The sequence below is a fragment of the Ornithorhynchus anatinus genome, chromosome 17 (genome assembly GCF_004115215.2).
Source record: "Ornithorhynchus anatinus isolate Pmale09 chromosome 17, mOrnAna1.pri.v4, whole genome shotgun sequence".
Taxonomy (NCBI): domain Eukaryota; kingdom Metazoa; phylum Chordata; class Mammalia; order Monotremata; family Ornithorhynchidae; genus Ornithorhynchus; species Ornithorhynchus anatinus.
Window position 1 is genome coordinate 4,673,806 of NC_041744.1, and position 60,948 is coordinate 4,734,753.

The 60,948-nt window shown below is 46.8% G+C and overlaps 3 long non-coding RNA genes across 3 annotated transcripts; 2 read left to right on the forward strand and 1 right to left on the reverse strand.

Moving 5' to 3' along the window:
* Positions 1-27,203: 27,203 nt before the first annotated feature.
* On the reverse strand, positions 27,204-51,452 carry LOC114817821. The gene is made up of 3 exons (XR_005661010.1): positions 50,922-51,452; positions 47,438-47,532; positions 27,204-27,653 (listed from the first exon to the last, which is right to left on the reverse strand). It is a non-coding gene; the product is annotated as an uncharacterized LOC114817821 (long non-coding RNA).
* LOC103166397 lies at positions 43,008-44,630 on the forward strand. The gene is made up of 2 exons (XR_003765677.2): positions 43,008-43,927; positions 44,377-44,630. It is a non-coding gene; the product is annotated as an uncharacterized LOC103166397 (long non-coding RNA).
* LOC114817822 lies at positions 51,278-54,116 on the forward strand. Its single transcript, XR_003765678.2, has 3 exons — positions 51,278-51,460; positions 52,605-52,817; positions 53,856-54,116. It is a non-coding gene; the product is annotated as an uncharacterized LOC114817822 (long non-coding RNA).
* Positions 54,117-60,948: the final 6,832 nt, after the last annotated feature.

A 60,948-nucleotide genomic window follows, 5' to 3' on the forward strand; every position in this document is an offset into this window, starting at 1 on the left:
ATTGTTGTCGTTGTATTATGACATTAGCCTAGCTTTCTTCATTGTGCATCTTACTGTTTGGGATACTTATATAACCTCTCTGTGCTTCAGTTTCTTCATCTCTAAAATGGGGTTAGCAATAGCCACCTTTCTCTACTTCACAGGGAAGTTGTGAGAACAAAAAAAGAAAAGCAGTAAGTAATGTAAAAGTCCTTTAGGAATAAAAGCACTATGTAAAATCAAGGTATTGTCTTCCCCCTTCCACTGACACGTCTGCACTTCCATGCCACCTATCAATCAATCAATTAATAGTATTTATTGAGCACTTACAGTGTGGAAAGCACTAAATTAAGCACTTAGAAAAGTACAGTAGCATTAGAGGACAGAATCCTGCCAAGCATTTAGATGCTCAAAACCTTCCTTAGCACTTACATAAATATCTTCATACTCTACTATTCAATCACTAATATTTTTCTTCTTCTTCCTATCCGTATTTTTTTTTTATTGTAGTTGCTAAGAGCTTACTATATGCCAGAAACTGTACCTTAAGCACTAGGGTAGATTCAAGCAAATCAGGTTGGACACAGTCCACGTCCCGCATAGGGCTCAGTCTTAACCTCCATATTCACAGATGAGAGAACTAAAACACATAGAAGTTAAGTGACTTGTCCAGGTTCCCACTGCAGGAACAAGGCAGAGCCAGGATTAGAACCCAGGTCCTCTGAGTCCTAGACCGGTGCTCTAGACCACCCTAGACCACCCTGCTTCAATAATTTATTTCAGTGTCTGACTCCCCTCTAAATTATGAGGTCCGCTAGGGCAAGTCTCATATTTACTCATTCTATTGCACTCTCCCGGTTGCTTAGTACAGTGCTCTGCAGAAAAGTGCTTTGCACATAGTAAGCGCTTAACAAATACCATAAATGATTATCATTATTATCCAGTACATTGCCAACTCCTCAAGGACAGGGATCCTATCTACTGATTCTTTGGTGCTCTCCCAAGAGCTTAGGACAGTACTCTTCACATAGCAGGTCCTCAATAAACACTATTTTAAAAAAAATCAACCTACATAGATTCAGGAGTAAACCCTGTAATTCCAGATATTGGGAACAATTTACGGAAATTATCGCCAACCCTCGGATCCCTTCTGCATTTTCCATGGCCTGCTATTGAGCGTTCAGCCTGAGTAATCTCATTAGAATTGGTCTCAATTTCACCCCCAGCAGTTACCATGTACACAAGCTTCTGAAAAGGTTATTCACACAATAATGTATGACCTTGATGAAAGGCTAATTTGATAAGAATTCAATTTAAAATTCCATTTGTACCGACAAACTAGGATTTTATTGATGTCGCAAATTTCCAGCCTTGGAAACGTCGTTTGGAGAGAGGCTGTTCGGTTTGGTGGCCCTCAAGGTGAAAATAGGCAGAGGATTTATTTCGGCTACTTTATCGAGGCCGGGGGTGGGGTGCCTAAACACCCCGCAGCGCTTTGCTTTAAATGTTCCAATAAAGTCTTCTTAAATTTTAATTTTTTGCTACTTGAAGTAAATCGCGAATGAAGTAGAAACTAAGCCCTCGTAAGAAATCTGGGCAGAGAAGAGAGATCTTTCGAGAATATTCCAGAAGAGAGTGAGTCAGCTTTAAGTCAGGTCCAAATAAGCCATTTCCCCTTTATATTCTCAGAGTCTGCTGTATAAAAACAACAATAACAGTCCAATAAAAAGCCCATAAATAAAAATGTGCCGCAATTACTTTTTTATTTCTTCACAATATCCTGCCTGTTACCTTCACTGACTTTGCGTTTTCTCTAGACAGAAAAGTTTTGAACTTTAGGAAAAGCAGAATCCAAATTCCAAATCGATATTCCTCCTAAGACTCCCGAGTCTGATTCCTTTTATCACGATATTGCTTACAATCTAAGCTAAATTTACGGGAGGCGGCCGGCCTCGTGGAGAATACCTAATGAAAATAAGTTTCGTTTCGTCAAGTGCTTGCTATGTGCCAAGCGCTGTACTAAGTTCTGGGGTAGATACGAGATAACCAGGTCCCACGTGGGTCTCACAGTCTAAGCAGTAGGGAGAACAGGTAGTGTATTTCCATTTTAAAGATGTGGTGACCGATGAACATGGAAGTGAAGTGACTTACCCAAGGTCACACGGCAGACAAGTGACAGAGCCGGGATTAGAGACCAGGTCCTTCTGACTTCCAGGTCCATGCTCTTTCCATCAGGCCACACTGTCCTGGGTTGAAATCCTGGCTCTTCCACGTGTCTGTTGGGTGACCTAAGGCAAGTCACTTAACATCTTCAATTCTCTCATCTGTATAATGGGCATTCGATCCCTGTCCTCCCTTCCCCGTAGGCCATGAACCTCTTACGGGACAGGAACTGTGTTTAGTCTGATTGCGTTGTAGCTATCCTCTGTTTAATAATAATAATGTTGGTATTTGTTAAGCGCTTACTATGTGCAGAGCACTGTTCTAAGCGCTGGGGGAGACACAGGGGAATCGGGTTGTCCCACGTGAGGCTCACGGTCTTCATCCCCATTTTACAGATGAGGTCACTGAGGCACAGAGAGGTGAAGTGACTTCCCCACAGTCACGCCGCTGACAAGCGGCGGAGCCGGGATTCGAACCCATGAACTCTGACTCCCAAGCCTGTGCTCTTTCCACTGAGCCACGCTGCTTCTCTAAATGTTTAGCACAGTGCTTGGCACATAATATGCCTTTAAATGATCCGATAACTATTATGATTTGCATTTTTTGTCTGGGCTCCAAACTAAATAAGATGAAGGGAAAAGGAGGAAGTTCTGGGAACGGAGATCAGAGGAAACAGCTCCCCTTTTCCCGTCACCTAAAATGGTTCTCGCTGAATTTCGAAGAGTCATAGGGCTTTCCCGTCTAAGTCGAGACTGTCGCTCTGAACCAGAAGAGGATCCAGGTTGGAAAGCTTCGCCTCTGGATTCATCCCTAAGGAGGGAGATGGAGTCACTCTGGCCCCATCGCCTCAAAGGAGCTCACTCTGGCCTTCCCAGCATCCTCTCTACCTGCCGGCCCTTGCTTACCTACTCTTCCGCCGGGGGTAAATCCAGCCGGACAGGGTGAGGGGGGTGATGGGCGGGCAGAAATAAAGGGATACGTGGGCTCTAATGAGGGCCTGGGGCAGGGAGAAGTCTTGACCCAGATGTCCCTGGGATTCAACCAGCCCTGGATCCCTCAAGCTGTTTACAATAATAATGTTGGTATTTGTTAAACGCTTACTACGTGCAGAGCACTGTTCTAAGCGCTGGGGGAGATACAGGGTCATCGGGTTGTCCCACGTGAGGCTCACGGTCTTCATCCCCATTTTACAGATGAGGTCACTGAGGCACAGAGAAGTGAAGTGACTCGCCCACAGTCACGCAGCTGACAAGCGGCAGAGCCACGAGTCGAACTCATGACCTCTGACTCCGAAGCCCAGGCTCTTTTCCACTGAGCCACGCTGCTTCCCTCAGGTTTATCTGGCTCCGGGAGCCACCGTAACTGCTTTTAGCAAATCCCGTTGCTTTGTACCTCTGCCTGTTTATCCTGTGAGATTACTCATATAGAAAAGCAGTGAATGCCAGTGATTCATCCTTGTCGTCATTCACAATATCGGAAGTCAGGGCACGCCGAAAGCAATTATACTCTTTATTCATTTATTCATTCGTTCATTCAGCCGGTGACGTTGGTTGAGCAGGTATTTCGCGGAGAACGCTCCTCTGGTGCTCGGAGGAGGACGGCAGAATTTTTAAAATAAGGTCCCTGCCCTCAGGAAGCTTATGATCTAATGGGGAAGACAGATGGTGGAAATTTGTCGTGGGGACTTCCTGGAGGAAGAGGAGCTCCAGTAGGGTCATGAAGGTGGGGAGAGCTGAGGTAAGGGTGCACTTTAAAGGGGGAGGGAGTTACAGGTCAGAGAGAAAAAGGAGAGCAAGGGGACGGGTCACAGGACAGTCGAGAATGAGGTACGTGGGAGAAGAGATGAGTGTGACCTGGGAAGACATAGATCGTATTTATTGAGCATTTACTGTGTGCAGAGCACTATATTGAGCACTCGAGAGAGTACAATATAACAGATACATTCCCTGCCCACAGTGAGCTTACGGTCTAGAGGGGGAGACGGACACTAATGTAAATCAATAAATGACAGATACGTAGGTAAGTGCTGTGGGGCCGGGAGGGGGGACGAATAAAGGGAGCAAGTCAGGGTGACGCAGAAGGGAGTGGAAGAGAAGGAAGAGAGGGCTTAGGCAGGAAAGGCCTCTCGGTGGAGATGTACCTTTATTAAGGCTTTGAAGGCGGGGAGAGTCACTGTCCGTCAGATATGAGGAGGGAGGGCATTCCAGGCCAGAGGCACGATGTGGACTAGAGGTCGGCGGCAACACGGAAGAGATGGAGGTACAGCGAGGAGTTTAGCGACAGAGGAGTGAAGTATGAGGGCTGGGCTGTAGTTGGAGTGTAGTGAGGTGAGGCGGGAGGGGACAAGGCGACTGAGTGCTTTAAAGCCGGTGGTGAGGAGCTCCTGTTTTAGAAACTCAAGAGAGCAGATATGTAAGGAAAGAGCTGGTGGTGAGCTTGAAAGCAATAGACAGGAGCTTCCATACGATGCCCCCTAGACAGCAAGCTCACTGAGGGCAAGTATCTGTTATATCGTTATATCACACTCTCTCCCGAGCGTTTAGAACAGTGATCCGCACACGGTAAGCTCTCGATAGATATGTAGCCGTTGGAGGTTTCTGAAGTTGGTTTTTTTTTTTTTTTATGGCTTTCGTTAAGCTCTTACTGAGTGCTAAGCACCGTACTGAGTTCTGGGATAGATACAAGCTAATCAAGTCAGATACAGTCTACATTTTGTTAATGAAATGTACGTCGCCTTGATTCTATTTAGTTGCCATCGTTTTTACGAGACGTTCTTCCCCTCGACTCTATCTATCGCCATCGTTCTCGTCCGTCCGTCTCCCCCGATTAGACCGTGAGCCCGTCAAACGGCGGGGACCGTCTCTATCTGTTGCCGACTCGTTCATCCCAAGCGCTTAGTACAGTGCTCTGCACATAGTAAGCGCTCAATAAATACTATTGAATGAATGAATACATCCCACAGGGGACTCACAGTCTTAATCCCCATTTCACAGATGAGGGAACTGAGGCAAAAAGAAATTAAGTGATTTGACTAAGGTCACACAGCAGGCAAATGACAGAGCCGGAATTAAAACCTTAGGCCTCTGATTCCCAGGTCCAAGCTCTTTCCACTAAAGCAACACAGCTTCTGATTCACTGAAACACACTGGGTGCTTTAGGGAGAGTTTGCACGCAAACCTAGTATTTTTGTCTTCTAATCTGGGGGGGCTCAAAATAAAGTTGGGAGTGCAACTGATGAGAGTAAAAATGACGCTTGCTAATGCTCGAGTGAACCGGACTGTAACACTACGCTCAAAGAAAACAGTTATAAAGCGGTTCTGGTTCCTCGGATTCCAGCTTCTCTGATGAATATTCCCCCGGGGAACTTTTTAAGATACGCTCTATTATGTTCTTCTGGAGTTGTTCAGATCTACTGGGAAAGTAAATAGTGAAAGGGTCTGTAAAGTACATTCTATTTTCCAGATAGACACGAATGACTTTGGGTCCCCCAAAATGGTTTCCTTTTAATTCCAGCTTCAGCGCCGTATGGCCACGGGCTTCTATAAGAAATCCAACGAGCTACTTTAGACTGAGTGTGTGTAAACATGTTATAAGCACATGGGGAGAGGTGACAATTCCATAGCTCACTGAACAAGTTCTCCCGAAATCCACAGGGAAACAGGATCTGTGGACTCTTCTGTCATATACACTGCGAGGATCACTCTTCTCTCTCCCCATGTGCTCACGTAGTATTATTATTGCAGCTATGGCATTTGCTAAGCGTTTACTGGGTCACGCACTGTTCTAAGCACTGGGGAGGATGCAAGGTAGTCGGGACAGACCCCCGTCCCAGTCCGACACGGGGTGCGCGGTCTAAGTAGGAGGGGGAACGGGTAATGAATCCCCATTTTACTAATGAGACAACTGAGGCAGAGAGAAGGTAAGTGACTTGCCCAAGGTCACACAGCAGGCAGGTGGGCAGAGCAAGGATTAGAACACAGGTCCTCTGACTCCCGGGCCTGTGCTGTTTCCACTAGACTGCGCTGCCTCTTAAATCGATCGGTCACTGGTATTCGTTGGGTGCTAGCCGCGTACAGATCGCTGGGAAAGTACAATACAGTAGAGGCACAATGCCTGCCTACAAGGAGTTTCCAATCTACAGGGAGAGATGGGTATCAAAATAAATTACAGATAGGAGGACGTCCTCTTTCTCACCAACTCTCACTTGGGCAGTGAGTCAATCGATAATACTTACTGAACACCTGCTACGTATGAGACATTGTCCTAACTGCTTGGCGGCATTCAAGAAAGAATATTTATAATCATCACCGTGGTATGTAATAATGTTGGTCTTTCTTTGTTAAGCGCTTACTACGTGCAGAGCACTGTTCTAAGCGCTGGCGTAGATACAGGGGAATGAGGTTGTCCCACGTGAGGTTCACAGTCTTCATCCCCATTTTACGGATGAGGTAACTGAGGCACAGAGAGGTGAAGTGACTTGCCCACAGTCACACAGCTGACAAATGGCAGATCCGGGATTGGGACCCGTGATGTCTGACTCCCAAGCCCGGGCTCTTTCCACTGAGCCACGCTGCTTAACGGATGTATCGGATACTTCAGTATATTTATATATTTTTATATTCATATATATTTATATAAAATATATATTTAAATATATATGTATATATTCTTTTTCTATTTATATGAAGAATTCTTTATTTAGTATACTTATGTATCGAATACTGTATTTAGCACCTCTAACCAGAAGGTCAGATTCAGACACGATCCCTACGCTTGAGGACTTTACAGTCTAGCAGAGGAGTTAGACCCAGGACATGTAGTTCAGAAGGAATGCTAAGAAATGTGTCCCTCACACACCTTTTTATCTGGTCACCTGAGCAAGAAATAAAGCCCACGGTCCTTTTGGGGAACTGGGAAATGAGTCATTTCTGTTTCTGAAGTGCCAGGGGTTTGCATTCTCCTTCCTCTCTGGCAGAGCTGAGGCTATAAATTACCCGGAACACCCTCGAAAAACCATAAACGTGTCTCGAAAGCATTTTAACCAAACCCACTCAAATCCCCAAATGGACAGCCCATTTGCGCTGACTTCATTTCCTTTTTCTTCATTAGGGTTCTGCAATAAATGATCACGTCAGTAGGGCAGAATAAGCACTACCCCATGGTATTTGAACCATTTCTCCCCCGATCCTCTATTGCCATTTTCCCTGTTTTATTTTACGGAAGCCACAATTTAATTATAACATTTATGCAAATTACGTTTGTATAATCGCATTTGAAAGAGTGCATGGATCAAATTTTCCAGACAGTTTATCTAAATGTGGGCCTTAAAATGTCTCTTCATCACTGCCACAAACACTCCTTTGTTTAATTTGTCATTTCACCCTCTTCCTGTTAAACCTCACGGGGATTCATTCGTTTCTCTGGGAAGGGAGAAAATCTCCAGTCAGACAGAAAGATGTCAAGCCGCATGTTTGTGGACGATTGCAGTCTGATATGATAATTCGGCTGTGTTTTTTGCCTAGTTGGGGTTGGGGGGAAATGGGTGCTTGCTGAAAGAGTTATATACGTGTGTTAGGAGTTATCTATGTGAAAAGCAGCATGGCCTAGTAGAAAAGGCACAGGCTTGGAGTCACAGGACCTGGGTTCTAATCCCAGCTCTACCACTTGCCTGCTATGTGACTTTGGGCAAATCATTTAACTTCTATGTACTTTCATAAGGCTTTGAAGTGCCCGGGGAGTAACAGTCAGTCGGATATGAGGAGGGAGGGTGCTCCAGCCCAGAGGCAGGATGTGGGTGACAGATCGGTGGCAAAATAGATGAGATCGAGGTACAGTGAGAAGGTTGGCATTAGAGGAGCGACGTGTGTGAGCTGGGCTGTAGTAGGAGTGTGGCGAGATGAGGTAGGAGGGGGCAAGGTGATCGAGAGCTTTAAGGCAAATGGTGAGGAGTTTCTGTTTGATGAGGAGGTTGATTGGCAATCACTGGAATTTCTTGAGATGCGAGAAAACAGGTCCTCAGTGTTTTTGTAGGGAAATGATCCAGGCATCAGAGTGAAGTATGGACTGGAGTCGGGAGAGACAGGAGGCAGGGAGGTCAGCAAGGGGGCTGATACAGTAATGTCTCCCGAGCGGCTGGAAGTGGATGCTGGGATGCACAGTGACATTTGGAAATGTCTTACTCCGTGCTTTTAGTGTGGAGAAGGACTATCTTGTAATTCCTGAAGAACAATCTGGGGACATCACTGGAAGCCTTTTTGCCCTTTTGAGAGAACATCATGGAACTCGCCCCACAAGTAATAATAATAATAACACTAATCGTTGTATTCGTTAAGCACTTACTACATGTCAGGCACTGTACTAAGCCCTGGGGTGGAGACAAGATAATCGAGTTGGACATAGTCCTTGTCCCACCTGGGGCTCTCAATTTACTCCTCATTTTATAGATGAGGGAACTGAGGCCCAGAAGAGCTATATGACTTGCCCAAGGTCACACAGCAGACGAGTGGCAGAGTGAGGATTAGAACCTAGGTCCTTCTGACCCCCAGGGCCGCTCTAACCCCTAGACCACGCTGGTTCTCAACACGGGGACACCGAAAGCCGGCGCAGGATTCATCTGATATTTTTCCATCCAGGCCACTGAAATGTGGGGCAATTAATGTCAGTTAATGTGGAATGGAATTTTTCCAGGGTCCTGTATAGATAAAATAATGATAGTACTCGTTAAGCGCTTCCTATGTGCGAAGCACCGTTCTAAGCTCTATGACTCAATGAGTCTCGAGCACCTGTAATGATAAATGATGAGTTTGGGGTTTTTTTTTTCCCCCCTCCCTTTACTCAGAATTTGCTCGGGACATTAACAAGGAAAGCCTCTGGATAATATATTAGAAGGTGGTAATATTCATTAGCAAATGATTCCAGGAGTGGCTAAATATGGGAAGAATTCAAGCAGATTTTGTGAATCCCCAAACACGCATCGACGACATGGGTGAAGTTACCCTGGGTTTGAAGAGAATCCTAAACACCGTGAGGATCGCTAGGTCATTTAGGTTTGGGTCTTCAAAGTCTACCGTTCTCTACCAAACAATGGCATTTACTGAACGCTGTGTGCAGAGCACTGTACTAAATGTCTGGGAGAGTATAAAACAACAGTCGGTAGGCTTATTGTGTGCAGAGCACTGTACTAAACACATGGAAGAGTACAATTTTCAAGAACCATTTTCATCACCCTTTCCCTCCCGACTGCCCCGCCGCCCAAGGTCTCTGTCCCGGATCCCCTGACACGCCTACCAAAACCCTCAGCGGCCAGTAGACCGAGCTTATGCTAGGAATTCTGTTAATACGGAGAATAAGACACGGCACAGAAAGCAAGGCATTCTCATTACACAGCGGGTGTATTAAACAGAACAATTAGAGAAAGAAACTGGTGCCGGGATGCTGTGGTATAATTTGTTATATGAATGACAGCAGAACGGTTAAATCAACTCACACCTAGCGGATGGAGTGTAAATTAAGAATTACTTGTAGTCTCTCTCCAGAAGGTACCAGCACTCTTCTGTAAAAAGTGCTTGGAGTATTTACTTTTACTCAATTATCTCTCAAAACATAAAAGAAAGAAATGCTTCATGTCGTCATCGCGTCTCAGTGATGATGGGGTGTTTCACCTAATATCAGAAGGAGTCATATTTCCCTTTTTGAAGGGAGAGGTTAACACAGCCCATAGAAAGCACGTAATAAATATGATCTTCGTTATCATTATTAGAGCTGTTCTCATTACTACTATTATTATAAAAGAGATGGGCCATTTGGCCTCCCCGCCCCCCCAATTCCGACCAATCACCTCACTGTTAGCCCTGCCACTGTTTTAGAAAGTGGAGGTCAGTAGAGAAATGTTTAAACAAGCTATTTAAAAAGCCGGAAAACACGAATCAGAGGATTGTCCCTTTCCCCTTCTTTTTGGGCTCTTCCCGGGCTTTACGTCCAAGTCACCTTCCTGAACTCTTACATTTTTTATGATATTTGTTAAGCGCTTACTATGTGCCAGGAACTATATTAAACGCTGGGGTAGACGCAAGCCAATCAAGTTGGACACAGCCCAGGTCTCACATGGGACTCGCAGTCTTAATCCCCCATTTTTCAGATGAGGTAACTGAGGCGTAAAGAAGTTAAGTGACTTGTCCAAGGTCTCACAGAAGGCAAGTGGCGGGGCCAGGACAAGAACCCAGGTCCCTCTGACTCCCAGGCCCAAGATCCATCCACTAAGCCACGTTGTTTTCCCTTCGGTCTCCTGGTCTCTCTTCATATGGCCCTGTTCAGCCAGCAAGAGTCCAGAAACATCACTACAGGATATTGAGTGCGATTCAGACTCCCAATTTTGAAAATTGCTCCCACCCTTTCAGGATATGCCCAAGAAAATGTATCTCTTTTCGTTGCAAACCACATTTGCTGGTTAGGAAAATGATTCAAAGCACGGGGGTTTTCTCCGTTTCTGTATTGATTCCCAAGCTTTGTGTTTTATTGGACAATAACAGGTCCCGGGATGGAGAATATATTACCACACAAGCCAGATAGAATCTACTCCCAGGGAATTTTCCTCCTACAGAACTCCTAAGCCTTACTCAAGTCTCCCATCTGAAACAAAGACATACAGTCGCCAGGCTTGTATTTTCAATATCGGTCCAGGCACGGTACTGGTTTGCCAGCCCGAAATTTGCCAGCCCCGCCGCAACAGCCCAGGCCGGTTGACAGTGAGTTCTTCAGACCCTTTCCCTTCTCCCCCACAGCCCTGTCCCCTTACACAGCTGCTGTCCTGGGGGGGGGGGGGCTCTCTGGGGTCCTAGATCCCACTCCGGCTAGCTACTGGTAGTAGAGAAGAGCTGTCCATCAAAGCAAGTCCCTAGCCAATCTGAAGGCACACATTCCCAAGGAGAAAATGCCCCAGAATCCACCCCCTCATCTTAATGCCTTCCCTGGTGATGACTCAACCTCCTTAGATTGTGAGCCCCTTGAGCACCAGGGTCCCTGTTTAATTCTCAGTGCTTAGTACAGTGCTTTGCCCACAGCAAGACCTACTGCTTGTACCCAGTCCTCCTAAATCGAGACAATGAACATGTAATCCTTTATTGGCGCCGTTAAGACGCTCAAGAATTCCGGGAAATTTTTTCAACCTACGGTTAAGCTGGCCCTGAGCAGAATTTACCACAGAATGGTCTATTTGCTGAATTTTTTGAGATTACTCGGAAAGTAATATTTCATCGTAATAAATGATCGACACGCCCTCGATGTCCTTTCAAGACAACCGCTCCCAACGCGAAGCTTGAAGGAGTGAAATAAATGCCAAACTGAGGACACGTCTTGCTTCTGTTTTTCCCCGCAGATAAACGACTGAGTAATGGATCTATAAATGAACATCTTATTAGCCTAATCCTGAATGGAAGAATACACAAATCAGCCGTTTGTTCAGTGGATATCATTTAAACTCCCCATCCGTCTTAGTCAAAAGAGATACGTGGCTTAATTTATCATGGCCCGGGGAAGAACTCCCGGGAAGGAATGGGGAACCCTCTTTCAGCAGAGCTTGGGACCAGGAAACGGAGATGAAAGAAGCATTAGCACTGGATTCCTGAGTTTCATACTCAGATCTATTGTCTACCTTGTGTAATGATAATAATAATAATAATAATAAACTGTTAAGCACTTAACCGTGTGCGAAGCATTTTACTAAGCACCAGGGTACATCCAAGATAATCAGGCCACTCCCAATCCCTGTCTCACCTGGGGCAAACAGTAGAAGGGTATTTAATTCCCATTTTACGGATGAGGAAACAGAGGCACACAGAAGTTAAGAGACTTGCCCAAGGTCATCCAGCAGGCCCAAGAAGCCACCTGGCCTGGTGGACTGGTCTTGTACCCGCATTCTAATCCTGGCTCTGCCACTTGTCTCCTGTGTGACCTTGGGCAAGTCGCTCAACTTTTCTGTGCCTCTATTCCTCATCTGTAAAAGAGGAATTCAAGACTTGTCCTCCCTCCCTCTTAGACTACAAGCCCCATGAGGGACAGGGACTAAGTCCCACTGATTATGTTAGAGCTATCCCAATGCTTAGCACATAGTAAGTGCTCAACAAATTCCACAATTATTATTATCAAATGAAAGAGTCAGAATTAGTCAGGCAGTCCTATTTTTTGAGTGCCTACTGTGAGTAGAGCACCGGATTTAGAGCTAGGGAGAGTACAATCGAACAATAGACACATTCCCTGCCAACAATGAGCTCACAGTCTAAATACTAGAACCCAGGTCCCCGACTCCCAGGTTTGCAATCTTTTCATTGGGTCACACCGCTTCTCAATGTGTACAGGCTCATTCATGTCTCGAAGTGGTGATAAGGTCAGTTTTGAGTTCTGTCTAGGCAAATGCTACTTAAACCGAGCGATACGAATGCAGATACGATTTAGAGATTCAAAAAGAGATGAGAAGAATTCTCTCTATTGTAGCTCATACTTGTTTTTTTCCCCGCTTTACGAAACCTTCCCTGAACTCCTTACAATAGTGAACATCCAGTCTCCAAGGACAAGACTCACCTGGTCGAAAGGTAGCCCCGGACCTAAGGTGCTTTCTTCCAAGTCGGCTCATTTTCAAGTAAATAGTAAAAGAAACTGTAGTATTTGTTCAGTGCTTACTACATACCAGATTTGGTACTGAGCGCTGGAGTAGATGCAAGATAAACAGGTCAGTCATCACCCCTTTTTCCTACCTGGAGCTTCCCATATGAGTAGGAGGGAAAACCGGAATTGACTCTCCATTTTACAGAAGAGGAAACTGAGCTCAGAGGAAGTGAAATGACTTGCCCAAGGTCACACAGCAGGCAAGGGGGGAGCCAGGATTAGAAGGCAGGTTCCCCAACTCCCAGGCCCACGCTCCTTCCGCTAGGCCACGTTGCTTCCTCAGGTGTCTGGATATATCGCACGTCATCGATCCGCACACGATTATTTCCCACAATCAATCTCCCTTGAACCTTAATTCAATTAGAATGAAAAATTCATCAGCCCACAGTCCGGCCTTACAGTGCAATATAGCCATTAAGATGGATGGCAGAAGCGATTATCAAACGAAGGAGATATGAGGAGAATTCAAGAGTTCAAATGCTAATCCAGATAGAAATACTGAAAAAAAAACTTTGATTCATCTCAGAGGGGCATTCTGCTCACTGCCTCCACCTCGCCTTCCGATTTTGTTCTTTGGAACGGGATCTGACCATCTAATTCCATTTCATCAGTCTATCGCTTTATCATCTCAACACGCGTCTCTTAACGGGATGGTTTTGTGCTAAGTCTACCAGCCGGCCATCTCAATCGGTGAGGTGTTTTTTGGTTGGGGCGTGGAGGGGGGAGGAAACATGCCCTTGAAGGAACTCGACGGGCATTTCAGCATAAAAATCCCAATGAAGGGAAATTCGGTGCCGGGGTCCCTCGGGTCCCTTTTCGGCTGACTTTTACTGAGCTGGGTCTAAGATCCTCAGATACGGAAGTAGTTATAAATCTCCAAATCCGTTGGATTCTGCAGCATGGGGCCCGACCGGCGAACGTAGTAAAGGTCTGAAAATACCGGTTAAATTTCTAATGGCGTCGGGTTTATGACCCATGTGAGTGAATCCTAAATAGAGGAAAAACGGTCTATAATCAAGAGACGTGATATTGAATAAATCTGCCTGCAATTGTTTTAAGGAAAGAATTAGCAGTCCACATTAGAGGTTGTGATTGAGATGCTGAAGGGTGAATCAGTCATAAAACTACTGAACTTTGTGTCGGGCTCACCCAGCCGGTACAGAGAGCGGCATTATATGGTAATAAATAGGAATACTCTGTACTCAACAGCAAGAGCTTGTAATTATAGCGGTTCCGGAGAAACCGTCTTTAATAAAACATGTCTTTCTTCAGCACACCGGGAAGATAAGCTTTGCGGGATTTCTTTGTTTCCTCGGTGTGATAAGAATGGGAATAAAGCAAAAGTGAAACGGGGTTCGGAAGAGTGACATTGTAATAATGGGATAGGATGATAAAAAAGGAAAGCCATAAAATAAATGCCAAAAAAACAAATCTCAACAAAGCGGCAATGTTAAGCACTGTACTAAACACCTGGGGGAGTACAACCGTACCAAGAAAATTCAATCCTTGCCCTCAAGGGAATTTGTGATGTAGCCGGGAAGGCAAACAAAAATTATTGACAGATAGTGAAAGTAGGAGGAAGAAGAAGATGAAATCGGAAGCAGGGGAAATTCACCATGATATATAAAATTCACCGTGATATATATCTGTATTTTATTTATATTAACAACTGTCTCCCCCTCTAGACTGTAAGCTCATTGTGGGCAGGGAATGTGCCTGTTTATTGTTAAGAGTGTACTCTCCCAAGAGCTTAGTACAGTGTTTCGCACACGGTAAACGCTCAATAAATATGATCGAATGAATGAATGACAAAAATAACTTCACCAAAGATCCTCTAGAAGAGTGAGCCAGAGACCAGGATTCCACACTGCATTTGGTTCAAAAGAGAGCGGCAACTCCTATTCCAAACACTTCACTGATTCTATTTTTTCCCACCTCTTTGCTTCATCTGTGAGGGAAAGAGGGGAGAGGAGACACATGCAAAGAGGGAAGACGAGCATCCAGAGGGGGAGAAAACAGAAAGCAGAAGGAATGGACAAATGGAAAAAAATGAATCCACGAGGGAAAGAGAGAGACGGAGACCGAGAGACAGAGAGGTAGAGAGAAACGGTAAGAGGCGGTGGTAAGAGAAGCAAAACGAACGCAAGGAGAAGATGTTGGAGGGAGATTAGAAAGACTTCTAGTGGAAAGAACAGAGGTCTGGAAGTCAGATTAATAACAATAACGACGTTATTCGTTAAGCGCTTACTATGCGTCAAGCACTGCTCTAAGCACTGGGATAGATACAAGGTTATCAGGTTGTCCCACTTGGGGCTCACAGTCTTGATCCCCATTTTACAGATGAGGTAACTGAGGTACAGAGAGTTAAGTGACTTGCCCAAAGTCACCCAGCTGACAAGTGGTGGAGTCGGAATTAGAACTCACATCTGACTCCCAAGCCCGTGCTCTTCAGAAGACCTTGGCTGAAGTCCCAGCTCTGCCGCTGACCTGATTTGGGGGGAAGTCACCTTTCACGCCTCAGTTTCCTCATCTGTAAAATAAGGTTATGATGCCTCCTCTCCCCACACCTTAGACTTGAGCTCTGGGTGGTCAGGGGCTGTGTCTGACTGGATTACGGTACCACGAATCCAGTGGGATTTTATGGAGGGCAATTTTCCCCTGTGGCCAATTCCTAAGAGACGGGCCGTCTTCTAGCAGGTTTATGTCTCGGCACGGAGTAAACACCTGAAAGAGCCCAAGTCCTCAGTCTGTAGAGGAAGCGGGTTCACTGCTGCAGCCTGGGTTGATGAGGTGATCAGTCAATCAGTCGATCAATCGTATTTATTGAGCGCTTACCGCGTGCAGAGCACCGTACTAGGAGCTTCAGAGAGCACAGTATAACCGGGTTGGCGGAAACGTTCCCTGCCCACAACGAGCTTATAACACCGATAATAACGATGGTATCTGTCAAGTGCTTACTATGTGCCAAGCACCGTTCGAAGCGCTGGGGGAGATTCAAGGTAATCAGGTCGTCCCCCGTGGGGCTCACGGTCTTAATCCCCATTTTACAGATGAGGCAACTGAGGCCCAGGGGAATGAAGTGACTGGTCCAAAGTCACACAGCTGAGGAGCGGAGGAGCCGGGATTAGAACCCACGACAACTGACTCCCAAGCCCGTGCTCTTTCCGCTGAGCCACGCTGCTTCTGGTCTAGAGGGACTGTGGAGGTGAGAAGGGAGACTCGCAGGCAGTGGGAAAAGAGGGGAGAAGAAGGGGACCCCCTTATTCCCGTACTTCCGAGGGGAGCAAGACGGAAAGAAAAACTTTTGACTACAACAGCCCTAAACTTCCCACTCCACAAGGGTTCTGAGGTCTGACCAGAACGGGTCGAATAATAATGTCGGTATTCGTTAAGCGCTTACTATGGGCGAAGCACTGTTCTAAGCGCTGGGTTAGATACAAGGTGATCAGGTGGCCCCTCATGGGGCTCACAGTCTTCAGCCCCGTTTTACAGATGAGGTAACTGAGGCCCAGAGAAATGAAGTGACCTGCCCAAAGTCACACAGCTGACAAGGGGCGGAGCCGGGATTAGAACCCATGACTCCCAAGCCCGGGCTCTCTCCACTGAGCCACGCTGCTTCTCACTACCGATTAATACTGATTGAATACCGACCGTGGGATGATACAGTCCCAGAAGAATAACTGCGGAAGGCCGCTACGATAGCGGTCACCGCGGCTACGTCGGTGACAGTGGACTCGGAGCCGGGGGGAGGATAGTACGGGTGCCGAGTGCTTAGTACGGTGCCAAGCGCTTAGTACAGTGCTAAGCATACAGCAAGCGCTCGATAGACACCACTGATTGATGGATTGAAGGAGTTTCAGGTAGGGGAGAGAGTGAACAAAAACAATACCTTTTTATTGGCCAGTGAGAGAAATTCATTCCGCGGCTGCCCAACCTTTCAGGTGACAGAGATGAACTGCATCTATCAACGCGGATTTAATAAATTTTCAACCTTGTTACTGTTATTGCAGGGACAGCGCGGCTTAGTGGAAAGAGGTCAGGGTTGGGAGCGAGAGGACGTGGGTTCTAATCCCCGCTCCGCCACTTGTCGGCCGTGTGACCTTGGGCAAGCCACTTGACTTCTCTGTGCCTCAGTTACCTCATCTGTAAAATGGGGCCCCACACGGGACAACCTGATTACCTTGTATCTACCCCAGCGTCTAGATCAGTGTTTGGCACACAGTAAGTGCTTAACAAATACCATCATTATTATCATTGTAATGACATGTAACCTACTGGGGGCTTGAATAAAACTTTCAGGCCAAGATTACGAAAGGCTTCTCTTCTGGCCAGGCCCCTCATCCTGCCCCACGTCTGTGAGATTCCCCCAGTCCATTTGCGGAGCAAGAAAGACCCCAAAGGGGACACAAAATGTAGTGGCATTTCACAGCTACTTCCAGGGTTTCCCTTCCCTGCGCGGATCTGGGAATCAGAGGCCCTGGGTTCTAATTTTGGCTCTGCCAAGTAACTGCTGGGTGACCTTGGGCGAGACACTTGACTTCTCTGAGCCTCAGTTCCCTCATCTGCAAAGTGGGGATTCAGTACCTGTTCCCCCTCCTACTTGGACTGGAAGCCCCTTATGGGACCCGATAATGATGGTAAAACTTGTGGTACTTGTTAAGCGCTTAGTATGTGCCAGACACTGTATTAAGCCATAGGGTGGATACAAGCAAATTGGGTTGGACATAATCCCTGTCCTACAAGGGACTCACGGTCTCAATCCCCATTTTACAGATGAGGTTACTGAGGCACAGAGAAGTGAAGTGACTAGTCCAAGGCCACACAGCAGACAAGTGGCCGAGCTGGGATTCGAACCCTTGTCCTTCTGACTCCCAGGCCCGTGCTCTATCCACTATGCCGTCTTATTTCTATTCCAGCACTTAATACAGTGTTTGGCTCACAATGAGCACTTTACAGCTACCCCAATTATTGTTAGTAGTGTGGTTTTTTCCCTATCAGCACTGTATATCTTTCCAATTTTTTCCCAGATTGCAGGCTTCCTCCCGGAAGATTTTAGGCCCCCTGAGCCCCCTACCATGTTGGGGCTCCCCCCGCTTCCCCTCCCAGGAACACAGGCTGACATCCACAGAAGGGGATTTTCCATATTTTGCTTTCCTTCTGAGCCACCGAGAAAAATTGGTTTTCCGTGAAGAAATTAATGACCCCTGTGCTACCCATCTTTCTTTTATTCTGGCAGAGAAAAACGCGTTCGTAATCATTCCCATTTCATATAAAATCAATATATGATTGAAAGTGATATTTATTTTGAAATAATGAAATGACTCTTGGAGCCCTGAAAACACATTGGCCCGAGGTGAAAGGGAAATTAATTCCTCTCCATTTTTCACACGGAAGGAAACGCCCAGAGCCCCCATGAAACGCCACGGGGTAGCCAGGCCGAGAGCAGCGGATCGGCCAGCGCGGCCCGACGAATCACAGGAACGAGTTCACCGTGGGAACGCACCAATCGCACTGCATTCCTTGGGCGTCTTGGCTCTCCCTCATCACCCACCAGACGGGCTGGTGGTGGGTCGAGTGGATTCGTGAAATAGCAATTCCCCTTGCTGTGAAGGGAGGGCTTTTATTTATTTCCCTTTGAATAATGATTATTTATTCGACGAGCCATAAAGATTCTATTTGGCCCATTATGGCCCGGCCTATTAATCGGCGATGCCGTATTTTACGACCGGTTGAGAGTGGGCGCTGGAAGGAGAGGCTCTCAAGAAACCACCTCATGAAGCAGAGGTTGGGGATATCGTTATCAGGGAATGTGTTTGTTATATCGTTATAGTGGACTCTCCCAAGCGCTTAGTACAGTGGCTTATATACGACTGGCTGACACTGATCTTTTCAGGTAGCCCCAACCCCGTGGGTTAATTTCACCACATTTGATTGCAATCAGTCGAGCGGGGGGAATCAAATGAGTATCTGAGTGCTCGGCACCATACTAAGTGCTTGGGGAGGGCACAGTAGTTGTCAACGCACCCCGTCGATGTTCTCAAAGAGCTTACAATCTAACGGGGAAAGCAGACAGCGAAGGCCCGAGAAATCCATCAATCAGTGGAATTTACCGAGCGCTTACTATGTGCCCAGCACTGGACTTAAGAGCTTGGAAGGATACGCTATAACAGAGTGGAGAGATGAGAGTAATCCCGGAAGACTTCCTGGAGGAGATGTGATTTTTTTCAGAAGGACCAGGCAGATGGGGAGAGCGGTGATCTATCGGGCGAAGGGGGAGGGAGTTTAAGTCGGTGGAAAGAGCGCGGAGAATGAAGCCCAGTGAGTGGTTACTTACCGCAAAGAAAGTTGAAAGCAGTGCGAGAGGGCGATTATAAAGAGCACAAAGAATATAATGAAGCATCCGACGCAGTGGAATCCAGTCATCGAAGCTCATGGGCTGGAATGAATATAATTTATAGTGTAATATAAACAATTATATTACCAGTTGGAGTTCAGTGGCAGTAATTATATAACGGTTAACAAGGGGATGGCATTTGAGACCGGCCACAGGGCGAAGGAGGTGGACTAATTCAGTTTCCAAGAAATCCAGATTTGACATTCATTTTCTTTTCAAGGCAAAATGTCCAGTTTGGATGGTGACACTTTGCCGGAGAAGACTTAAATAGCATTAGACTAAAAAGAGATTAGAAATCGAACAGGTCCCTAATTTAGTCAAGTGAACTGTTCTAAATGTCCCCACAACGGTAAGCTTTCTCCCAGTAAAACACGTCTCTAGTATAACAAAGATGTTACCTGGTGACATCCGGCTAATTAAAGGAACGATTTCGATGGCAGCATTGGTATTTCTCTGGGAAAGTGTTTTGAACACAAGCCTTTGCTTCGAGCACTGCAGCAAACCAAATATTTCCTTTTAGGATAGTTAAGACAGCCAAATGTTTTTGGAAATGTTTCCACGGGCTGGTGACAGCTCACACCTCCCCTGTGAGCCAGGAATTCTCTGAAGACTTCATGGGCTGCCTAGCGGAAATGTTGACAAAACAGATTGGACTGTGAAGACACCCAAATGGTTTCAAAGTATTTAGGAGGAAATACCGGCTTCTGTTGGGAAACTCTCTCTTAGAAGCAACCGCACCTGTCTCGTGCGTCTGGAGGCCAGTGCAGATGCAGACAGAAGAAATATTCACATCCATCAATCAATCAGTCAATACTTACTGAGGGCTTCCTGCATGAAGGACACTGTACTAAGCGCTCGGGAGAGGACGATACGAGAGAGTTGGTAGGTACAAATCCTGGAGCTTCCAGTCTAACAGAAGAGACGTATGTAGAAATATTCACAAGCTGCAGCGACTGAGCTCCGGAACAATGGGGCAATTTTCAGCCATTAAAGAAAAGACCCAGGACACGGTACCATAACTCCCGCCTCCTTCAGATTCTTCTTTCCCTTTCTCCCTATGACATTCATTAAGTACCTTCTATGTGTCAGGCACCGTACTCAGCTCTTAGATAGGGGATAATCGGACACATCCCTATCCCTCTCTGGACTCACGGTCTTAATCCCCATTTTACCATTGGGGTAACTGAGGCTCAGAGAAATGACTTGGCCAAGGTCACCTAGCAGATAAGTCGCGGAGCCCGGATTAGAACCCAGATCCTCTGACTTCCATAGCCATGCTCTTTCCGGCAAGCCACGCCGCTTCTCACTGTCATGCTGCTTCTCTCTTAGAGAAACAGGTGGCCTGTGAAATTATCTCAACGGAAAAATCCCCCAAAGGAGGCTGCTGGGGGGGCAAAACTGCCACCTGCGGCTTGCCCACTGCCCTAGGAAAATGTACGAGCAATTTCCTCCCCTCCCCTTGCGGTTATTCAAACGAGATTTTGAGTGCCTTTTTAATGACGGGATGTTTCTTAGGAAGTAGATGTTCGACGAATCAATATTCCGTTGTCCTTTAACTTTTCCCCGACTAAGAGCTTCATCTATTTAGGATAAAAATAATACTTCATTCTTTAGCTATTAAAGGAAAAGCCACATCACGAACAGATCTTCAAGAAGTCGGTATAATGGGGGTTTTATGTACCTGAGAAAGCATCTTCCCGGTCCCCGTTAGGTAAGAGCGTGTTGTCTGATGAGCTAAGAGCGTATTTTCTGAAATAGCTTGGGAGAACAACGATAAAATGTGAGGGTCCTCACTGCAAAACCTCAGACTAGAATCATTCAATCAATTAATCAATGGTATTCGTTGATAGTCTGGAAGCTTTTGAGAAGCAGTGTGGCCTAGTGGAAAGAGCAGGGGTCTAGGTGTCAGAGGAACTGGGTTCTAATCCCTGCTCTGCCATTTACCTGCTCTGTGACCTTGGACAAATCGTTTGATCTCTTGATCTTCAAAAATAACTTCATGTCATTATCCATGTCATCATCGTCGTCATCATCATGATGATCAGTGGCATTTCCTGAGTGCTGGGGTTTGGGGGGATTTTACAGTATTATACTACGTGCCAGGCACTGTACGAAGCCCTGGAGTAAATGCGAGCTGATCAGGTCGGACACGGTTCATGTCCCAGTGGGGCTCACAGTCTTAATCCCCATTATTACAGATGAGGGAACTGAGGCACAGAGAATTTAGGTGACTTGCTCAAGGTCACGCAGCAGACAAGTGCCAGATCCGGAATTAGAACCCAGGTCCTTCCGACTCCCAGGGCCATACCAATCCGCTAGGCCATGCTGCTTCTTAGCCTTCGGTGTGCAGAGCCCTGCGCTGAGCAGCTGGGAGACTTTTAAGACACAATATCTACCTTTAGAGTCCTACAATCTAATGGGTGAAGAAAGACAGGCAAAAATGATGTTCCAGTAGCAAAAATGGGAGAACTGCAGCTAGGATACAATGGGGAGAGGACAAAATGTAGCAGGATGGGATTACTGAAAGAGATAATTGAATATACAGTAGAAAACGCAATTACTGAATAGACAAGTGTCCACCGAGACACCTGTGAGAGAAAACAGACTTAGCAACAAGGAGAACAGAACAGCACACCCATTTTAATTCCTCTTTTTCTCTGTTAAAGTACAAGCAAATAAAAGCTTCTTAATTGCAACTGGCCAAAAATCATCAGCAGTCAGGCAGCTTCGGCTGTTTACTGCTTCGGATCGATGTTTGCTTCTCCCTATCAATAAATTTTCCTGTTCACCTCAGCTGAACGCCATTATCACAAAAAGTCACTGAGTTTTTAATCACCACGAGTCTTAGCCAACGAACAGACTCCTGTTTATTCTCATCCTCGGCATCTACGGTTATGTGTTGATTCATTTGCGGCTTCTCCCCTTTGAAGCAGTACCATAAACACACACAACTCAGGTGGGTGTCAACTCCGGGGATTTCGTTTAGCTCTCTCAATGAGATGGGTGTGTGAGAGGATAATGTTGGTATTTGTTAAGCACTTACTATGTGCCGAGCACTGTTCTAAGCGCTGGGGTAGACATAGGGGAATCAGGTTGTCCCGCGTGGGGGGTCACAGTCTTCATCCCCATTTTACAGATGAGGGAACAGATGAGGCCCAGAGAAGTTAAGTGACTTGCCCACAGTCACACAGCCGACAAGTGGCAGAGCTGGGATTCGAACTCATGAGCCCTGACTCCAAAGCCCGTGCTCTTTCCACCGAGCCACGCTGCTTCTCCGAATCGGGTGGCCAAGTGGAAAGAACAGGAGGCTGAGGATTCCACTCCCAACCCTGATGTGTGACCTTGGGCAAGTCACTTCACTTCTCTGAGCCTCCGTTTATTCGTCTATAACACAGGAGCAAAATACTCCACCCTCTTAGTCTCTGAACCCCATGTGTGACAGGGACAATGTCCAATCGGATTTATACTGGTTTTACCCCCAGCCCTTGACACACAGTAAGCATTTAAATGCCATCATTATTTTCATTATTTTTTATGGTGTTTGTTAAGCACTCATTACTGGCCAGGCAGTCAATCATATTTATTGACTGCTTACTGTCTGCAGAGCGCTGTACTAAACACTTGGGAGAATACAACAGACACATTCCCTTCCCACAACGAACTTACTTTGCACTGAGCGCTGAAGTAGATACAAGAAAGTCAAGTTGGACAAAGTCCATGACCTCCATGGTGCTCACAGTCCCCATTTTGCAGACGAGGTAACCGAGGCCCAGAGAAGTTAAATGACACACCCAAGGTCAAGTGGCCAAATTGGACTTAGAACCCAGGTCCTCTGACTCCCAGGCCCATGCTCTTTCCACGAAGCCACACTGCTTTTTATGATCATTCTAGATATAGAACAGCATCCCTTCTGAAAATCTAAGCTGCTGATGATTGTTTAGTAAAATAACAGAGGTCGAGGGAGTAGGGATAAGAGGCTTAATCTGTTTTCTTTCACCGGTGTCTCGGCGGACACTTGTCTGTTCAATAATTGCATTTTCCAACTGCATATTCAATTATCCCTTTCAGTCATCCCATCGTGATACATTTTTGGCTTCTCCCCATTATGTCCTAGCTCTAGTTCTCCTATTTTCGCTACTGGTAAATCATTTTTGTCTGTCTGCCTTCCTCCATTAGATTAGAATATACCCTCTGATCTATTCATCCAATCATACACAATTTAATGTAAATAAAGCTGGACCCCTTACTCGTGTAAATTTTCCTTTATCTGTCTTCCCCTTGAGAATGTAACCTCCTTGTGGACAGGTAATGTGTCTGCAAACTCTGTTTTACTCTCCCAACCACTTGGTTTAGTACTCTGCATATGGTAAGTGCTCAGTAAATATCACTGATTGATAGATTGATTGGGTATCTGTTGCGCTGTCCTAAGCGCATAGTAATAATGTTGGTATTTGTTAAGCGCTTACTAGGTGCAGAGCACTGTTCTAAGCGCTGGGGGAGATACAGGGGAATCAGGTCGTCCCACGTGAGGCTCACGGTTAATCCCCATTTTTCAGATGAGGTAACTGAAGCACAGAGAAGTGAAGTGACTCGCCCATAGTCACACAGCTGACAAGTGGCAGAGCCGGCAGTCGAACTCACGACCTCTGACTCTGAAGCCCAGGCTCTTTCCACTGAGCCACGCTGCTTCCCACATAGTACAGAGCACTGATGCAACGAGTGCTCAGTAACTACCATCATTACTACTTCAGATTCCCCAAGACAAGCCATATTCCTTTTTATCAATATTCCGGGCTTTCTATCTAACACGACTGAATGAATGAATCTAATGAATCTAACAAACTGAATGAATGAATGAATGTAACGGATCTAAAATAGGAAATGTGCAGGGATAACCAAGTTGCCCACTGTGTATGACCGGAGAGGCTCAGTCCAGTCAAGACGACTTTGGAACCAAGAAAATGCACGAAGGAATTGATTGATGGTGGAAGTGGTTACATAGCATCACCTACACTCTCTTTCTTCCCTGTCCATCGTGTTTCCAGTGGGACAGAGAGAAGCAGTGTAGCCTAATGGAAAAAGCCTGGGCCCGGGAGTCAGAGGACCTGCTTTCTATTCCTACCTCCGTCACGTACCTGCTAGGTGACCTTGGGCAAGTCACTTGACTTCTCTGTGCCTCAATTCCCTCAGCTGCAAAATGGGGGGTTCAATACCTGCCCTCCCTCGTTCTTTACCAGGAGGACTTGAGCTCTGACAACAAACTCCCCGGTGAAAATCAGTCCGAGCCGCATTCTACCCTACCCTCTACCAGAATAGCTGGTTTCTTAGAGCCCATAAACACAGCTCTCGCTCTCCCTCTCTATCTCGGAAAAAAACGAGAGAAGATGTTCTGGAGGGGATCTGCTTGTCACTCGAGAATTAACCTGCAGGGGAAAAAAGCTCTTTGGTTCTGATTTAATTAAAAACCAATGAACTGAGTGTCTTGTAGTGGCTTAGCAGGTTCTGTTAGCACAGCAAGGGAGAGCTAAGTGGGTGTTTGAAAAAATATATTTTTAAAACACTGGGGTAAATGAGACCCAACAGGATCGGAAACTATGTCTAGCCCACCTTGCTAAATTAAGAAGTGACAGGCATGTGCTTTATGGCGTCTGTTAGACTTAGCTGCTCTCCCTCCCACAGGTCCCCTCTTTATCAGATAGATGAATGGATTGGCTCTTTTGGTTAACAAGCTGCTTCTGCTTAAATTCAAAAGACTTCAGAATCCCATTCCGGTCTCTTGCCTTTGAAAATCCCCCTCCCCTTTCTCCAGAGAAACCTCATCGTAATTCCCTTCCTAATGGAAAGCGCCTTCCCCATTCTCAACTAACTGAGAAACCATCCTGGAAACAGCCCTAACTGAAGCTATGTGACCTTAAAACAGGCCTCCTCCCACCCCATGCTCTCGCTCTTAATAATAACAATAATAATGATAATCGCGGTGTTTATTAAGGACTACGTGCCAGGCACTGTTCTAAGTGCTGGGGTAGATACAAGTCAATGAGGTTGGCCACAGTCCCCGTCCCTCAGAGGACTCACAGTCTTAATTCCCATTTTACGGATGAGGTAACTAAGACTCAGAGAAGTGAAGTGACTTGCCCAAAGTCAAACAGCAGATAGATGGCAGAGTTAGAATTAAATCCCATGACCTTCTCGCTCCCAAGTCTATGCTCTATCCACTACGCCTTGCTACTTTCCAAAAAGGTCTCTCTCCTCCAGGTCATTAGGACATGGCAGTAGGTTGAGAGACTTGTGATTTCAGGTCAAACGTGATTTGATATTTTGAAGTAGCAGCTCCTTCGGAGCGAACAGCAAGAATCCATTAACAATGTGAAAGATTCTGCTGCTGCTGCTGCTAAGCAAACAGTTATCTAGCCAGGTCATGATTAAGGTCCTAATGAGAGCTGGTGTTAGCAATTAATCAGAGGTATTCATTCGTTCGTTCAATCGTATTTATTGAGTGCTTACTGGGTGCAGAGGACTGTACTAAGCGCTTGGGAAAGACTGAACGGTGACATGCCCTGACTTTGTGCAGAGCACAATTTCGCTCTTGAGTGAAATCTTCCACCAATTGTCAGTGGAGAGACTCCAAGACAATCTATCGTATTTACTGAGCACTTAGTGGGTGCAGAGCACTGTATTCAGCACTAGGGAGAGAACAATATAACAAAGATGGTAGACACATTCCCTGCCTACAGTGAGTTTACAGTCAGACCACAGACCTCGGGAAAATCACTGAACGTCTCTGGACCTCAGTTTCCTCATTTGTAAAATGTGGATTCAACACCCTGTTCTCTTTCCTGTGTAGAAACTTTGTCTCCTGACTTGTTTCCAAGAGGCATTCCTCATAAAAAATAATAACTGTGGTATTCGTTAATCGCTTACCATGTGCCAAACATCGAATGGGGCAAATTCGAGATGATTAGATCGGCGCAGGCCCTGTCCCACATGGAGTTCACAGCCTAAGTAGGAGGGAATCCTCATTTGATGGATGAGGAAACTGAGGCACAGAGAAGAGAAGTGCCTTACCCCAGGTCACACACCAGGGAAGTGGTAGACCCGGGATTGAAACCCAGGTCCTCTGATTCCCAGGCCAAGCTGCTTGGCAAAGCTCACTCACCCAGCCTGCTCCATCCCACTGCAGGATTTATAGCAGAGCGGGGGAAATCCTGCCACATCCTCACTTCCATTACCCCTAGTAATAACATTACCTATTGAGTAATAACTACGTGCCAAGCACTGTACTAAGCAGTGGGTCATAAAGGAAAGCAGGGATTGTACCATCGCCTCTGTTGTACTCTCCCAAGCACTTAGTACAGTCCTCTGCCTGCAGTAAGTGCTCAATAAATACCACTGATTGCTACAAGCTAAACGGTTTCCCACACTGTCGCTACTCCACTGGGGGCTCACAGTCTAAGGGAGAGGGAGAGCCGGTTTCTTAGCCTCATTTTACAGACGAGGTTACAGAAGCCCAGAGAGGCTAAATGACTTGCCTCAAGTCACACAGCCAGCCAGAGGCAGAGCTAGGACTCACACACAGGTCTTTCCAATCCTGTGCTTTTCCCACCAGTCCATGCTTTCCCCTCTGTAAGGATTCTGGTCATTAATTGGAGTCTTCTCCAAGCCACCCTTCTCATCTGTAAAAGCTGCTGCTTGCCTGGAGTATCTTTCCTGAGGATTTTATCTCCCATCCCTGGGCTCATCTGGGACATTTGCACCTCAGGAACCCTGCAGAAATCCAGCGTTTCTGGCAGCAGCAGCACTAATGGCTCAGGATCCTGTAGCTCTCACCTCTTTCCCTAAAACGACCCAGAGCAGGATTTGCTTTCTGATTAATGTGGCAAATTAATCCGACCCACGGTATAAAAGAAACAAAGTATTACTCTGGGTTCGTAGGGATTTCATACTAATACTTCCAAGGAGAGTCTATGAATAGCGCAGTATTAACCCACGATACTGAATCTTACCTTATCCAAAGCAGTTATTTTCTTAATAAGGTGCCCCTCCTTTGGCTTCAATTTCCCTTCGCAAGTTGATTTCCCTGAGGTGGGGAAATGCAGTACTTTCAGAGAACTTGCCTCTCGTGACATCGGAAAGAGAAACCTTTTCTTCCTGGAAGATATTCCTCTTTGAAGTTTCCGGCTGTTAGAAGTCAGCTCAGATAACGCAAGCAAAGGTTCACGGTCTTAGAACAAGATGACTTGGGAAAACAAGGTATTTAGGAAGGAGTCCGGATTCAGAGATCTTTCGTCTGGTTCTGGTGCAAATGAACTGCACGTGCTTCATGGTTGAAACATGTTCCCAAGGAGGAGGAGGAGGAGTGTCAAGTGGGGCGACTTTTGTGACCCCAGTTCTCTGGGCCTCCTATTAATGCCCTCGGTTCATATTCTCACTCGTTGGTGAACAACAGCAGCAGCAGGAGCTGAAAAAGACGAGAAAATGATTCTGACAGTTTATGTATTCTTCCAGAGTGGAGGGAGAGAGAGGAGAGAGACAGAGGAGAAAGAGAAGAGAAGAGAGAAAGAGGAAGAGAGGGAGAAGTGGAATCAATCAGTGCTATTTATTGAGCACTTACTACATGCAGAGCACTGTACTAAGCACTTAGAAGAGTACAGTACAGCAGAAATAATAGACCCGTTCCCGGCCCATAAGGAGCTCACAGTCCAGAGGAAGGAGAGGAGGAGGGAGAAGGAAGGGAGGAAATGATAATGGTATTTATTAAGCCCTTACTAAGTGCCCAAGCATTGGAGTAGATGAAAGATAATCCAGTGTTATTCATTCATTCATTCAATAGTATTTATTGAGCGCTTACTAGGTGCAGAGCACTGTACTAAGCGCTTGGAATGAACAAGTCGGCAACAGATAGAGACGGCCCCTGCCCTTTGACGGGCTCACGGTCTAATCGGGGGAGACGGACAGACAAAAACAATAGAAATAAATAGTTATCTGGGGCTCACAGTCTAAGGGAGAGAAAGAACAGTTATTAAATCCTGTTTTATATCAGGCTTCAATTATTTCAGCTGGAGTAGAGAGATAACCCCAGCCCCATACCTCTCTCAAAAAGATTCGAGTCGTGGTGATAGTAATAATTACTATTTTTTTTACTGTGGCATTTTCGAAGTGCTCACTATGTAGCGAGCATTATACTAAGCGTCGGGATAGATTCATTCAATACTATTTATTGAGTGCTTCCTGCAAAGCACCGTACTAAGCGCTTGGGAGAGTACAATATCACAATAGACACATTTTCTGCCCACAACGAGCTGACGGTCTAGAGCGACACAAGGTAATCGGACCGGACACAGTCCCCGAAAACCCACCGAATGTCATAGGCTGTACCAAGCGCCGGGGAAATACAAAACAGAGAAATGGCATCTTCCCTGCTCACAAGGAGCTTATACTCCATCATCCCTCTAGGAGGATTCCCTCAGAGAGAACCATCAGAAAATCAAAATGCGCTTCTATCTAAAAATTTAGCTATGGCAGCTCGTCTCTATTAATTGCTAATAAATCCACAGAGAGGAGGGACCCTCTCTCCCCGCCTCAGGCCGGGGGTCCAGGGTCGGGAAGAGGGTGCGATTCTGGGTCTCAGCTGCAGTGTCTCCTAGAGTCCAAAGACGCTCAGCTTGGTCCTCTAAACTGTAAGCTCGTTGTGGGCAGGGAAAGTATCCTCCAGCTGGGTTACACTGTCCTCTCCCAAGTGCACTGGTCTGCACACAGTAAGGGCTCGATAAATACAACCGATTGATCGATCTGAGTCGGGGAATTCTGAAAGAAGTCCTCGCGTTCCAAGAACCCGGGAGAGTACGGTTTATCAGATCTCTTTCCCTCCTCCATCCAAGTTTGAAAGTCACGCATTTCGGCTCGCACGTCTCTCTCACTTTGGTGGCCTTGAGCGACATTCGGCTTCCTCGTAATAATTAAGTTAATTTTAGTCCTCAGTATAATAAGCAACCATTTCATTTCATTTCCTCTCTCCATTATGGGAGACAATCTGCTAGATTAATCTCTTCTAGAGTACAAGAGTGAAGAGATAAGTATAATTCATGGCTCCTTTCTGAATGGAGGTTGATTATTAATAGGTATACTACCTAGATGGTCTCCTAATCTCCCCTTGTTAAGCATCTTATCTTCGTTTACCTGTTCATTCCCTGTAATGGCTACCAACACCTCCCAAGCCCCCCTAACCCCTCACATGCTTGGAGTCGTGACATGTACCTTACATTTCAATATTTTGTCATTTATCCAGACTTTTCTGATCTGAGCTAGTATGTCATTTGACCACCACATCACCCTCCTCTCTCACCTCCCTGACTCCATCCTCCCCCCACTCTCCGCTCCTTCTTCAGTCTATTCCCTGTGTCGTTTTTTTCTAAAAAATCATTCCCTCCTCGTCTCCCCTCTCTCCCCATCTGTTATCGGCTGTCTTTAACCTGAAAAGATGTTCCCTTGCCTGCTCTGGTGTACGTGAGGGTCTTAATGGAGGGAAACAATTCTCCGAGAACTCTAGACTACTGTTTCCAAAAATCCATAGAGGCAGGTTGCAAAGCACAGGGTATGTGAGGCAAATTGTTCCCTATTAGGGGAAGGAACAGATCACAGAGAATTGGAAACACTCAGATCTTCCCCTCAGAAGAAAGAGCTGCATGTCCCGGTAGATAGAGCCCGGGCCTGGGAGTCAGAGGACCTGCGTTCTAATCCCCGTTCCGCCAGTTGTCTGCTGTGTGACCCCGGGCAAGTCACTTGGCTTCTCTGTACCTCAGTTACCTCAACTGTAAAATGGGGGTTAAAAATGTGAGCCCCACATGGGACTTGGACTGTGACCAACTCGATTAGCTTGTATCAACCCCAGCGCTCAGTACAGTGTATGGCACATGGGAAGTACTTAACTAATACCATTTTTAAAAAACGGCGGAGTTAAAGGGTAAAACAGATATCGTTACGGGGGCGGTTGGCAAGGCACGAGATTCCACAGTAAACCACAATTTCACTTCTCGAACGATCGCATCTGCTTAATAGGTGCCTACCAGCCAGCTCCACAACTCCTCCACTTGCCTTCTGAGGGACAGTAAAGAATTTAATAGTAGTTTTAAACATTCTTAATTAGGCAGTGAATCACTCAACGTTTGAATGTTTTCATTAGTTAATAGTTCCGGTTTGGTTGTAATTATCAACTTTTATTGGAAGTTCTAAATCTTTTTTTTTTTTTCCTGGCAAGGAGGTAGGATCTGGGAGACCTTTTCTCCGACTTGCAGAGTAGAAAAGTGATTTTAAAAAGGTGAAAGAGGCCCTTTAAATTTGATAGCATGATTAGCTGGGCAGAGAATGTTATTCCTACCTTATCTCACTCCTCTGTGATAACTCAGAAAAACAATAAATGTCTTCTTACAGCAGGCTGACATTCAATATTGAAATTGCTCTCCTAATCTTTATGTGATTGCTTTCTCGGTGATAGAAATAGTGCCTCTTGGAGAGTATTTATTGTCTAGTTCTTTCCAAAGTTTTGACTTTATGTAACAGTTTGATATACATCAAATCCTTTACAGATTTAATAAACTCTTCTGGTCAGTCCTCCGTTGTAAACACAGTGAGATTTATGGTCATCTTAGTGGAAATCCCTTTTTCCTTGAAAATGTCTACTTCCAGATATCAAAAGATAAGAAAGGAAGCATTTATCATTTGGGAAATCTTGCCCCATGTCTGTCAAGTATTAGTCAGAAAGTATTGATAGTTAAAAGCTTGAAACATGACTCACGGTTGATTGTATAAATGCTAAGACTGGAGTCGAGGCGCAGTAAAAAAAATGCCTCCGTTTCCCCCATCTCGAAACCTATTTGAGTTGACAATTAATCACGGCAGCAAGTGGGAGAGCAGAGCTGACCAAATCTTACCTGAAAACTGAACATCACCAGGGCTCAAATAAAAGCTTACATTAAGAAAGGAAAATTAAAATTTACTCTTATTCGGCTAGGGCTATTTAGGATCCCGTGAGCTGAAATGCTGGTTAAATGAGGGATCAAGCCGTAACTTTACGGGCTTAATGGGCTAGAACTTTTTCTTGCTTTTGTTTATGTATCGGGATTGCTCTTTTCTAATTAGTTTTATTTCCTCTCTTTAGAGTTTCTTAGGAGGGACCAAAAGATTAGGAATTGTGCCCATCAACTGTATTGTGCCCATCAACTAGTTCAGGGCTCTAGGCACATTAAACCCTCAGTAAATATCACTGAGCGACTGATCGACTGATTGGCAAGAGTGACGATCTGCGAGTTGGAATCCCAACTCTCCTAGCTCTCCGAAAAAGACCTTGGAGCTTCCATTCAAGGTGGAAAAGAGGCAAAATGGCAGCTCTCAGGCCCGCTGTGGCTATCAAGCCCGCTTTCCTCTCAGTTTCCTAAAGTCTTCCTCTAGCCCACTCGGAACAGAAAACTGACCCCTCTGAATAAATAATCTGGAAGCAGCTGGAAGCTGTGGGCTGGAATCCGTCTACCCACCCGGCATCTAGTATAGTGTTCTGCCCATAAATACCATTCATTTATTGATTAATTGATTCTCCTTCATCATCCACCATGTGCAGTGTCCACTGTATGCATTCAAGGCTGTGTCAGACCAATCCCGTTCACCTGTTCCTTGTTTCTGGTGCTAGACTGTAAATTCCTTGTGGGCTGGGAAAGTGTCCGTTATATCGTGATTTTGTACAAGCTCTTAGTACAGTGCTCTGCACGCAGTAAGCGCTCCATAAATAAAATCGATCGATGGATCAATTAGAGAAGCAGTGTGCCTTGGTGGAAAGAGCATGGGCGTGGGAGTCAGAGGTCGTGGCTTCTAATTCATTCATTCATTCAATAGTACTTCTTGAGCGCTTACTATGTGCAGAGCACTGTACTAAGCGCTTGGAATGGACGAAGCGGTAACAGATAGAGACGGTCCCTGCCCTTTGCCGGGCTTACGGTCTAATCGGGGGGGGGGGACGGGCAGACACGAACAATGGCAATAAATAGAGTCAAGGGGAAGAACATCTCATGAAAACAATAGCAAATAAATAGAATCAGGGCGATGCACATCTCAGTAAACAAAATAAATAGGGTGATGAAGATATATACAGGTGAGCGGACAAGTACACGGGAGAGGGGGAGGAGCAGAGGGAAAGGGGGGAGAAGAGGGTATGTGACTTTGGGCAAGTCACATAACTTCTCTGTGCCTCAGTTACCTCATCTGTAAAATGGGGATTCAGGCTCTGAGCCCAATTCGCGACAACTTGATTACCTTGTATCTACCTCAACATTTAGAACAGTGCTTGGCACATAGTAAGCACCTAACAAATACCATTATTACTATTATTATTAACAATAATAATAATAATTAGCACCACTGCCTGGCAAGTTAGGGTGTTAGGGGACCACCAGCTATCCTGGGAACTCAAACAAACAAACCACAGTTGAATCACCTCTGCCTCCAAGTTGTTTCCCTCCTGGCAAGCTGCAGAGAGAGGCTGGCAGAGTTTAACGGATGTGTTGTTTTAAACTTTACCGTCACCATCTGTTCTGCCCCTAGTTAGAAATGCAAAAAAAAAAAAAAAAAGCACATTTTTCCCCTTGCAGCACTACAGAATCATCTAAATGCACATCATCAGTCTCCCAACACTGCTGCTTGTGTCATTGATCCTGTCTTCATTTAGCCCAGACGGATCAATCAATGGCATTTATTGGGAGCTTAGCGCGTGCAGAGCACTGTATTAAGCACTTGGGAGAGTATGATACCACAGAGTAGGTAGACATTCTCTGTCTACGGGGAGTTCACAGCCTAGAGGGGGAGGCAGGGAAGTTATAATCTAACAGGATGAATTTATCCTCATAAAAAAGGCAAAATTCAGTGTCCTAGACGCATTGATACAAGTTGCCCGATAACAGAAAAATCAGAATATTAGACTCAAACACCTGCCGCCAGTTGCTTTTAAGGCAATGGTACAAAATCGTTTATGATGTCGCGACCTGTCAGAACTGGTTTTCCTTCCTGCCTTGAGGGCTGGCATTCATTGTATTTTTGAGTTCTTTTTAATGCAGGCTAAGGATTGTGGAGACAAGTCACCTGCCACGTTAATGAATCGGGGCAGAGTTTTTCATTCTTGTAATGTGACAGAAATTGAAAATCATTACCTCAGTCCCCTACCCTGTTATTCGGTTGGACGTGACCTTCAGCCAGAGATAATAGGAGGGAGGTTCTTAAGAAAATGACAGAGAAACCGGGATCTCTTAGATGGAGAGTAAAAATGAAAGGAGGAAAGAAAAGACTCTCCCTTAGGGGTCTTAGGCTGGATTTTTTCTGTGGTCAATCTTCACATTTTCTTTTTCAATTGAAACTTGTCGGGCACTTGCTACATGTCAAGCACCGTACTGAGCTCTGGGGTAGGTAAAGGATAATCAGATTGGACACAGTCCCTGTTCCACGTAGGGCTCACAGTCTTAATCCCCATTTTACAGATAAATTAACTGAAACACAGAGAAGTCCCCGCTCTACCACTTGCCAGCTGGGTGACTTCGGACAAGTTACTTAATTTCTCTGAGCCTCTGTTTCCTCCTCTGTAAAATGGAGATGAAATGGCCTGTTCTCCCACCCCTTTTGGCTCCCTGATCATCTTGAATCTACCCCAATGGTCAGTGTAGTGCTTGGCATATAATGTTGGTATTTGTTAAGCACTTACTATGTGCCGAGCACTGTTCTAAGCACTGGGATAGACATAGGGGAATCGGGTTGTCCCACGTGGGGCTCACAGTCTTAATCCCCATTTTACAGATGAGGGAACTGAGGCACAGAGAAGTTAAGTGACTTGCCCAGAGTCACACAGCCGACAAGTGGCAGAGCTGGGATTCGAACTCATGAGCCCTGACTCCAAAGCCCCTGCTCTTTCCACTGAGCCACGAGCCACGCTAGGGCTTAACGAATACTATTGTTATTGTTAGCAGTAATCTGTTTATTGCTATATTGTACTCTCCCGAGCGCTTAGTGCAGTGCTCTGCACACATAAGTGCTCAATAAATATGATTGAATGAGCGAATGAATGAATAGTAGTAGTTAGTATTAATAGTACTAATCGTAGTAATCTCCTCATTCAGAGTCAACCCGATTCCCAGGAGACAGAGAATGTAAGAAATTAAACAAACTAGGAAAATACAACCTCACTAAGGTCCACGGAAAACGTGGAAGACGCAGACCGGCTGCTAGACGGATAGAGACCATAACGACGATAACCGAAGAATCATTAGAAAGGTCGCGGATTACGGCAGAGGACAGGACGTTCCGGTGGAAGTATATCAGTGGAATCGCTACGAATCGGAAACGACGCGACGGCACTTCATAATAATAAAATTTCAATCCATCGGTACTATTTATTGAGCACTCAACACTGTGCAGATCACACTAAGTGCTAGGGAGAGGAGAATAAATAAACGTAATCCCTCCCCTGGATGAGCTTACATTCTAGAAGGGCAGTTGGAACTAAAAGGCCGGATTTAAAGAGTGAAAGTAATAATAATAATAATAATGTTGGTATTTGTTAAGCGCTTACTATGTGCCGAGCACTGTTCTAAGCGCTGGGGTAGACATAGGGGAATCAGGTCGTCCCACGTGGGGCTCACAGTCTTAATCCCCATTTTACAGATGAGGGAACTGAGGCACAGAGAAGTTAAGTGACTTGCCCACAGTCACACAGCCGACAAGTGGCAGAGCTGGGATTCGAACGAATGAGCCCTGACTCCAAAGCCCGTGCTCTTTCCACTGAGCCACGCTGCTTCTCCATATTGTGGATATCCTGGACAGCTGGACCAGGTTTTTCAGGAGATTCTGTATGGAGAGAATCTCCCCTTTGCCCCTGCAGGGTTTCTTTGGGGTTCCCCCCACCCCCTCACCCACCACAAAGACCAGGGAAGCAAGGATGGATGATGGTGAGCCAAAAGAAGATTTCTGCATCAAATGACTTTTCCCCTACACGCCCCTGGGCCGTGAAGACCCGTGATGGGAGACGTTTTGAGGTGAGGCTGTTGGCATGAAGCACAGATTTTTCCAGAATTGGGCATGATGCAAAATGCCCCCTCTCCCACTGAAAATTCTCTTTTATCGCCCTCCCACGTCCTGGACCGGAGGCTTGGAGACTGAGCCTTCGGCCCAGGAACAGTTAGGTCCCTCTTAACCAGTATCCTGATTTTCTGCAAATCCAACAATCGCATGTTTTGCCCTCCTCTTCCATTCTTCTAGAATTGCACACTCTACGGTTGACTGAAGAGTAGAAAAAAAATTATACTACAATAGTTCGACCACATGTAACTACACTATTGGACTATACTCCGGGTGGAGAGGGTGACCTTGTTTTGTCTGTGTCTGCACACAGACTAACTGTGTGTCTCTGCGTTTGTCATCGCCTCAGATTTAGCATCCTGGCATCTTGTCTGACTCTGTCTGTCTCTTTAAGGGTAACTGGAGATTCAAACGACTCTCTTTTTCCTCCACTACTGATTCCTTGCTGCTGGTCTGTGCGGCCGCTCCCGGCCAAACCGGTATGTAAATCAAGCACTTTTCTTCTTTAGTCCTAAATCCTTTCGGTCTTGCAGAGAAGGCAGTGGGAGGAAGCGAGGAGGTGGGGTGGGGGTGAAGGGAGAGGATAAACGATGTCTGAAAGAATGAGGCGATCGATTAATCAGTTAATGAGGCAGGTCCTGCTTTCATTTTAAGGCAGGATTTTGCCCTTGATTTGGTAATTGCTAGCCCTCTGGAGGGGTTGCTAGGCTGTGGACTGAGTGGGGTCTGCGCATCTCCCCTGAATTCATGTTCAGGTTCGTGGAGATCCACTCCGAGTCAACTCTTGGTTTGGTCATGGACTACTCAGGGTTACCAAGCTCTTCCACACCCCTTCCCCTTAAATATTTTCCTACTCACCAGACAGTGGATTAGGGAAGGGAGAGGGAATAATAATAAATAATAATAAAAATAATAAATGCGGTATTTGTTTAACGCTTATTTTGTGTCATGCACAGGTTAGACCAAAGCCAATCAGGTGAGACACAGTCCCTGTCCCACAGGGGGCTCACAGCCAAAGGGCGAAAGAGAACACGTATTTGAATCCCTATTTGATACATTAGAAAACCAAGGCCCAGAGAGGGAAAGTGACTTGCTCAAGGTCACACAGCGGGTAAATGGCAGAGCCACGATTAGCAGCCAAGTCCTCTGACTTCCATGCCCAGGTTCTTTCCACTAGACCGTGCTGCTTCTCAATCCATTTTGCTATTTGAGAGACAAATCTGGTGAAGTATTTCTGGAGGGGAGGCTTGACCAGGAGTTATGATGAGAACTGTTGGGTTTTTCTGAGAATTTCATTTATCCTCACTCTCCCGGCCTCCTGGACCCTGGATAATTGAGATAAATCGACGGTATTTACTGAGCGCTTACTGCGTGCAAAGCACCATACTCAGCGCTTGGGAGAGCTCAGTTGGAAAGAGTAGTAGCAGTAATGGTATTTATTAAGCTCTTACTGTAGGCAGAGCACTGTGCTAAGCACTGGGGCTCCCTGTCCATTTACAGACTAGAGGGGGAGACAGCAGCAACATCATCATAATAATAGTAATGATAAATGTGCTATCTGTTACGCGCTTACTACGTGTCGACCACTGAGCTAAACGCTGAGGCAGATACGACCTTATCAGACAAATCCCTGTCGGACATGGGGCTCAAAGTCTAAGTGGGAGGGAGAACAGGTCTTGAATTCCCATTTTACAGATGAGGAAACTGAGACACAGGAAAGTGAAGTGACTTACCTAAGGTCACACAGTCAAAAGGCAGAGCTAGGAGTAGAACCTCTAACTCCCAATCCTGTGCCCAATCCATTAGACCGTGCCGCTTCTAATCGCCGATGGGTACGTACTTAAGCGCTGGGGAGCACGGAGGAGGGGTGAATATCAAAGCGCTTAAGGAAAACAGTGTCTGAGGGCACAGGTGACGCAGAAGGGAAGGTTAAAACGGGGAAACGAGGGCTTAGTCCGGGAAGGCTCCTTGGAAGAGGTGTGATTTTCCGAGGGTTTTGAAGGAGGGGAGGGGGGTGATCTGTCAGAGAGGAAGGGAGAAGCAAGAGAAGCAGCCTGGCTCAGTGGAAAGAGCATGGGCTTTGGAGTCAGGGCTCATGAGTTCGAATCCCAGCTCTGCCACCTGTCGGCTGTGTGACTGTGGGCAAGTCACTTAACTTCTCTGTGCCTCAGTTCCCTCATCTGTAAAATGGGGATTAAGACTGTGAGCCCCACGAGGGACAACCTGATTCCCCTATGTCTACCCCAGCGCTTAGAACAGTGCTCGGCACATAGTAAGCGCTTAACAAATACCAACATTATTATTAAGGGAGAGGGGGTCCCGGGCCAGAGAGAGGATGTGGGCGAGGGATCGGGAGAGAGAAAGATGAGCTCGAGGTACAGAGAGGAGACCGGCATCAGAGGAGAGAAGTAGGAGATCGGCAAGTTGAGGACCGCCTTGAAGCCGACGGTAAAGGGTTTCTGTTTGAGCGTCTCCGCTTCGTTCATTCATCCGTTCAATGGTATTTATTGAGCGCTCCCTACGTGCAGAGCACCCAACTGAGCGCTTGGAACGGACAGATCGGTAACGGACAGAGACAATCCCTGCCCTTTGAGGGGCTCAGGGTCTAATCGGGGGAGACGGACAGGCAAGAACAGTAGCAGTAAATAGAATCAAGGGGATGAACATCTCGTTAAGACAATAGCAAATAAATAGAATCAAGGTGATGTACCTCTCATTAACAAAATAAATAGGGTAATGAAAATATATACAGTTGAGCGGACGAGTACGGTGCTGAGGGGAGGGGAAGGGAGAGGGGGAGGAGCAGAGGGAAACCTTATCCCCAGTGATTTGGATGCGCTGCCCTTTGTGTCTCCTGCCATCCGTGGTGGGGAAGGGGAGTTGTGTCTTTGATTACAGGTATTATAGTCATTGACAAGGTATGTGTCCTTTCTATTTAAAAACAAACAAAAAAATGAGATTCAAATAAGCCCAGTGGCTCTCACGCTTGATGTGCTGAAGATCTGGGGAAAAATGTTGCGCCCCATTCATTAACTGTGAGCCCCGCCGTTGGGTAGGGATGGTCTCTACCTCTTGCCGAATTGTATTTTCCAAGCACTTAGTACGGTGCTCTGCACACAGTAAGCACTCGATAAATACGATCGAATGAATGAATTAACTCTGAGAAGCCTACATTCCACATGTTTTGGCTGCTGCTTCTATTTCTAGCTGACCGGCTGCAGATAGCTTTCTGCAAGACTGCCTCACGAAACCATATTGATTTACACAGCAAAGCCTCTCTTTATGGCAGAGAAGCCTGGGATACGTAATCTTTTCATCAGGAGCTTAAGGCTCTATTTTTCTTCTTTCTCTTTTCTTTTTTTTTAAACCTTAAGACTTCCGAGGCGGAACGATTCGCTTCCTGGATACCCAAAACGTTACCAAATCCAAATTGAAGAGAAGCAGCACGGCCCAGTGGAAAGGGCGTGGGCCTGGGAGTCAGAGGACCTGGGTTCTAATTCTGTCTCTGCCACATACCTGCTGGGTAACCTTGGGCAGGTCAATTAACTTCTCTGGGCCTCCGTTCCCTTATCTGCAAAAGGCAGATTCAATACCTTTCCTTCCTCCTAATTAAACTGAGAGCCCCATGCGGCACCTGATTAACTTGTATCTACCCCGGCCCTTGGCAAATAGTAAGCGCTTAACAAATCCCGCGATTATTATTATTATTACAAGCAAATACAGCTTCTCAGTCAATCAATGGTATCTGTTGAGTGCTTACTGTGTGCAGAGCACTCTACTAAGCGCTGGGGAGAGAACAATGCAACAGAGTTGGTAGATGCATTCCTTGCCCACAAGGAGCTAATAGTCTACATTAATATAAACAAATGAATTGCGGTAATATACATAAGCTGTGCGGGGCTGAAGTTGGGGCGAATATCGGGTACTTAAATCGTACCGATCTAATCAATCAACAGTATTTATTGAGCGCTTACTTTGTGCGGATCTCTGTACTAAGCACTCGGGAGAGTACGACGCAATAATTTAACCAATACATTCCCTGCCCACAACTAACCTACCATCTAGAGGGCGAGACAGACAATATAAATAAATAAATTACAGATATGTGCATCAAGTGCTGTAGAGCTGGGAGGGGGATGAATAAAGGAAGCAAGTCAAGGGGAAGCAGAAAGGAGTGGGAGAAGAGGAAAGGAGAAATTAAGGAAGGCTTCTTGGAGGAGATGGGCCTTCAACAAGGTTTTGAAGGGGGAAGAGTCATTGTCTGTCAGATAGGTTCGGGACGGGTCACCGGGGCAGGACGGCCCGCCCCCGAAAAACCCTACCTGCCCCATACCCCCCCTCCCCACCCCACCCTCCATCCTTCCACGACCGGCGGACCCGAGGCGACGGAAGGAAGGAAGGGAGGAAAGGGAGAGAAGAGAAGGAAGGACAGCAGGGAGTTGGAGGTGGGAGTGAGGGGGAAGGCTCGGTAGCAATCTAAACTCATAATAGACCCAGAAAGAAAAGGAAGTAGGGGAAAAGAGGGCTAGGCCAGTTTCCCCATCACCTCCGCTTTTTTTTTTTTTCCTTAATCCTTCTCCCGGAACAGGAACAGAGAGGTTATTCTAACTCCGCGGTGACCAGCGGCTCTTTCGAGGCCTGGCGTTTTCGCATCCCTTTGAAGAAACCAACTGGTCGTCCTGGTTTCCTGACACTAAACCAATGACAGAGGACTCTACGCTACAATTGTCGTGCTTCGCTGCAATATCACATCTCGCTGCGAAGCGGAATAGGGTCGTTCACTGCCAGATCACAGTCCACTGAGATTTGGCTCCTCCCTGAAACATCACCTCTGATTCCGATCCGCTTCTCCAATGCAATATCACATTCCACTGCAATATGGCACCTCCTACCGTATCACATCCTTCTACGATGCGATCTGCCCTGAAATATCATCCTCCACTGCAACTGATTCTCCACCGCAGTATCACACCCCACTGAAACATTGCTCCTCACTGCAATATCACACCCTGCTGCAATATGACTCCCTTTGAACTATCACACTCTGCTGCAGTTTGACTCTCCACTGGACTATCACACTCCACTGCCATATCACACCTTGCCGCGATATCACACACTGGGGTCAGTTTGACTCTTCACTGCAGCGTCCCCTACGGCAAAATATTTCAACCTCACTGGCTAATGGAGAGCCCAGAGAAGAGTGGCGTTCAGCACAGATTGGCCCTAGAGAGCATTAAGATGTCGCGACCGCTCTTTGCCGATTCAAAGCAGTAGATGTCCTATATGATATGTGTGAGCACGGGTTCCGAGACACTGTACTGATGGGATGACTTCATGCGGAATCTCTCGTAGAAGACGGCAGATCCTAATAACACTAATGGGAAACCTCATTTTACAGATGAAGAAACTGAGGCACGGAGAGGTTAAATAATAATAATGTTGGTATTTGTTAAGCGCTTACTACGTGCCGGGCACTGCTCTAAGCGCTGGGGGAGATACAGGGTAATCAGGTTGTCCCACGTGAGGCTCACGGTTAACCCCCATTTTACAGATGAGGTAACTGAGGCACAGAGAAGTGAAGTGACTTGCCCACAGTCACCTAGCTGACAAGTGGCAGAGGCGGGATTCGAACTCATGACCTGACTCCCAAGCCCGTGCTCTTTCCACTGAGCCACGCTGAACATGCCTGAGGTCACACACCAGGCAAGGGGTAGAACAAGTAGTAAAACCCAAGTCATCTGGAAGCAGCATGGCTCAGTGGAAAGAGTCTGGGCTTCGGAGTCAGGGGTCACGGGTTCGACTCCCGGATCTGCCACTTGTCAGCTGTGTGACTGTGGGCGAGTCACTTCACTTCTCTGGGCCTCAGTTCCCTCAGCTGTAAAATGGGGGTGAAGACTGTGAGCCTCACGTGGGACAACCTCATTCCCCTGTATCTCCCCCAGCGCTTAGAACAGTGCTCTGCACATAGTAAGCGCTTAACAAATACCAATATTATTATTATTATTATTATCTGACTCCAAGGTCCATGTTCTTTCCACTAGGCCAAGCTGTTTTCCTCCCTTCCTCTTTCTTCTCCAGCCCTCCCGCCTCTCCCTCCTCCATTTTCAGGAATTATTTTCATCAGCCTCTCCCTCCCCCCTGAACCCCCTCCCTGCGTCTCTGTCTTGACCCCAAAAACCAAAAACCATTCAGCAACCCACAGGCAAATCTGCTGCTAGGAATGCTGCCCACACGAAGGACAACGAAACATATGAAAGAAAACTCTCTCATTACCCAGTGGTCGTATTACTCCCCACCAGCATTTAGTACAGTGCCTGGCACAAAGTAAGCGCTTAACCAATACCACGATTATTAAATAGAACGATTAGGAAAAGGAGTTGGTGCTGGGGTGCTGGGGTATAATTTGTTGTACGAATGGCCGTAGATGTGTTGAGCCATCTCGTCACCGTTTGGATGGAGTGGAAATGAAGAACCTCTTCCACGCTCTCCATTAAAAAGTGTGAGGCGTGCAGGCAAAGGGCAGAGCTGGGAGTAGAACTCAGGTCCAGTGCTCTTTCCTTTAGGCCACGCTGCTCTCGCTGGCTCCTGACTTGCAAGTAATTTTCACCACCAAAACAACACTCTAAAATAAAAAACTGTGAATATTCGAACGACTCCACTAAATAAGCAACTCGGTCAGGGTGGTTATTTATTGCTATTTACGATGACAGATTATCTTTTTGATTTCTCCCAACACATTTCTCCTGAGGAAATTAGATACAGTACTTACTTTAAGCTGTGCCAGGGAGAAAATGTTTCTATAAATACTTAACAACTTGTCTGGGGAGATTACAAATATTGGCATGTCCTTCACAATGTCATGTCGGTTATTGAAGTCGTTGTAAAAGTCAGCCTGGTTTATCTCCCCGTCCCCGTGCGGTAGCTCGGTGCTTGCAAAGCAAGGGGACAGGGAATCTTTTCCATGTGCCGAGGTGTCAGAGTTCAAGCTGCGAATGAAGCAGCATGGCCCAGTGGAAAGAGCACGGGCCTGTAAGTCAGAGGACCTGGGTTCTAATCCTGGCCCTGCCAATTGCTTGCTGTGTGACTCTGGGTAGATCATTTCACTTCTCAGTGCCTCAGTGGCCGCATCTGTAAAATGAGGCCTGAATATCTATTCTCCTTCCTACTTGGACTGTGAGCCCCAGGGGGGACAGGGACTGTGTCCTACCTGCTGGATTTGTATCTACCAATGCTAAGAACAGCGCTTGGCACACAGTAAGCACTGAGCAAATACCATAAAGAAAGAAAACCAGGGAACATAGAGCGGACCAGCAAGTCGACGACTCTCTCGGCTCGACTGGAGAGTGAGTGTTCAGACCCGGAGCCGTGTTGGCTTTTCAACTCGCAGAGTTTTGATTTCATAACAACGATATTTCTGATATTTATTAAGAACTCCGAATAATAGTAATGATAATAACTGTGGGATTTAAGTGCTTGCTATGTGCCAAGCACTGTACTAAGCACTGGGATAGATACAGGATAATCAGGTCCTATATGAGGCTCACAGTCTTCTCACTATGTGCCAACCGTTGATGAGGCTCAATGCCTAAGTGGGAGGGAGTAGGATATAATCCCCGTTTTATAGATGAGGAAACTGAGGAACAGAGAATTGACTTGCCCGAGGAAACACAGAGGGCAGATGGCAGAGTGGGTTTAGAACTCAGGTCTTCTGACTGCCAGGCCTGTGCTCTTTCTATTGGGCCAAGCCGCTTCCCCTCTGGGAACCTCTAATGTCTTCTGTCCCAGCTGACGCGTTCCCTTTCCCTTTCAGTCCCTTCAGGCCTCCTCTTCATCGGAAGAGAGGAAGACAAGGACTTCTCCAAGGGAGAAGATGGAGAAGGGGCCGCAGCCAGGTTTTAGCCACGCGGAGTTCTCGGGAGCAGTTCAGAACCACAGGTGGCTATGCCATAAAAGTTATCGGGGTAGTAGCCTCGTAGACGACGGAGCTGGAATCCCTGCCTGCCTGTCGGAGTCTCTGACTAGACCTGAGAGTTTTCCAGTCAGGACTAGAGGTATCCAAGATGGCGGCTTGCCCACCTGTTTCCTCTTTGCCGCCTGACTTCTGACAATCCTCTTCTGCCCTGAAATCCCCCACCTGCTCTCCTGGGCTTTTCATTCTGATAATTTGGGAGGACAAGGCTTAAATTTCAGGGGGCTGCCAGGAATGGGATCCCCGCATCCCCTGGGTTTGAGTCTGTCACCGGAGAAGCGGAGCCAGCTCACGACGGAGCCGCAGAGTCAGCCAGACGTCCGAAGCCGTCTCTGGAAGCCGAGTCGCGGAGGGAAACGTTCGCTTGCGTGCAGTGTGAAAGGACCTGTTAATCACTCCTGACTCTTTTCAGTCATTCCCACCCTCGGGCGTCAAAACCCTGGTGTCTGCTTCATCTTCTCACTCAAGGGATGATGGCACGGTTCATTTTTAAGACTTGCAAAGCGACTCGATGCGAGTTCACGGATGTGTTAGAGAATTATTCCCTGCCCGCAGCCTCGAGCCATCTGCCTTTGCTCGTCCCAGGCCCACGGGGACCAGCCACCCCAATTCTAAGCAAGACGGGGGGAAGGCCCCCGGCTGAAGATGGCAGTTGACAGGTGATGTGACACCTCCTGGGACACTGGCTGGGTCCGACCTGATTAACTTGTACTACCCCAATGCTTAGAACGGTGCTTGGTACACAGTAAGCGCTTAACGAGTACCATAATTATTACCGGTGGTACCCTCAGAGGACGACGCTACCTACCCAAAAGGACCTTGGTCGTCAAACTAGCGTTTCCATGCGACTCCGTGCATAAATCGGCTTTGTATTTCTTTAGCTGCTAGCCAATCCAAGGCCGCAGGACTACCCACCCCATCTGAAAGCTATTCCTGTTCTGGCCCTTCCACCCCCCCCCCCCCCCCCCGCCCACCCCCTCCGGTTATATTTAGCCGCAAATGAAACCGTCACGTGCAATGTCACAGGGTCCATTTCAGCCAACTGATGTGCAAGCAGTTTTTTTTATTAGACAGATGATAAAAACTTTTTAATTTTTGCTATTTGCAGGGCCCAAGGAGAAAGCCACCCTAACGTTGATGCCCGATGACAGTTAGTCAATGAAGAGAAGTGAAAAAAAACCCGGGTGGTACTGTCTACCTGTCGGAGCTCACCAGCACTAAATTACAGAATTAATAGGCTTTTAGAAGAGACTGACACATAGTTACTGTGAAAAAGACAATTAAATGTAGAAAGCCACTTTTCTCACTGCATTTAATTTTAACTGGAGGCTCTGAGACTCAATAAATCTTTTCCTTATTTCTCTCTACTTTTCCACAGATATTAAACCCTTAAGAGGAGCTCCAAGAAAGATTTCTGGCATAAGAAATGCCCCTTTCTCCTCTCCACCTCCTTCCTCTCCAGAAGGGTGGGGTTTATCTTCTTCCTATTTTTGAATCGGGTTTTTTTTCTCCCCATAAGAGGGTGGAAGTGTTTTTCCACCCAGAATTTAATGCGGTCGTTCCTTTGGTCCCTGATGGGAGACGCCATTAGAAATACCACTTTAAGAAAGGGAGATTGCAGGGTGAGAAGCGATTTGCAATCTGCTTCAGACCGTTAGCAAAACGGTATTGTGAAGGAGACCCGGAAATGGAAGGAAATAAAGATTGCAGTGCTCAGCGAAGACTGACATCTGTAGCTTAGCCCTTCTGGAAACGTCGCATTCTGGGGATTCTGCCAACCGGAGCGTCAGAAATGGTTTTTGTACCTGAAAGGGTGGTTCTGACCTACAGGGAGATTATCCAGGCCAATAGGGAGAATTTCCTTCAGTCTTTGCTGGTCACGGGAAGAGGGGAAAGATCCAGGAGACACCAGTGGATTTCCGAACTCTGCATCACCGGACGCTGTGGCTCCGATCACTCGATCGTATTTATTGAGCGCTTACTGTGTGAAGAGCACTGTACTAAGCGCTCGGAAGAGTACAGTATAACAGAGCTGATAGAAATACTCCCTGCCCACAGTGAATTTACATGCTAGAGATGGCCGGGACTCAGGAAACTTGCCAATGGCGGCCCTCAGGAGGAATCCCACCCCACGCCCCTCTCCCATTTCAGCGGGGAGGAGCGAGAGACATGAATTTATGGCCCCACCCATTACCTGCCATTTTCTAGAGGCTTTGGCAGGCCGTGACTTCGGAATATTTCTCAATCCCATCTCACCTTGCTCCTATGGGTCAATGTGGGGGGAACTGAATTTAACGGCTGCAAGAGGGGTAAGCTAGGGGCAGACACTTTGGGAGAGATTTAGAACTCGGACCTCTTCCGAGGCAAGGTTGCCCCCGCCTTCGCCTGTGACAACAGGGCAGGAACTTCAGGACAAACTGGCTGTGCCAGGAGAGATCCCAAGAGCATCCCTGGCCCAGCTCCTGATGCCAAGACCATGGGCATTCGAGCCCCGCTTAGCTGCTCTGGGGAGGCAGCGTGGCACGATGGAAGAGCCGTGGACCAGAAAGCAGGAGGCCCCGGGTTCAAGCCTCGGCTCTGACATCCGTTCCCTGTGTGGCCCTGGGCAAGCCACTTAACCTCCCCATGCCTCGGTTTCTCCAGCTGTAAACTGGAGATAATAATATTTGAACCTACCTCGCAGGGGTGATGCGAGGAATAAATAACTAGCTAATGTAGGGTGCTTTAATAAAAGCACCATTTAGAATCACAGGTATTGTTATAAGCGTTCAGTACTGTGATCTGCACAGAGTAAGCGCTCAAAAAATATGGCTGAATGAATGAATGAATGACTGCTCCCAACAAGAGAGCACTGAACTCTCTTAAACCAGCCAACTGGGGGACTTGGACATGTTCCTGAAGGATTCTGCGCTCTGCACTCTGGCCAGTTTGCAATGATCCTGGGGGGAATCAAATTAAACATCACCTACACCAGTTCCTTGCCTCGCTGGGAAATTATTCGATGGTTAATAATAGTCCAACCCGATTTGCTTGTAAGAACAATAAGAATAATAATAATTGTGGTATTCGTTAAGAGCTTCGTGTGTGCTAAACACTGTACTAACCACCCGGGTCTTCTGACTCCCAGATTGGCAACTCCACTGTTGTAGTGTACTCTCCCAAGCACCTTAGTTCAGCGCTCTGCACATAGTAAGCACTCAATAAATACAATCGATTGATTGATTAGGCCCTGGTTTCTCTGAGCCACGTCTGACCCGAATAGCTCTGAAACACTCCTTCCTGATGCCCAGGAAAAGGGCAATGGCTACTTTACTCCACGGCCTCTCCCAGAGATACCAAGATGAATAAACTGGCAGAGAAGGAGTCCGAGCTTCTCTGGAAAGAAGGAACCTATCCCCGCTCTGAGCTAAAAACAGTCCTCTGCACTATAAGCTCCCTGAGGGCAGGAATGCGTCTGTTTACAATTATATTGTACTCTCCCTAGCGCTTAGTACAGTGCTCTGCACAAGGTGAGCGCTCAGTAAATCCAGCTGACCGGTGACCGACTGACTCGGAAAACAAAATTTGAAGATTCTTGGGGCCTGAGGCCCTTCCCCCTCTAGCCCGGCCTCCATCTTCTCCCCTACCCACCGTAGCAGAATTCACTTCCCTCCACCCATCGGAGAACGAACACCAATCAATACGACTCTAATTCCCCCTTCCTCGGTGGGCTGCAAATTAGCCATGTCGAGCACAAAAACAATTAGATTCCAGGGGAAGATTGAGCTCTTCAGACTCCGATTATTGGATTAATTCTCTCCGGGCAAGACTGGAAATGGGCCACGTGGTGAGTCGTTTAATTCTGGCCAGGGAGTCTCAGAAGAGAGGCCCGAGGGCCTTGAAGAGGCTCTGCCTTGGAAGGGAAACGTTAGTCATCCCTCACCTTCTAAAGAGTGGAAAATTAGGAGGGGGAGACAGGGGCGGAACAGGGATTTTAAGCAGGGTGGAGGAACAAGCTCCAGAGGGTTGACAGGCCAGAAAGCTGCCATTTTGGGTCTTTTCGGATCGGACTAGAAACTTGGGTCTCGTCAGGGAGCTGCGATGAGCAAGACGGAGAGACAAGCTCTGGTGCGATGGAGAAATTCAGACCCATCAGTGGAACTGCAGAAGTCTCCACACGTGTGACTCACCCGATTCAGTACCGGCTCTCCCTCTATCTCCACAGAAACACGTTGGAGCATTCAAATATGGCCACTCGCTTCTCCCTGCGCGTCTGCCGTGGCTACTGGAATTCACGGTGTCCGAGAGCCAGAGCAGAGAGGAGGAGAACATGATAATCACAGTTAACTGTTCTGTGTCCGTTTATTGTTATATTGTATTCTCCCAAGTGCTGCGTACAGTGCTTTGCACACAGTAAGCGCTCAATAAATAGGATTGAATGAATGAATGGAGTGAATGAATGAGCCTCCATTTCCTCGTTTATTAAATGGATATTCAATATCTGTTCTCCCTACTACAAAGACTGTGAGCCTCAAACGGGTCAGGGACTCGGTCCGGCCTTTTTTTTTTTCTCTGATGGTCTTTGTCAAGCACTTACTATGTACCAGGCACTGTACTAAGCACCGGGGTAGATGCAAGCTAATCAGGTTGGGCACGGTCCATGTCTTATATGGGGCTTACGGTCTCAATCCCCATTTTACAGATGATTAGAACAGTGTGAGGCATATAGTGAGTGCTTAATAAAGACCATTAAAGAAAAATAAAAGAACATGACACCCAATCTCTTCTGCTTCCTCTTTTCTCGGAAATAGATTTATGACAAAAATCAGTTCACTGCTCGAATCCTATCTATATGCATAGGAAAATGGTCGGCTGCATAACCTTGGGGGAAAAAAAAGATAAATAAAGAAGTCTCGAGAGGCCCATGCTAAAAGCCAGGAAGGATTAAAACATACGTTGCAACACACCGATCCGTGACAGCATCCCGCCGCGGAGAGAAATCTCCCCCATTTTCAGACCCGGGGATATTTTCACGAAGTCACCGTGGGCCTCACCTGTAGAAGCCTGTAGAGAAGCAGCGTGGCCTAGTGGACAGAGCGTGGGCCTGGGAGTCAGGAGGACCTGGGTTCTAATCCTGGTCCCACCCCTTATACGCTGTGTCACCTCAGGCAACTCACTTTACTTCACCGGGCCTCACTTCTCTCATCTGTAAAATGGGGGTTAAGACTATGAGCCCCATGTGGGACATGGACTGTGTCCAACTTGATCGGCTTGTATCTACCCAGCGCTTAGTATGTTGCCTATTAAATACCATAAAAAACCCCTTTCCTTAACTCCCTTTGACATACTCCATTAATATCCAGTTTACTCGTATTTGTTCAATGTTTTCTATAGTGATAATAATTGTGGCACTTGTTGAGTGCTCACCACGTGCCAAGCGCTGTACTAAACACCAGGGTAGGTACAAGACAATCAGATCGGACACAGTCCCCGTCCCACATGGGGCTCACGGTCTGAAGGAGAAGGGAACCAGGTATTGAATCCCCATTTCAGAGATGAGGAAACTGAGACACAGAGAAGCTAAGTGACTTACCCAGGGTCACACGACAGGCCGTTGGATGAGCTGGGTTTCACATCCGGGTCCTCTGCTGGGCCTGCCCTTGTTCTCACTACCGGGCCACAGAAAATCAGGTTCTGTTTGCATGGTTTGTCCAGATCGAAGGTGATGTTGCGGGTGGATCTGGACATTCTATACCCGAGAGTCCATTTTCCAGCTGGTCCATCCCCAGTCTGGAAGAGGTGAGGAAACCGAGTCACAAAGGTGTTGCGATCTGCCCGAGGTTCCAGAGAATCACTGGGGCTTGGGTGACCAGTCTCCCGGTTTTATCCCGGACAGAAGAGACCAAATAGGTGGAACCTAAAACCACATAAAGTTAAGAGGGAGAGAACAAATGTCCCTGGAGGAGGATTGAGATCCTTCTGTGTTGCCAAAGCTGGGACCAGAATTCCTGTTCCGCTCACTCCCCCCGAACCACGAGGAGATATCCTGAGCCCCTTGGATCCCTGTTATGTACTTTCCCTCTTTCTCCTTTCCCTCCAAACCTGCAGGATTCACTTATCCCAGAGGCCCTTGGATCTCGGTTTGTTTCGAACCGCGAAGCTGTAGGGGTTTTTTGAGCCTCTCCGGGCAATCCGTCAGGGGTTGCTAGTTTAAAACCGCTTTAGGGAGACAGCGTGGCCTAGTGGAGAGAGCAGAGGCCCGGGCGTCAGGAGAACCTGGATTCTAATCTCAGCTCTGCCAGTTGTCTCCTGCATCACCTTGGGCAAGTCACTTCACGGCTCTATGCCTCGGTTTCCCCATTAATACTCTCAGCCCCATGCGGGACATGAACTGTGTCCAACCTGATTAGCTTATAGCTCACCCCAGTGCTTAGCGGCAGGCCTGGCACACGCTCAACCAACACCATAAAAAAATCATCCGAGATACAGCATGGCCCAGCGGAAAGAGCACAGCCCCGGAAGTCAGAGGACCGAGCTTTAATCCCGGCTCTGTCGACTGCTTGCTGTGTGACCTCGGGCAAGTCACTTCCCTTCCCTGTGCCTTAGTTTCCTCAACTGTAAAATGGGGATTCAATACCTGTTCTCCCTCCTACTTAGACTGTTGGCCCCACGCACGACAGGGACTGGGTCCGACCTACTAGACTTGTACCTTCCCCAGTGCTTGGAACAGAGTTCGACACATAATCGATACTTATAACAGATACCGTAAAAAAGAAAAAAAAACCTCACCTGCCCTTTGGAATATCCGAATTTCCTTCGAGGAAACTGTGGCTTTGCTCTCAGAGCGTCTACTGTGTGCAGAACACTGTACTGAGCACCTATTAGGTGCAGCTAACTGCACCCAGTAGCTGTGCCCACAGCCCTGTACTGAACACCTGCTATATGAAGAGCACTGTACTGAGGGTTTAGCGTGTGCAGAGGACTGTACTGAGTGTTTACTGGGGGCAGAAGACTATACTGAGTACCTCCTTTGTGAAAAACATGGCACTACAGGATGAGCACCTACAGGATGCAGCATTCTGCACGAGTATCCGTGTCCACAGCCCTGTGCTAATCACCTACTGTACGAAGACCACCGTCCTGAGCGCCTCCTCTGTGCGGAGCGCCGTCTCGAGCACCTCTCTGTGCCGGGTACTGTACTGGGCGCCTACTAGAGAAGCAGCGTGGCTCGCTGGAAAGAGCCCGGGCCTGGGAGTCAGAGGTCATGGGTTCGAATCCCAGCTCTGCCACTCGTCAGCTGTGTGACTGTGGGCGAGTCACTTCACTTCTCTGGGCCTCAGTGACCTCATCTGGAAAACGGGGATTCACTGTGGGCCTCACGTGGGACAACCTGATTACCCCGTATCTACCCCGGCGCTTAGAACGGTGCTCGGCACGTAGTAAGCGCTTAACAAATGCCGACATTATTATTATTACCCTGTGCAGAATTCGGCATCGCGCACTTGTGTCCTCTGTACTGAGCACCTACTGAGAAAAGCGTTAGACTAGGTTCTTGGGAACCTACCACAGAAATAAGAGAAGCTGATCCTTACCCTCAAGGAGCAAACAAACGAGTATACAAACCTCCTGGGGAGTCGGTGATTTACGCGCAACTCAGAGGACTGTTTTTCTTACCTGTCTTTGAGCTCGGTAGTGAGGAATCTCTTTTCCCCTCCTCCGGGCCCCCCTCCAAAGGAGGTGGGGATTCTCCTAAAGCCATTTATTAACAGATCAGACCCGGAGGACCCCACATATCGTTCTCAGGAAACTCGGAGCCCTCTGGACACAGAGCGATGCCGTCGCCACAGAAACGTTCCGTTGCCTCGCCAAAATTCCGCACGGAGGTGCACGGCTCGCGCCTTTCCAACGAAGCATCGGGGATTGTTCTCCACCGTTGGGTTGGCATTAATTATTCTTAAAATAAAGTGTTACCATGCAACATTAATTCAGAGGAAGAAACTGTAAATTCCATACCATTCTCTGAGGCTTGTTTTCACAATGAATTAATGGCGCTTAATTTAACACTGCATCAACAAACCGTACCGCCAAAGGAATACCAAATAGATGTTGCCTCTAAGCTCTCGTCTCATTGGATGCCAGCCTGGGGTCTGATTCGAAGTGAGACAGCACTTCTCTTTCCCTAAACTGTAAATTCGCCCAAGGAGCATAAATCGGTAAGGAGCCCTGCCGCTCTCTTTCTTCCCGGCAGACGCCGGTGACGTGTTCTACAGCCCAGATGGGGTCCTTCTCCTAAACGGTACCCGAGGAAATGCCTCTGCCACACGTGGAAATGGATGAGCGGCTTTTAGAAATTCCCCGGGAAGTCTCCCGAATGAATAAATCTATCGCCCGTTCCCCTTACTTCAGGAAAGCCTGTAGGGTTCTGCCATGATTTGAATTTTGCTGTTTTCCCCCTCTCCCCCGCCCCCAGAAGGAATATTCAAAGCTCTCCAATCTTCTGTCTCTGAGAGGGAATGAGCTCCGGGCTGTAGGTGGCCCAGCCTAGGTAGGAGGGGAGGCAACGTGGGGAGGAAATGCTGAGAGGCAGCATTTCCTAGTGGATAGAGAATGGGCCTGGGAGTCGGAAGGACCCCTGTTTTAATCCTGGTTCTGCCACTTGTCTGCTGAGTGACGTTGGGCAAGTCGCTTCACTTCTCTGGGCCTCGGTGACCTCATCTGTAAAATGGGGATCAACACCGTGAGCCCCACGTGGGACGTGGACCCTGTCCGACCTGATTAGCTCGAATTTTAGTACAGTGCCCAGCACGTAGTAAGTGTAAACAGATGCCATAAAAGAGAGAGCGAGAGAGGTGTCTTGACCTCTGTTTGGTTGTTACCCATTGAAATCACGGTGTTTTCCTTCTTCCCCTCTCCTGTGCCAACTCACTGTAACCGTAATAATAATAATGGTGGAATTGGCTATGAGCTCTTCCTATGAGCCAAGTACTGTGCTAAGGGCTGAAGTAGACACAATAAAATCAGGTCAGATACAGTCCCAGTCTCACATGAGACCGACAGCCTTAGGAGGATTGACGCTCAGAACAGTGCTGGGCGCATAGTAAGCGCTCAACGAATCCCATCTAAAACAAATGGATATCAAATCCCCATTTTATTAATGAAGAAACTGCGGCACGCACAAGTGAAGTGACTTGCCCAGGGTCACACGGCAGACACGTGGTGGACTCGGCACTAGGACCCAGACCCTTCTGACACTCGGACCCCGGCTGGATCCACTAGGCAACCCTGCTCCACTCTGAAGAGAAGCATTCAGAGTACATAATTACAGGTTCATCTTTTTCTTTTTTTTATTCCCCTAAGATGTTTTTGTAGAGATGCTTGCTAAATCCTCCACTCTCTAAAGAAGATGGCAACAGCTGTGACCTCTTGAAGTCTTCAGGGAATCATTCCCGTCGCATTCTGGGGCAGGTGGCTTTCATTTGCACAGGTGTATGCTTGTTTTAAAGGCAGCCAGAGAAGGAGGGATAAATCGTTCCGTGGAGCTCCTTTGTCACCAAAACAGCTCTCAGAAAGGTGCGTGCGTTTCCTTGAGAAGAAGCTCTCAAAAATGACTCTTCTTCGTCGGAGGAGAAGAGAGTGAAAGCAGGGGAGGGGCTTAAACAGCTCCATCCCAGAGCGCTCACAATGAAATTAATAATAATAACAATGTTGGTATTGGTTAAGCGCTTACTATGTGCAGAGCACTGTCCTAAGCGCTGGGGTAGACACAGGGGGATCAGGTTGTCCCACGTGGGGCTGCCAGTCTTAATCCCCATTTTATAGACGAGGTAAGTGAGGCACAGAGAAGTGAAGTGACTCGCCCACCGTCACCCAGCTGACAAGTGGCGGAGTGGGGATTCGAACCGATGACCCCTGACTCCAAAGCCCGGGCCCTTTCCACTGAGCCACGCTGCTTCTCCAAAATTGCCGACGTGAACGCCAGATTTCTGCACCCCTAACTGCAGCAATTAGTTAATGGTATTTATTGAGCGCTTACTGAGTGCAGAGCACTCTACTAAGCGCTTGGGAGGGTACCATAAAGCGATATAATAATACAACAGGCAGGGAGCTGCAGGGGATGTTAATAACAACTGGGGTATTTGTTTGAGCGCTTACTGTGTAGGGAGCACTGTGCTCAGCGCCGAGGTAGAGACAAGATAATCAGGTTGGAGACAATCCCTGTCCCACCAGAGGCTCACAGTCTAAGCAGGCCCGAGAAAAGATCTTTAATACCTATTTTATGAGGACGGGGAGACCCGTGAGAAGCAGCAAGGCCTAGTGGTTCAAGCACAGGCCAGGGAGTCAGAAGGACCTGGGTTCTAATCCCAACTCTGCCACCTGTCTGCTGTGTGACCTCAGGCAAGTCACTGAACTTCTCGGCGCCTCAGCTGCCTCATCTGTAAAATGGGGATTAAGACTGTGAGCCCCACGTGGGACATGGACTGTGTCCAACCCGATTAGCTCGTCAACACCCCAGAGTTTAGTACACAGTGCCTGGAACATAGTAGGCACTTAATGAATACCATAAAAAAAAAAAAATACCTCAGCCTCATCATGAAACGATTTCCACAGCACCAGCCCGGGCCTCTGCTCCTCCACACAGATGGTGGCGTGTTCAAATCAAGGCCACCGCAGTAAAATCAACGTGAACAACCCCCAGAGAGCCTCTCGGCAAATGAATAAGCTTTTCAGATTTGTGTTTAATATACCAGCCAGGCTCCTTTTCTCCGGGAGGCAATTCGACTGCTTCGCTCGGGACGGTGGAATTGCTTATTGATTTGGTAACGATTCTGCGTCAGAGGCTCTTTCTTCGCCTTGTTGTTCACCTCTCTGGATGGGCTTTGAGTTTGTTTTCTGTAAAACTTAATAAAATATTAAGGAAAAACAAGGAATCGATGGACCGTCAGGATGCATAAGGCCTGTCCTGGGAGTTTGCCCTGGATCCAATTTTACGGGTAGGTAACATCGGCGATAGAGCCACGTGGAACTGAGCTGCTCCATAATCCAATCGTGAACAGAAGGGGAGCAGCGATGCCTGGTGGAAAAGAGTTCGAGTCTGGGAGTCAGAGGACCTGGGTTCTAATTCCAGCTCGGCACTTGCCTGCCGTGTGACCTCGGGCGAGTCATTTAACTTCTCTTTTTCTCTCTCAAAATGGAGATTCAGTACAGTTTTTCCTCCAATTTAGTGTGAGCTTTATGAGGGACAGGTACTCTGTCAGAACTAATTAACTTGCATCTATCCCAGTGCTTAGACAGTGCTGGACATATAGTAAGCTCTTAACAAATGCCACATTTATTACTAAGCCTTTACGAAATACAAAACAAAGAAAACAAAGAATTAGAGAGTAAACAAAATAAATGATCGAATGTATAACTTAATAGACTCACATACTACAGGATTAAGGATAGCTAAGTAAATCATGGAAGCCCAGAGCATTGACTAGCCATAAGCCACGATCTTAGTGGAGGTTAAAAACAGGTCAAAGTATAATAATAATAATAATAATAATGTTGGTATTTGTTAAGCGCTTACTATGTGCCAAGCACTGTTCTAAGCGCTGGGGTAGACATAGGGAAATCAGGTTGTCCCACGTGGGGCTCACAGTCTTAATCCCCATTTTACAGATGAGGGAACTGAGGCACAGAGAAGTTAAGTGACGTGCCCACAGTCACACAGCCGACAAGTGGCAGAGCTGGGATTCGAACTCATGAGCCCTGACTCCAAAGCCCTTGCTCTTTCCACTGAGCCACGCTGCTTCTCCGAGCCACTTCATTAGATCATATTTATTGAGCACTTACTGTGTGCAAAGCACTATCCTAAGCACTGGGGAGAATACAGTATACAATAAACAGCCATATTCCCTGTCCACAATGAGCTCACAGCCTAGAGGAAGAGAAGGACAATAATACAAATAAATAAATGTACCTGCTGATCCCAAAATAATTAGCCCTTCCCAGCCTTTATTTTAGCCATTAGTACTTATTGAGCACTTACAGTGTGTAAAGACGTACTATACACTTGGGAGAGTACATTAGATAATAATAATAACCATATTTGTTAAGCGCTTAGTTTTGTGCCAAGCTTTGGGGTAGATTCAGGGCATTCAGACCAAAAAGAGTCGGGTGACTCATGAACTTCAGTTTTAAGGGGCGGAATTGAATCCCCATTTTACAGAGGAGAAAACTGAGTCACAGATGATTAAAATGAATTGCCCAAGGTCACCCAACAGGCAAGAGACAGAGCCAGGATTAGAAACCAGATCCTCTGACTACCAAAGCCAGACTGTTTCCCCGCAGGCCAGGTTAATAGAATCCACAGAGGTCATCCTTACCCACAAGGAGATTACACTCTAGCTCTTCTTACCCTACACTCCCTAAATACGTTTTAGAGAAGCACGGAGCGTCGGATGAAAAATGGAGCAGGGAGAGAAAATTCAAGCAATTAAAGAATCAGCGCATTTTTCACAATTAACTCGGTGCTCACAGGCTGAATAGGAAACGCTGTTACCGGGACATTGTTATTCCGTACCTGACATGGACAATGGGAATATTTGTTCTGCCCGGGAGGATTACACCTTCCATTAATCTAGGTTTTATTGAAAGTTTAAATAACAGACAGACAAAATTTGATCAATTAGCAGTGTAATTCCAAGGAGCCGTCATAGGAAAATTAAACCTGAAGCAGTCGTGATCCGGGGAAGTGGGCTCTCCCTCCAGTTTGCCTTCACAGTAACGAGGTTTATATTTTAATTGAAACCTGACTCCGTTTTGTGCTTCTTCTTCTGCGATTTAATTTCCCACAGTAATGAGAAAGGGCTTGTTGGAGAGGCTAGTTCTGCTGAGTTTGCCACCATCTTGGCCAGGAACACAAGGGAGTTTCAAGCCACATCCTCACTCCTGGGGAAGGAGCAGAGGAGAGTCCGTAGTCTGTGGTAATAATAATAGATTTTATATATACATATATAGTATTGGTAAAGTGCTTACTGTGTGTCAGACACTACTCTTAGTGCTGAAGTAGGTACAAATTAATTAGGTGGACACGATCCTTGGCCCCCATGGAGTTCACAGTCTAAGTGGAAGGGAGAACAGGTAGATTTCATCCCCATTTTACAGAGGAGGAGACCGAGCCACAGAGAAGTGAAGTGACTTCCCCAAGGTCACACTGTAGGCGAGTGGCGGAGCTGGGATTAGAACCCAGGTCCCCTGACTCCCGGGCCTGTGGTCTTTACACCGGGCCACGCCACACTTGAAACACAATCTCTGTTCTCAAGGAGCTTACATTCTGTTTGGAGCAGACTGGCCACTGCGGTCTGAGTTAGACCAAAAACGGAGGCAAAGGAGAGGATAATCAGAAAGTCGCCATCCAAGCCTCTAATTGAAGAGCGGGAAAAGTTAGATCGTGGAGGCGGGGCAGTGTTTGAGGAGGAAGGGGCCCAGTTGTGGACATTGAATTATAAGAAATGATCAAAATTCGGAGTCCAGGGTGACTCCCAGATTTCTGACTTGGAGGGTAAAGCAGCATTTTGAGATGAAATTTTAAAAAAGCTAATTTTATTCATTCATTCAATAGTATTTATTGAGCACTTACTATGTGCAGAGCACTGTAATAAGCGATTGGAATGTACAAATCGGCAACCTTTATATCCCCATCCACTTTTTATCATTATTTGTTCATGGTGCCTGTTAAGCACTTACTATGTGTCAAACACTCTTCTAAGCACTGAGGTAGATACAGGTTAATTAGGTTGGACACAGTCCCTGTCCCACCTGGGGATCCCAGTCTAAGTAGGAGAGAGAACAGATATTTTACAGATCAATTAGTCAATCTGTGTCCAACCTGATTAGCTTGGGTTTAGCCCAGCACTTAGAACGGTGCCTGGCACCTAGTCAGCACTTAGCAAATACCATAAAAAAAAATCCCTCCTTCCTCCAAGTTTCAATGTGTCTCCCTGCTTGACATGTCTCAATTTCAGTTTTAATTACGGTTCACGTTTCTTCTGCCCCTCGCGCCCCGGAGAAATGATATCAGTAACAGAGTGCTTCAGCAGTCTTTCCATTTATTGTCATAAATGTCACTCACACAGTAAATACTTAATGCCCCACAACCTCCGTTGAGCTAATAACAGGATCAGATAAAGAGGTGTCCCTAATTAAAAGAAGTTCAGATTCAGAAACAAATCAAGGTTAAACTAGGTTGTGTCCTTGCCAAAAAAAAAAAAATCCCTTGCAGATGCAAAGTGCCTTAGGAATAACAATAATTCTGCTATTCGTTAATACCAATAATAATTGTGGTATTTGTTAAGCGCTTACTATGTGCCAGTGTCGGTACTAAGCACTGAGGTGGATAGAAATTGGGTCGGACACAGTCCCTAGTGGGGCTCGCGGTCTCAATCCCCATTTTACAGATGACGTAACCGAGGCACAGAGAATAATAATCATTATTATGGCATTTGTTAAGTGCTTACTGTGTGCCAAGCACTGTTCTAAGCACTGTGGTAGATACCAGATCACCAGGTTGTCCAAAGTGGGGCTAACAGTCTGAATCCTCATTTTACAGCTGAAGTAACTGAGGCAGAGAGACGTTAAGTGACTTGCCGAAGGTCACCCAGCAGACAGGTGGTGGAGCCGGGATTAGAACTCACGACCTCTGACTCCCATGCCCGTGCTCCATCCAATATGCCATACAACTTCTCACTTGCTATATGCCCAGAGCTGCGTTCAACTCATAACGATCTTGTCCTTGTCCTCCAACAGGCTCACAATCTAAGAGGGAGGAGGACAGGTATTTTATCCCCATTTTGCCAATGTGGAAACTGAGGGCCAGGGTGTTTGAGCGCCTTGCCCAAGGTCACACGCTAGGTCAGTGAAATAACTGGGATTAGAACCCAGATCACCGGACTCTTAGTCCAGTGCTCACCAGAGAAAAGGGATTTGTAAAGCCCCAAACATCCAGACAAGAGAAAAACCAACAGGACCCTACGTGAGAAGCAGTCGTTAAGCTCGAGAACATTCTCCACACCTGGAAATGCCAAGAAATGCTTCTGGTAAGCAGGAAGCATGTCTACCGACTCTGTTACATTATACTCTCTCGAGCATTTAGAACAGTGCTCCGCTTACCGCGGACAGATTGACGTGCACGACAATTATTTTCAGAATCGTTACCACACAGCCACATTCACGTGGGCCCAAACCTGGCACAGGCTATTTCAATTCGAATTGAGTTCGAATCCCAGCTCTGCCACTTGTCAGCTGTGTGACTGTGGGCAAGTCACTTAACTTCTCTGTGCCTCAGTTCCCTCATCTGTAAAATGGGGATTAAGACTGTGAGCCCCACGTGGGACAACCTGATTCCCCTGTGTCTACCCCAGCGCTTAGAACAGTGCTCTGCACATAGTAAGCGCTTAACAAATACCAACATTATTATTATTATTCCATTCTCAAGAACGGCGGGGACTTGCCCGTTTTCTTCTTTCTTGGGCCAGATTTTTCTTCTTGCATTTTGATTTCCTGGGGGAGATCACAAAGCGGGCAAGAATCCTTGGGACTCTCCCTTCACTTGGGGTAAAGGACGCTAAGCATTCTTGCCTACTTCTGCATTCAGTGCTCACCGTCCAAAAACAATAGAGCAACTTGGCTCGCTGAGTCGCTTGCCTATGACACACTAAATCACATTAGATCACATTAAATCAGTCCTTATAAATAAGTAATGAAGGCTGACATGCCAGGAATTGTGATGGTCTTGTGTAATGAGACTTTAAGCACCGGGATTAAGTGGGAAAGGATTTCGTTGTGACCGCTTCTTTCCGGCAGCCAACCAACTCCTCCAGAAAAATCAAATCAAATGGAAAAAGAAATACCGAACCACCGTCCAGTGGCCTAGTGGAGCTGGGAGTCAGGATGCCAGGGTTCTAATCCCAGCTGTGCCTAGAGCCCAGCTAGGTGACCGTGGGCAAATCACTTATCCCTTCTGAGCCTGTAAAATGGGGATAAGGCCCCTTCTTAGCTTGTAAACCTTGAGTGGGGTAGGGACCGGGTCCAATCTGATAACCTCTTTATTCACCAGTGTTTAGCACGGTGTCCGGTACTTTAATTATCAGATTTTAGAAGTGGTTGCTAAAGGGTTAAGAGTCTCACCTCCCAAATTGGTTTGGAGATTATTGGAGGCAGATAGTGGCTTCCCTCTTCCTCCAGGTGGTAGATCAGCAACCAAATGAGAAGCGGCGTAGCTTAGCTTAGCGGATGGAACATGGAATTGGGAGTCACAGGGACCTGGGTTCCAAATCTGGCTCCTCCATTTTTCGGCTGTGGGAGCCTGGGTAAGTCTCTTAACTTCTCGGTGCCTCAGTTACTTCATCTGTAAGATGGGGAATAAGACCGTGAGTCCCACGTGGGACGCTGACTGTGTCCAAACTGATTATCTAGTATTTACCCCAGTGCTTTGCCTGGCACTTAGTAAGCACTTAACAAATACCGGTGAAACAAAGAAATATCCCTTTATGGAATGCAAAGGGACCCAGATTTTCCATTAGGAAAAAAACCCCAGGTCCATCACTGAACGGAAGACAGCTGTGCTATGAACAGAGCATGAAACGAGGACTCGGCTGACTTGATCCAACAGTAGAATTTAATGAGTATCTATTACGTGCAGAACTCCGTACTAAGCACTTGGGAAACTTCAATAGGATTACTATTAGTAATTATGGTATTTGTTAAGTACTTACTGTGTGCCAAGCACTGTTGTAGATACACCATAAGCAGATCAAACAACATCTTTATCCTATATGGGGGCTCGCAATCTAACGAGGATGGAGAACGGATGAATCCCCACTTTTACTGAGGAGAAAACTGAAGCGCAGAGAAGTGAGGTGACCTGCCTAAGGTCATCCACAGCCAGCAAGTGGCAGAGTCAGAATTAGAACCCAAGTCCTCTGACTTCCAGACCGACGCTCTGCCTTCTAGGCCACGTGGTTCAGGAAACGGATATAATCCCTGCCTTCAAGGAGCAAACAAGAGTGAGGAGGCAGATATTAAAATCTATTGTAGAGAGGAAAGAGTAATAGAATGGAATAAGTAATATTATATTACATACCATAGTAATATATTAGAGAAGCAGCGTGGCTCAGTGGAAAGAGCCTGGGCTTGGGAGGCAGAGGTCATGGGTTCGAATCTCAGCTCTGCCACCTGTCAGCTGTGTGACTGTGGGCAAGTCACTTTACTTCTCTGTGCCTCAGTTCCCTCATCTGTAAAAAAACGGGGATGAAGACTTTGAGCCTCATGTGGGACAACCTGATTCCCCTGTGTCTACCCCAGCGCTTAGAACAGTGCTCTGCATATAGTAAGCGCTTAACAAATACCAACATTATTATATGAATAGAATAATAATAGAGTGATAGAATGCTATTATATTTATGCAAGTGCTAGAGAGCTACTTTCCCATTTGGTGAAGAGAGATGAAAGGAAAATGGAGGACGGGGTCTGTTCCGACAAGGTCACAGCTGGCTACCCAAACCCCTCACACAGATCAAGACTGGCTACTGGACCCTGCAGGAGGGAGGACGGTCCAGGCCTTAAGAGAAGAAAGCACTCGCCTCAAGGGCAGAATGACAACCATTCACTTGCAGAGGCTGCAGCAGTTACTGAATAATTAAGGTGTTTTACCTAATTT